General features: G+C 40.9%; 1 protein-coding gene across 6 annotated transcripts; it reads left to right on the top strand.

Moving 5' to 3' along the window:
* Nucleotides 1-45,685: 45,685 nt before the first annotated feature.
* Nucleotides 45,686-69,370, top strand: SLC30A5 (solute carrier family 30 member 5). Of its 6 annotated transcripts, none has more exons than XR_009934187.1 (18): nucleotides 45,686-46,382; nucleotides 46,528-46,650; nucleotides 49,058-49,124; nucleotides 50,390-50,475; nucleotides 51,865-51,952; nucleotides 53,713-53,800; nucleotides 55,244-55,314; nucleotides 56,407-56,577; nucleotides 57,206-57,494; nucleotides 57,860-58,068; nucleotides 59,080-59,237; nucleotides 59,831-59,960; nucleotides 60,339-60,564; nucleotides 61,881-62,107; nucleotides 63,967-64,095; nucleotides 64,701-64,854; nucleotides 66,850-68,076; nucleotides 68,329-69,370. XR_009934187.1 is itself a non-coding variant. In XM_062514004.1 (16 exons), exons 1-16 carry the CDS (start codon nucleotides 46,309-46,311, stop codon nucleotides 64,869-64,871), a joined length of 2,313 nt encoding a protein of 770 aa, XP_062369988.1. In that variant the 5' UTR covers nucleotides 45,686-46,308; the 3' UTR covers nucleotides 64,872-66,159. The 6 variants fall into 6 exon arrangements, 1 of the variants encoding a protein (XP_062369988.1); XR_009934186.1 differs by having other exon boundaries at nucleotides 55,238-55,314; XR_009934190.1 differs by lacking the exon at nucleotides 45,686-46,382 and adding an exon at nucleotides 46,409-46,419 and having other exon boundaries at nucleotides 55,238-55,314.
* The last annotated feature ends 2,719 nt before the right edge of the window (nucleotides 69,371-72,089 follow it).

Here is a 72,089-nt window from a genome sequence, read left to right as displayed (position 1 = left end):
CACTAAGTGCCCTGACTGCTTTCAGCACACTCTGTAACAGTGCTGATTTCTTCTGGCTGTGTTCAGTAAAAACTGTCACATCTCCCACCACATGAAAAAAAGGCAAGAATGAAAAGAGGATGTATTTTAATTCCTGGGCAAACTAGAACTCAAAATGCCGATAGCTGACTCTCAATAGTATCTGTAAGGTCCAACAGGGAGTGATACCTAGACCATAAACAGACATTTTGGACAGGATTAGCAACCATTCGTTCAGATAAATGAATAAGAGGACAACTGCGGGCTTGCATAGACTGCTAGTTGGGTAGCACTACAAAGAGCCACACTGAGCATGATTACAGCAGCCCAGACAGGTTCACCATCCTTCTCATCCATGCAAGGAAAAGACAGGGTCTGCACCAAAGCGGCTTTCCTTTTCTGACATTTCACAGCATGTGCCATCTGACAGCTCAGGCCAAGAGTAGTACACTTATTAGCAGCAGCTGGAAGAGTTTAGACAGCTGTTGCTTTCTAACATTTTTCTGAAAGCCTTGATGACCCACACTCGTAGTCAATGTTATCTCCAAAGCACTGATCAAGAATGTGTTTGCAGGGAATTCAACTTCAAATACATAAAAGGTTCCAGCAAAGAGGAAAGAAACCAGCTGTCCCAGTGCCCATTGTCAAACAGACCAGACCGAGTGGGTCTAGTGCAGCTGCAGCTAGATAAAGGGTAGCTAGATACAAGGGTAGCTAGATACAAGGGTAGTTAGATACAAGCCAGACATCATGAGAAGCTCCCCAGGAGCAAGTGTAATGAAGTCCTGGAATAACTCACCTGCAAGGCTGCGTGCATAACCTTGTGTGGAGGGATGGTAAAAAAGTAACTCATTCAGTCACAATCAAAGGAAATGGGCATGGAGTACACTTGAGGATCTTTCCAGACTTTCAAGTTTTCACATACTTCACAGGTAGTGAAACCCTATAGACACTGGAATTATACTATGTTGATAGTTACACATATCTTCTTTAAGTCAAATCAGAAACAAAAAAATTGTTTCTGAGATGTTTCCCAGAATGTGCATGCTTGATTTCCACATACCTTGAATGGCTGCATACTTGCAAAGATTGGGCTCTGTTTGTACCTACTCACAGTGCGTTGAAATAATTATTTTCTCCATGGAGTTACCAGGTCTCTCCTACCTGTTCCTCGTTCACAAAAGCTTCAACAAACTTGCTTTTGGCAGTTATTGAAGATAACTGGTATATTTTTTGCCTGGACTCTGTAATCCTCTACAGTTTAGCAGAGACACTTCAAAACCCTACTAGCATTTCTTTTTTATGAGAGATTTTCTGAAGTAACTAAAGACAAGCAAAGAGTCTGGATAAAATGCTATGTCCTACCATAGGCAGGCAAAAAATGAGCAGTTTAAAGCAAGAACTTTCAGGGAAAGATTAGAACCAGAGGTATCAGGACCAGCATATGGCACAGCAGCCTTGCTGAGTTTATCAAATGCATTTAAGCTTCCTTGAAAAGTTGAAATGATCCTTGACCAGATATTTTATTAAGTCTTTTAAATTGGGGCAGTATTTCCCAGAGCTAATGAAAAGCCCTTCATGATTAATTCAATATCCTGATATTTGAAGAGAACTGTTGTTATGGTATTATACAGCTATCACAGAAAATTAACACTTCAGGACAGATGGTGCAGTGGTGTTGATGAGTTACAATTAAGCCGAATTGTTAAGAGCTCTTCTGATCAACTGCCTTGGTCTGAAAGATGGATGTCTGCTAAGGAAGTCAGGAGCCTCCCTTGGATTGGAAAATGCAAACCCCTTCCCTCCGAATTATTATGATTTTGAAATTAAGGGGCTCTCAGGCAAAGATATGAGAATAGGGATAGCAGTCCTTTACTAGTGTGTGTAACAAGGCAAACAAACAACAACCATCTCAGCATCACCCACAACCAGAACAGGAACCCAGGACCCTTCTGGCCGCGGGCGCTTTCCGCCGGGTGCAGTTCCGGGCACAACCAGCAGGGGCGCCGGTGGCTCCCGGCGGGCAGGGCGGGCGATGATTCCCCCTCTCCTGCAGGGGGCGCTGTGGGGCGGGCTCTGGGAGCGCGGCCATGGCGGCGGGGCCCGGACAGGAAGGGATGGGAGAGAGAGCCCACACCATGGGACAGCAGGGCAGGGCAGGGCTGCTGAAGCAGAAGAAAGGCAGCTCCTGGCTGTGGCTGTCAACTCCTCTCCCCAGACTGCAGCCTGACCATCGTCCTCCCAAACCCAGGGCAGGAGAGAGCTCCGCTGCCCCTCAATCTCTCGGCATCTCTGTCCCTCCAAGAAAAAATCCCAGAGAGATAAAAAAGTGTAGCCAGATACTACATTTGTCTCCCTAGCCACTTCTTTTGTTTTTCTTAAGCACCCGTAAGTACCCAGTAGTTAAGTTTCATAGCAACTTATAGGAAAAGATACTGTAAGTAAAATGAAAGAAACCCAACCCCCAACATCTTCGAAGTCCTCCACTGAAGACATATATATGAAAAGTCAGTATTACTTTTTTTTCTGCTAGAAAGATCTTCATAGAGTTTCTAGAGGACCGTTTTAATCTTTGGAAGACTTAAATTAAAGGGGCTGTATTTGAATTATGACTTTTGTTCTCTTTCCCAAGTGTTATATGGTTTTAATGTTTTCTGACAACCTAGAGTTACAAAGTATCCTTTTAATCATTGAAGGCTGATATATTATATCTCAGTGTTACATTTCTAACTTCAACTAACTAGATGAACCAGGTCTTTAAATTTTGTATTGTCAGAACTCCACAAAGTCACCAGGAAAAGCGTTCAAACTCCATCCTCAAAAGGTACAAATGTGTTGCTATTTCAGTACAAAATAGTTTTGGGTCAAGTGGAGAAAAGGTGACTAACATAGATGGTTTCATGAACAAGGCTGTCTGGTATTTTGTCAATAGAAGAAGAGAAGGACAATTGAAAAGTCACTTGAAACAAATAACAGTGATTTTATATGCATTTTAATACACTAGGATCCATCAGATTCCAAGAGTGGTTGGGTGACAAGCCTCTTTCCTCTTACCTTCCACCTTACCAAGAGGAAGCTGGCTGGTGATAAGTTTGAGCTTAGCCTGGTTGAAATGGTTGCCTGCACAGTGCAGCTCCTCATTTACCTTCTGTAACACATTTCTCAGGTTCTACCCTAAACCTGATATACAGGATCAATAGCCCATCCCATTTCCAGTCTGTAGTCTGTCTGCAACAAGACAGATAGTTACAGGGTGCAGCCAAGGCAGTGATACCAGCACTTATATCCAGAATCTTTTGGACATAACAGAGAAAGAAAAAACACTGACTTTGGTTGCGGTATTAGACCAATATGTGAATATGTGAGCTGAGCACTGAGACCTTTGGAGACAGATAAGACATAGCCAGGAGTCTCCCTGCATGCCAAAAGCTGCACTGTAGCGGCAACATGCTAAACAGACTTGATTAAACAAATCTGCATCAGAGACCTGACCCTCTTGCACTGTGTGTCAAATGAGGAAAAGCATAGCACTGCTTGTAGCTGCTTCCAGTAGCCTTGAAGTGAAGAGCAGAGCCTGGAGATGAGATTTAGCAGAGATGAGGATGGTAAGACCAGGTTCAATTGCAGGCTCTCTGCAAACAGGCCCCTTGATGAAAGAATGAGGAAAATTTAAACCCTGGGATTCCTCTGTGCCATGACATAAAATACTGCTAGATGAAGACATATAAGTACAAAGCAGGATGAAATATCCATTCTGATATTTACAGAGATAGAGCAGAATCGTAAGTGCTTCATAGATAATAGTAACTATTCATCCAAATTTTCTGCAGAAAGCCTATAGTCTACAACAGGGTCATGATAACCCATTGCCTGCTTCTCCCCAAATAAAAGAATGTAGGATACCAAGAGAATAGAAAGCACATGTTAAATATCCGACTTGTGGCTAGCTATTATCCTCCTTCTTCCTACATAATAACCTCCTCTTCTCTATTTATATTCACATCTATATTTAATGTTCACTGAAGACTATGGTCTTGTGTTTGATGTTCATCTGAAGACATGATTCATCACAATCCTCATCTTTAGTAATGGGAAAAGGCTGTGGTAGAAAAGAAAAACCAGATGAGTGCTTTTCATCCTGGTAGCCATGTAACCTTTATGTGAACTTGAAAAGTCATACAAAAATGGCAGTCTCAGCCTATTGTGGTTGATTCACAAAGTTCTCTGAATGCTACATGATCCTCCCTAGTAGTATCTGATCTCTCCTTTTTTAAAGAACACTCGTTAAAAAGAGACAGAAAATCACTCATTCCTTGACCTACCATACCTGTTGTTTTTAACGAGATGTAAAAACATTATATTAGTTCTAAGAAGTTTTTTAAAAAACAGATGTTATCATTTCTATGTCTGTAGTCCTGAGAATGAAAAACAAGGACAATAGGTCAATCATTAACTTATATTTCGTGCTCTACCCAGCAACCAGAGCCACCAGTGCTGACTCCCAAGCAAGTGGTCAGAGGAGGAGCATGGCACTCCCTTCCCTGCTATCAACATGAACTCTCAAAAAACAACCTACAGCAGGGTCACTGAATGCAGACAGCTGAAAAGCCTCTGATATCAACTCACCCCAAGAACAATCTACTGATCTTTACCAGAATAAAAGGAGCACCAGATTATTTTGTGTCATGGAATGTATATGCTCAGAATCTCCTATACTTCCTTACATGAAGAGTGCCAATGTACACAGGGTAAGAATATTCCTACCCACAGAGCTGGTTGCTATCTGTTAGTTAGCTAAACTTCATAAATCTCTTTGCACAAAAATAGGTTTACCCCCCCTCTTTTCCAAAGTAACTATTCACCTTAAAATAACTAACATCAGCCTATCAGAGATCAGACATAGCTGGGTTAGAGGACATTATAATTTAAGAATATAATTAAATGTGAACTTCTAATTCCAATGTGAAAGATTGAAATTCCACTGGATATGTGAATTCATTAAACAGAAGATTTTTTTCTTCCATCAGAATACATTCTTTACAGAAATAAGAAACCACCTTCCAAATTTACACTTGCTATCAGGGATATTGTGGTCTTGTCTGAATTAAAAACCCTTAATTTCTGGAAAAGGAAAAGCAGGAACCTTCACCTCTCTCACCCTACCTTCCCCAAAGGAGCATCAGTCAAAAGAGTAAGCGAGGAACCAGAATATCTGGCTGAAACTGCATCTGCATGGTGGTGAAGCCAAATCAGAAGGTGTGGTCTGGATGCCCAAAGCATTAGCCCTGAAAGGGGCAGGTTCATCTGATAACCTCAAACCACACTGCAGTACCTTTTGTTTCCTCAAAATGGCTCCTCAGCTCCAAAACATCCTGGAGCTTCTCTCATGTCGAGGAACTGACATCAAATTTTCAAATGCAGCTCCTCCTGGGAGACAAACAGAGCAGAGCCTCAGCCCCAAATGCCTGATGCAGTGATGGGCAGAGTAGGAAATAAGAATCACACACAGGCACATTGTCCTGCCACAGAGAGGGTTTTAACACAAACCCATCAGCCGCACCAAGTGACCTGGTTGGAATGGGTACAACTAGATTGTGGGACCAACCTGAGTCAAGCTGGATTGTCCTTCTGGGTTGGGTTTTGGGGAACTGGTTTTGTGGGACATTGCTGGCCAAGGGAACCAGAGCAGGAGGTCAGTGCTGCCTATGGTTCTGTTGCCAGAAGAAAGCCTTGTCTAAGTCTAGCCTCAGCGACATCATGAACTGGCATGTCTGGGACCAGGAGCCTCATGCAATATCTTAATCTTCTCTGTCACTTCACACAGATGCTTATGTACATGGCAGAGGGAGACAGGCATGTCTCCCATTTGTGTGCAGATGCTGTACCTCTGGACTTCCCTACAAAAAGCATGCCATTTCCAACACACTTTCTCCTTGTTCCTGCAGACTTGCCTCTTCCCTTTCTCTTGCCATTACTGCCTGCATGTTTGACTAGGGGACCCAGTACCCAAGTGCTGCAGAAATGCTCAGGTGACACACCACGACCCTGGAATGGCTGTACTAGAAATCAAGGAGGTAACAGGCACTTCCTTCCATCAGCATGGGTATAACAGCACTACATAAGAGCAAATCTGACCTATGCAACCTAGAAAATATTCCCACAGATGTATGATGAGATTAAAACCAAAAGGGCAGATCAGGTGCTGCTCCAATTTTCTGCTATAGTCAGTCTTACCTTTAATAAACCTAAAATACATTTCCATCCTTGCTACTTCTGCATCATAACTGTTCGTAAATGTCATTTTTTCTTTAATTACCCCTTCCTACATATGCATGAGAACGATATGATAAAGAACAATACAACATTGCAATTGAATTACAAAAGCAGAGCAAAAGCATTGTCCTATTAACTTCATAGCAGTGATGTGTTATAAAATGCAAAGTAAAAAAAAAAGGGGGAGTAATTTGTTTATAAATATGTTAGTTAGGTGGAGCAAATGCCATATTGCCTGATTGCAACTGATTGCAAAGCATGCCTTCTAGCAAAGCAAAATGTAGTTAATAAAACTACCTTTATGATTTTTATTACAGCCTTTTAGCATAAACAGCTAATAACCAATTTACATTAATGGTATTAGCACAAATGTAAATTAGTGTCTTTTTGTTTGTATTACTGAAATGCAGTTCCATTGCAAGGCAATTGTATCTGGCGCCATTCCATTAACTGGAGAGATCTAGGAAACTGATATAGTCCCAAGGCCTGCTCAAGGAATATTAATTCAGAAAACAAATTGCACTGCATACCTCCTTACTAGCTGGGGCCTCACAAAGAACGTATCTGCTTTTTGTATCCAAGCCTGTTCCTCCACCACACATGCTGGCATAGAGACAACACCCAAGCAGGTTGGTGCTGCTTCAAATCAGGTTTAGAAACCAGGTTTCCAGACCCAAACAGCATTTCAAGATTTCATCTGCTTTCCTGTTCTAAGTCACAGGCACCAAGGTCTTAGGAAACTGGTTGCCACCCGCATTAACAAGGAGACCCCAGTAGTTAGGTCATTCATTTAGAAAGGGGTACTAACTAGTACTTGCAGAGGCACAGCAGCTCCACTGGGGATGACATCAGGCAACATCCAAAAAAGGGGCTGTTGCCTCCTTATGCTCTCCTGGTCAAGATCATCTCTGCTAGCAAACACTCTCCTGCTCCTGACTACTTAGGACATCTTCCTCCTCCCCATGGTGAAATGGTTGTCCTGAATCCAAAAGATACACCTCAAGTTTTCTTCAGTGTAGCAAGTAATGTGGGACCTTGCACAGGATTTACACCATTGCTTCTCCCCTTTTCCCAGGTGATGGCTTTCCTGCTTGACACCTAGAAAAATAGATGGTTATAATATAATTTTTATTGGTGCAAATGGCAAGTGGGGAAAGGAGCCTTTACAACCTACTAAATCAATGCTTCTGAAAGCCAAAGATCATATGTAAACATTGACAAATTACTGGCAAGGCATGTGAAAACCACACAATCCTACCTGCTGTAGAAACAGGGGTTTTCCATTTCAGGCTTCATTCATCTGAGACCTTTCATATTCACAGGGTCTTTCTTTAGTCATGCCATATAAGCAGCTACTGTATATACTAAAAGCCAATTTTCCCATCTACTTAAGAGTGCTGCTGGAAGAACAATAAATCATTTGTCTATTTCCATGACCCTTTATGTGATATTGATACAGAAGCATCCTTTCCATTCATGTGCTTGTTTCTTAGATGAAGACTAGGGGAAAGGCTTCTTCTCTTCACACAATTTGGCAGTGAGCTGTTTTCCTTTCATCAGTACAGAAGGTGACAGATATTTTCTACTACCCAACAGTTTTGAACAAGGGATGTATATACTGGTTGTGTGTCATTTTGATTCCAAGCATTCAATACACTGGGCTAAATTTTGCTGCTGTCAAGACCAGTCTAATATCTCTAGAAAATCCCCAATGAACAGGGAATGTTTATTTCCTTTTGAGCATGAACAGACATTTTAAAGAATTATTATATAAATATACACATATACATGTTAACTACAGCTCCCTCTTACCCTCAGCATGAGCAATTCCATTCCAGCAGATTAATGGAGTAACAGTAGACCTCAGACTCATACTTGTGCTGCACTACTATATACCAAGAATAATTTCATTGAAGTCCATCAAATTCTGTTCATGTATCTCCAGTGTAAATGAGATCAAAACCAGGCTTTGTGACCTCTGGGTCGTTTTGTCCACTACATGCACAGAACATAATGAACAAAGCAAACATAACAGACAGGATAATGCTATCCCTGTAGAATATTAAATACTAATGCAATTAACGACATCAACATTATGAGATGAGTATTATGAGTGGCCAAGATTTATGAAAAATAAAAGAGGAAAATCACTTCACTAGCAACCTAGCACCAGAAGACAGAACCCATGGTACAAGGTCAGGGCTCAAGATTGTTCTGATTTGGTAATTACTTAGATATCATCTGATTTAAATTAGGTGGACTAAGAGAAACACTTCATGGTTCCACTTCCATTCTTAAGCAACAAGATCAATGCTCCAGCTGGCTCATGTGCCTGTCTTGCATATTATGAGCCATAAAAATACCAAATTAAGTTAATTATGATTCATGTTAAACTTATACTGTCCAATCTAAATCCCATTATATGAATGTAAAGATTCCCAAGAGGTTCCATAGAGTTTGGATTAGATCTGCAGTGACAAATGCCAAGTATGTAAGGCCAAAATGAGCTGACTACACCAGTGTAATTTTGGCATGACTCTATTAAAGTCTGTGAGGCTACTCTGATTTATGTGGGTCTGAAAAAATAATTTAACTATTAGTGATTTGCACTGGAATACAGTGAGCTTGCCATTTTATACCAGTCCTAAAGGTTTCAGTTTTCTTTTTGTTTTCTTTTTAAATCCTAATTAATTTTTCTTTTAACCATATCTGTTATGTGTTCTCCTGATATTTTTTCAGACAAAAGATTCTATCTAGTTCATTATTTCTTCCACTTAAAATACTGGATACAACCTGTAATAGGACAGGAAAGCTTCTAGCATAGCATAGTCTTGAGCCAAATTCAGGTCTTCCACTTCAGGAGTATTCTGTTCTCACCTGGCATCAATAATATAAACTAAGAGGAAATGAGAGAGGGATTTGGTCAATTATACAAGCACAATTTTTTACAGAACCAGCTTGAAAGTGACAGAAATAATCATTAATGAAGATTAATGGGAAGATTCTGGGACACAGAAATAATTATTTACTATTTCACTTTAGAGGCACAAATGGGACAGCAAAAAAAATGAATGATCACAAGAGTTACAAGCTGGTCTGGTGCAGTGTGTTCGGCAGTATATGTCTATTAATAAACTCTTATGCCAGTATTTCAGTATGAATAATAATATCTCAAAGCTTCCTGCAATTGCCACAGGCTCAGATTTACTGAGAAAGCAGCACCTGCTGCTCTGCAACACTAACCAGGTTAAAAATCTGGTAAAACAGCACTTGTTTCTCCCAAGACTGGCTGGTTGAGGCAGCTCCCGCAACTCAGCAGCTGTGCTGTGCTCTCTGCTGTTGGTGTCAATATCCCCACTGGCCACCAATGCAGAGGAACCAGTGGCATCTGCATGACTCACACACACACACAGGAGGCCCAGTATTTTACAGGTAGATAAAGACATTAACAAGGAAAGATACTTTTCCTTCATTTTCAAAAGTTATCTCCTGCATGGAAAAAGCCCTTTTCTTTATCACTGGGAAGATAACCTTTTACAATAAAAGGACACAAAATCAGGACAGTCTTCCCTACAGATAGACAAAGCTCAGCAGAGTTCAGCTGCTGATTTGATGCTTCTTACAATCCCCTTGAATATTCAAATGCTTTGGCATTGCAATTAAGGGATAAAACTGTGTATTCCACAAACCCACCTTGACCTGGAAACATTTACAAGTGCTAGAACATCCTTCTAAAAAAGTGTTTTAAAGACATACTGAGGCACAGATTTAATAGGCTGGATTTAGTCAGTCAAAATCAAGGGCAGGTATGGAAGGAGTAGCTATTTAAAAAATCAAACAGTATGCACATCACATCCATCAAAGGTGGGTGCCATGATATATGGTGCAGTTTAGACTGCCCAGTTTGTCCAGAGTCACTGCATTAACAGCACTATATCCTAACTTATCCAATCTGTAAAAGTGGTTTGGAATATGGAAGAGAGAAAGAATCCATATTAAACCAATTTCTCTTCTGTGCTATTTAAAAGTTAAAGTAAACTAGTAAAAAGATAATAAATGTCACTCCTTGTTTTATGCAGATGGCAATATCCATCATGAAATGATTGATAAGCCTTATCCAAAAGGTAGAGAGCCCTCAGGGTCCTGCCCTGTGTTGCCCCACAAAGAGATGTGTTACCATATCCATAGGCCATTGCTGTAAAGCTGATGGGACACTCCCTGCCAGCCTCTCAGTGTCATGGGCAGGAGCAGGCGTGTCTTGGGTGGTCTGCAGAGGTGGCAAATCTGCTGTCATGCTTTGGCCAGGGGCTGGGCAGAAGCCCTTGCATGAGCCCCATGGGTGGTCCTGCAGAAGTACACTGTACCTCATCACACCTGGACTGTTTCATTTCAGAGAAGGAAGCAGGAATGTTCCAGGCTATCCATTGCATCAGAAAGGATATGCCAATAAGTGTCCTGTCTGTGTGTATCATTCATTGGACAAATTCTCTAGGGACGCAAAAACTCTCCAGAGTGAGTATATGAACGAATAAATTGTCTAGAGCAATTTCAAATGCCTGGAGACCTCTTCAGTGTCCATTTGCAATATCTGTTGGGAGGAGTGAGAGGAACATTCAGCAGACAGCAATCGGTCACTGACAAAGCCAAATTCACCTCAGAAAGAGGGCAGGACAAGATTTGCTTGGAAAGGTGAGCAAGAGAGTAAAGTTGTCACACCAATAAAAATTTAAATACTATCTTGTGATCAAGAACAAGTGCCTGCAGTAGATGTCATTAAAACTTGGGAGGAAGGAACAGCTAAATGAAACTTCTCATCAGTGAAAAATTTACCTCCAGGAGAAAAATGCTTCAGGAGTACAGGTATTTATTCCTGGCACTCAGTTGGTGATCCTCCCAGTCTGCTGACAAGGCAGTAGGGCAGGGTGCTTTGCCCAGCCCCATCAGTGCTCCCCACAGCCATCACAGCTGTGAACCCTGCACTCTGAGAGCCCATAACACCTCCTGCTCACCCACTTGGACAGCTCTGTTTTTACCTGCCAGCACCCCTGGCCTGCAACCAAAATGCAAATATTTTGATATCTGATGGTCTCCCTGAGGACTTCAACATCATCAGCCTCCCACATGATGGGCCCAGATGACCAAGAGCATAGGGCATGAGTGCAAAAAGTAAATCACTTATGCAAATATCAGGCTAAAGTTGTGTTGAATTATATGCCTGTCTTGTCTCTAGCTCCTGTTGAATGCCTCAACAGCCAGTGCTGCCACAAGCTGGCAACCCTCTTCCTTGCAGAGGGCAGTGAGCCTATCAGACCTGCACGCCAAGCCAACCTCAAAACTGCACACAGCCATCTTCCCTCGCCAGAGATTCCATTCACATATCCAGCTGTTCCCTTTAGGAAGACGTTTCTAGAAAGTCTCACTGATCTCCAGATGATGGATTGCCCCGCTACATGCTTAGAAATCTCCTTTAATTGCTATGAAGTGGAACATTTAAACCATTCCTTGTTCCTTTGCTTGCAGTGTAGATTTTGTTTGCATTGACTACATAGGGATGTTTATTTCTAAATTTTATTGTTTTCTACCCATCCATGTCTAAGGGAAGGTGTGAAAGATATCTCATATTTGGTGTTACTTATAGATATGTTTCTTAGAAATAATAACAAGCAAAGGAAGTAACCTCATACATGTCAGTCTCAAAATAGGTTTCATTAACTCAGAAATGTAATTGTAATTGGCAAAGATACATATTTATTTCTAAATAAGCAACATAAAGAAGGCTCCCTTCAAAATTGGAAGTGGCACAGCAGCTGCAGCAGACCAGCAAAATGGTCTGAATCATTGCTGAACACAGGAACTGGGAAACAAGTGTCTGCAGGGTACCTGGCTGTCTGGCTACCACATCAGGAGGAGGAGGTGTCTGAGCAGTTACTGAGGTGCAAACAGAGCCATGGTCCTTCAGAGGATGTCTTTGAGTAGCATCAGAGACAGTTAAGTTTATCAATTCAGTTTATAAAAAACATTGCACCAACTTAGAACATCTTTTCTACAGAGAATGCTGGGCAGAATTATACCTATTACTTAATGAGTGCCTGACAGGCCCAGAGTAGAGAGAGCCCGTGCTTGCATTTGACCTGAGAACAGCCAGTTTTGGCCTGACTAAGATGTTTCAGTCTGTCTGGACATCCAGTCTTGTTATGAAAACATCAGGAAATAGAAACTCTGTCTTCTGCCTCCAAGGTTTACCCCAGAAATATTACCCTTCCTGCACTGCAGATCCAGCCAGTTATGCCTTTCTCACTCTATTAAATTCTCTTTTAGTAGCTATTACTCTCTCCACATAGAAGACTTTCACACCACAAGTAAATCTCCTGATATACAACAAGAGGGCAAATTCTTTGATTCCATATTCTGCACACATTGAAGTGAGGTGAGCTTAGTGGGGACAGCTTTTCCGTAACATTCTTTTGAGAGAATGAAGCACCTTGGATGGGAGTCACTACCTTAAGTTTTCTCAGGTCAAATCTGGTGTCCAATGTGTCCCATTTAGAATAGAAAGGACAGAAATTGGCTGTCTTTGGACAATTACTCACTTTTCATACACTAAATCTTATGTAAATAGGATTCTGATAACAATGCTAAATAATATGAGGTTTAGGACAGATCTAAGCATTACAGCCACCCTGATTTCATAATGCTTCCCCATGACAAACCATTCTTCCAGACCCCTCAGTACAACCCCATCCATGAACTTTCTAAATTTTTTTTCCAAAAAAGACAGATGGATTAGAAGACTTTGATGGAGTGTGAAGCCAATCACCTACATATGCTACATCTTCAGTGCCAGGCCATACAGAAATACATCTCCTTTCATCCAAAGAGAATCTCAGAAAATCTTAATTAGAGATATGTTAATCTGAAGCCCTCTCTGGAAATTAAATGTTTGTGACCATTTTAATGACCACTTCCTCTGTTTCCCAACAAGAGAGGAGTGAACAGGTGCATCTTTCTTTGCTGTTTCAGGTTCACCAGAAGATAATTAAAGTCCACCCAGAAATTAGGATGCAGTGCACAGAAAATGCCTACATCCCATTCCTGTATCTGCAAATTATCTGGTGAAAATATGCCAAAGCTCTTCTTGCTTCATGTTGCTTCAATCCACATTTCCTCAGGAGTAGAAACAGGAGAAGAAAATACAAGTTCCCTCCACCAAATGGCTCTTTTTGAGAGCAAAGTTTTCAATGACAAAAGTCCTCACACACTTCTAGCTGGAAGCACTGCCCAAGGGCTCTGACATCTCACACTAGACCCACATGGCAAAAATACCGATGTGCTATCAGCCTGTTAGTAAGGCTTTCCCTTATGACTGGAAAGTGTCTCTTCACACAGTCATGGAGGAAGAATGGTGTAATTTAGTATGAGTTTTGGATTTTGGATTTCCTGGCTCACAGTAGCTCTGTGATCTTCATCAAGCCACTTATTAACTTCCTGGTAATTTTTCACTCTTTAAAAAATGTAAGAATAAAAACCGCTGCTTTAGTCATGATATGTTGTAAGGTAAACACAGCTCAGATGCTGAAGTGCTGAGATTCCACAATAGCATATGTGCCATGAAAACGAAATGTCTCATGAACACACTGAAGAAGAGAGAAAACCCATAAAACTTCAAAGAACAACATACGTCAGTCTAGCAATGTTTCTTCAGCTTATACTGTTTCTGTCATGAATGGACTAAAACTGTGGCCCACTCACATCACCTGCTTGCCATCAAAGCACCAGTGCCCAGTCAATAGCATCAAGAACTTCAGAGAAGATCTTAACTAAAAACCAATAGTAAAACGTGTTACACAGAAGCAATAGTGCACAGAGAACTACTCACCACAGAACCAGCTGTATATCATGACCTCTGATGAAACTTCAGAGTCAGGAAAGGGCCTTTGTTACAGAGGAGAGGATTACCTAGACACAGAATTAAGGCAAGTCTTTCTGGCAAGTCATATCTGCTTACCATAATGGGTAAGCAGATCTGGGTCTGTGTTTGCCTTAGCTACACAGAAAGTTTAGGGTATGTTTTGAAAGACAAGAGATGCTAGAAAGCCATGGAATTCCTGACAGCCTTTATGATACACAAGTAAAATTGCTAATGCTGGTAAAAACAACCTCAGGTGCATCACCTTGGATCTTTTTGTCCAAAAATTACTTCTGGGTTTATTTCGTTACTCGTTGACTTAGGTTATCCTGAGTCCTTGAAGTGCTGTACATCATTCAAACAGTGCAGTGCCTATAGGTTTGACCTTTACAGTGGAGCTATTCCACAACTTCCCAGATTGTCCTATTTGCTCTGACATTCACAGGATTTTAATACTGATAGAAAAATTGTTGTCATGGTTGGGGGATAAGAGTCACCTTCTAAAACAATACAGACTGTGACAGCACATACAAACAAAAGATAAATGAAAATTCTGTTAATAAGGAAAAGCAAAATTCTGTAGAAGAGCTTGATGCAACATAATTTCCAGTGGGGCTACAGAAGATAACTTCTTAGAAGTTCCTATAAGAACTTCTTAATATAAGGCCATGAAAATAGACAAAAGGAATTTTGAGACAAACATGATGACGAAGTTCAAAGTACTTTCTAAACAGTACAAAAAGAAAAATATATGAGAAAGATGTAAAAAACAAGACCACAACTGGTACTCTGCTGGTACAAAACTGTCCTTGCAGGAATAACATTAAGCTGTCAGAATTAGTGGAGCAAATCTGTATACTGATTGTCATGGGAAAAAAAAGGAAAACAAACACAATGGATAACAGCAGAGAATACTGGACTTCATATAGTCAGACATGTACATGCACATCCAGACTGTTCCTGCAGCTTGAGGCTCCTTGGAAGACACTAGCCCCACATTATAGATTGTGTAGAGAAATACTTTTCCTCATCTTCTGTTTTATCAGAAAAATTCAAGAAAGTATCAGACAAACAACAACACTTCTGGGAAAAGCAAAAGTTTTTCTTCTGATTTTCTGTTCAACATACAAGAACGCATATTCTCTTGGGAAGCAGATGTATTTGGATCATAATTTTCCCTTTATTTGAGTAAAGAGGCATATAAAACAGTTTAACACCATTTAAAAATATATTTGTCCTCTATTTTTCCAGTTACCCTTAGACTTCTTTATTTGTGAAACTATGTGCATAGGAGGGATGTTTTGTCCTGGGTAAAAAGGTACCCTTTCAGAGACCCAGGCATGGCCACCTCACTCACCCATGCCTCAAGATCACGGCTTGTCCCTATCAGAGCACTTAAAAAACAACCTGGACTGCCTTTTCCCTTAATTTTTACAACAAGGACTGATAAATTCAAACAAATAATCCCCAATCCTCAATTCACAGAATGGTCTGTTTACATTTTTCTGTAATTTTAAAGGATCTTTCAAGTGCATTGGTATTTAACATTTTCTGTCTTTCCAGCACACATTGCTATCTGTAACTTTGAAAAGACTCTTTATTTCTCCATAAAGATGTTTTTCTAGATGAGTGTTCTGCTCTTGTTTGTGTTGGTGATTGAAAGTGTAATGTCCCCACACTCCCATTGTAAATCATTGAAGTTTAATTATCAAAACTGTTTTCTCCTCTTCATAAACTTTGGCTGAACAAGTCTGTGTGACAGGTGAAGAAGACGGGAGCTTTTACAGGTAATGTGGACAGCAAGCACACATATAAGACTTTTATGTCAGGAAGCCTGCAGGATCAGATGGTTCATATAGGAACAGGCAAGACACGGTGCACAAGCTCAAGCACAACTCCTCTGTCTTCAGATTGCTGTCCCAGTCAGAACTGACCTGATCTTACCTAAATACATCTGCATGAGGAAACTGCTTTGTGGTTCCACCGGGTCCAGATGCAGATCTCTGTGTCCATGTTGGAACTGATGACAACAAACTTTGCACTGCATGCATGTAATTTAAAAGTTAATGTGGACCTGAGAGAAAACTAGTCACCTAGACATCCTGAAGTGCTGAATCTCTCCATTCAGGCAGTCCAAGGTCAAAAATGTGTATGTTTGCTAAAACTCCCAGAATATTTTCAGTTAATAGGTTGCATTAATGTCTAAAAGTTAAATTCTAGTCTTTACACTTTCTCTGCCTTTCCTCAGAATACTTAGCTCCATTTGTGCGTGTACAGACAAGAGAGATTTTGAATTAATAAATGTGGTATTATGGCATGATCCTTTAAGCAACTGAGAGATGAAAGGCTGATTTTTGCTTTATTCCTAAGCACACTGACATCAGGGGTAAATTTGGAGCTTGATGCAAGAGATTCAGCTGTGCAACTGACATTAAGGCTAATAGCAGCCACATGAAAAACAAAATTACATTCTATTCCTTGGACAAGAAATTAAATACAGATTGCAACTTATTCAACGAGTTCAAAGTCAATTACTTTTCCAAGTGAAATCAATGAGAAGGACTTTCCATTTCAGTTCATCAGACTTTCTGCCTGCTGAGAAGAGTGACTTTATCTGGGATCTTTATCACCATTTGCCTTCTTGGGTTGTTGGGTTTTCTTTCTTTCTTTCTTTCTTTCTTTCTTTCTTTCTTTCTTGATTGATGATTGGTCTCATAAATACAACATTCTGGGTTTTTTTTCAAAAGCAATTCAACTGCTTTCAGTAACTGCTAAAATTCTGAAAAATTACCCTAATTTTCCTTTAAGAAACTGTAAATGCCACAATGAAGACCAATATTAGCTGGATGAAACATCCAAAGCCCACATTCCATTCCCCCCAACAGGCCTGTGAAATGTTTCTGCAGAACCACGGAGACACTCTGACCAGTACAAACTTTCATCCAGTGATGTCTCTAAAAACAATGATTTGGTCTTTATTTGTCACTGTTTGTTTAAGGCAGGTGTCACTTGAAAGGTCCTTATCTTTTCCCATCAACAATATCAGTATGCACAAGGGCAGACAGTCACTTACAAAACCACTACAGAACACAGAGTAGATGTGCCTGGGGGAGATTAAGGTGATGTCTATGTTCAGTTCATTCAAAGATGTCAACACTACCTGCTTACATATACCGATTCCAAATTTTGTTCTGCGCGACTTGGCTTTGGCATTGCCACCTCCCAGATCTGGCCTGGTTCCCACACTGACAGCTGTCTTTCATTCTTAAAACCAAATGTCCACACAACACAACCAAGACTGGTATAAAATTAGTTACCTCCCTTATTATATACAGCTACACCAGACAAGCTGAGGATTCTGCAGCCAAATCCCAGGACCCTATTTCAAACATTATTTAATGTTGAAACATCATAACATTTAGCTGCTAAGTGGCCACAGTAATCACATTGTTCTCAGATTCCCATGCCCTGCTGTTATCCTGCTCCCAGCAGCCACTGCTCCACAGTCCACAGCAGTTCTGCCCCCTGGTATCACCCTCTCAAGATTGTGCTTGTAAAGATGGATGTTGAAGATGCAGACTGGATGCATGTCCTGGTGGGGCAGGAGTGGGTGCAGGAGCTGATGGTGCAGCTAACACTGCTGGAGCTGTAATGGCAGTATGTAGCCTGCCACACTGCCCTTGAGGGGTAGGGACATGGGGAAAAGGGGGCATATGCAGTGTTTGCTATCAGTTAGCTGAAGAAAACTATTCATGTACATGTGACTGTGAGCAAAGTTTTCTTTCATTATATACATTATTAGCAAATGGAAATTATTAAGTTTAAAAAGGACAACAGCTGGATTACAACAGGATCCCAGGGACCATTAACTCATGAGATTTTAAGAGTGTACCATTAGACCAAAATTACTTGAAATGCCTTATATACCATAAACAGAGCATCTCAACAGCAGAAGAGAGTATGAAAGGTAGTCAGAAGCAGGTTAAGTGCAAGGAAAACAGCCTTCCCACTGTGAGAATCCTTAAAAACAGAGGGTTTTGGGAAAATTGCAAAGAAGCAATGACAAACAAAACAATAGTCTGTGTATTAACACTTGGCTAGAATAACTCTCTAAGCTGCAGAAAAGTATATTAGGAAGATACTAGGATAGCTATCAGGAAGTTCTAAGAAAATAGTGGAGCTCTGTGCATTGTATTTTAAGGCTTACAAGCAGGTATTGTATTTGAAATAAGCAAGCATTGTTTTAACCAAAGATACATGTACTTATAGTGGTTGGATAAAACTATTGTCAATATGCTTTTGCTTTTTGTGATTGGTCAAGGAAGTTTCAAAGTGTGTTGTAACATCATGTTCTGCAGCTGCTGCCGAGGACATGAGCTGCTGGCATCTCCCCATTGTCCCAACCACATAATGAGACTGATGCTGGAAAATAAAGAGCTCCAGACCCACTCCATAGCAGTCCCAGCCGGTTCAGTATGCAATGTTTGCTGTGTGTTAGCATTAGTAGTTACTGTAACAGTGCAAGTCTTGTGTCCAAGAGGTATCAACTGAAGGGCTGGAGGTACCAACTGCTGCGTTTCCAGGGTGGGACAGAGAGAGGAGACCCCATGACAACTTCAGTGCCCTGCCAGCTGTGGAGGGGGAGGCTGAAGATCACTGGAGCCAAGGCTCAGGGGCTCCAGGAGTCAGTCCTGCTCCCACTACCCCCCCAGCATCCCTGGCTGCTCATTGAGTCACTAGGCTCTGGCAGCTGGTAGCAGCCAACTCTCCCTCTCATGCTTCCTTCAATGTTCAAGGCACTCGGGCTTTCTCCCCAGTATGCTGGCTGGAGTCCAGGTCAGTTTCAGAAATATTTTCCCCACAGTGCGTTTTCCAAAATCCTGCTCTCTATCCCTACAGCAATCCCAAAAGATGCTCATGCCAGGCAGGCAAAGCATGAAGTGAGCACAGATCCCATGACCGAGCACAGCCCCCTGCCTCCCTGAGCTTCCCAATAAGAGAAACAAGATTCACACACAGTCAGAGAGCCAAAGTCCACTTCCAGCCCACATCTACCCTAAGTTCTGGTGTCATGCACATCTTGATACATTTTCTATCCTTTAAACCTCATGATATCATTGGTAGAGGAAAACACCCAACCATAATCATGAGAGAGACACCTGATGGTAGATAAATTTCTGGCTGAAGAAAAAGAAAACAAAATTTGACTTAGGTTTCTTTACCCTGTCAGCATATCTGTAAGGTCATACAGAACAGTACCCTTTCATAACCATATTAGGGGAAGAATGACATCTGAAAATCTATGTGCTGGGAAGACAGTGGTGAAGGAGGTCCCCCAGGTTAGGAAAATTAAGTTAAAACAGTTTGCTACTGATTTCCTGTGGCAGATTTAACTGTTGAGTTAAAACCCACTGACATCAGAGGTGACATTAAAATGTAAGTCACTTGAAGGTGCTGCAAGAGGCTAGGGAGCAAAGGAGAGGACAAATTTCCCATTCCCTGCCCACACATGATTCTCCAGGTGCATTGTGTACGTGATGAACAGGAAATTTACATACAACACATTAATTTGAGCTGCCTTTTATGCCACACAGATTGTCACCCAGATGTTGGGTAGGATCACTGCTTTCCCCAATCTCTGCATTTCAGTCCTATTCCAGTACACATAGCAGTGTGCACATTCCATTAAGAAAATAATAACACCTTTCAAAATTCAGGATTGAAAGAAAGCAAGGGGACAACACACAGACAATTGGATGTAGTTTGGCAATGGTGTGTGGCTGGAAAAAATCAGTGGGGTATTCCTCTCTGAGTAAGGAGGATCATATCCAACACAGCTTTATCATAATCCTCTCTGGAAATTTGCCATCAATATGGTCATTCAGTTACCTATGACATATGATGCAGAAAGGGAAAAGCATGAAAAGGGGTGAAGGATACTGCACTTCAGGTATTTCTATTAGCTTTCTCTAACAAGATCCCTCGAATATAAAAAAAAAAAAAAAACCACACAGAGAAACACTACATTGTTGATATATGGCAAGGGGAAGTACATGTGGGACATACTGACAATTTGTTGCAGTTTGAAACTGTGACAAAATGTAATTATCTGAGGTAAAGATATGTTATTAATCATTCCGCAAGAGGTCAAGCACTCTACAGCTTCAGGGTTCCCTTGCAAAGTTCAACAATAAAAAGTGAGAGCAAACTGTGTGAGGACTTTTTTTCACTACGACCAGACTTTTATGCTCATATATTGAATTTTAAAACAGCTAATTTGGAGAGAGAGCCTTTATAAATTGACCTATTCTCTGCAATGGTGTTTGCCTATTTTTCATCTTTCCTAATATAATCTATAGTAAAGGACTGTAAGTAAATTGCCCATGTGGGTAGTCAATAGACTGAGAGGATGTTTAAAATATCTTAGTAACAACTAACATCTCAGGAAGGGTGTTGCAGCCATCAATGGGGCTGGTTTAATGCAGTGTCAGCAGGAACCATATCAGTTAGGCCACACACCTCTGCAACACCACAACACCACCACTTCTTGGTTTTTCAGAAAATGTAGTGCACTAAGTATGAATTCAGCAGCAGTTAACTTCCTTTTGCCTAGTGCTTATTACAGAGAGAGGAGCTAAATTGCACTGTAGAGAGGATAGGGCAAAAAAGGCAAAAGTATCAGTGGACCTCAAACCACCCATATCATGAATATTCATTGCCAGCTGGACTCAGGCTGGGTACCTTTCCTGATCATCCTCCATTAACCACACCTTTATCTTCAGTGGATTTGTGAAGAGATCACCAAATCATTACAAATTATCCCCTGGCCACGAAAAATCCCTGCCACAGGCCAGCACACAAGTTCCTTTAACCCTTCAACTGGGCACAAGACCATTTTCATGTCTTCCAGGAAAGTCTGCCACATCTGACAGGATCTGTGCTGCAGAAAAATACCATTAGCCTCCTTTTAATTGTCTACACTGGGAGCCCAGATGTTCATCTAAGCACCATTTGCAGATAGTGGACTACCTTTTTTTTTAAGTAATCTTATTCCTAGAATTGCAGTAGAGATCTCAAAATTAGTTTTATCACTGTAATTTTATTTACTTATTAAAATCCAAAGTTTGCACTTAAAATAGAGTATGCTTTCAAGCTGTCAGCTATCTTCTGACAATTTATTATTCATAATCTGATATTAATTTTTTATATGTTAAGATATTGTCCAACAACTGGTTGTGATATTTTGGGAGGGTGGGGAATGGAAAACAGTGTGTTTGAAAAAACCTAGACTCACAGTACTGGAATTGCAATTGCAAGGACCCTCACTGCTTCACTGCTGGCCTACTCCTCTTCTGCAATGTGATTTATTGGACCCAGCCTTACCCCAAGAACTTCACTTGCACCCATTTGTCTACCAGTGCTCATGAAAGGGACAGAATTTAAGAAATTATTACCTGGCCTCTGCTCTGGAAGATGAGATTAGTCACCAACAGACACCAAACAGGAGCAGGTTACGGAGCAGGTTATTTCCACAAGCTTTCAGCAGTACTCTAAAGCATCCAGCTCTGATGGGATTTTCATAATCTCAGTGACATAACAGTAAAATGCAAGGAGTTAGCAGAGCTGTGGTTTAACTATGCTTCAAGAACTGAGAAACCAGAAGGGTTTCACACAAGCTCTCTAAGAACTGGAGGTACTGCTTAAATGAAAAGTTATTGCATTGACATACCTCTCCATCCCACAGCTTGGGGAACTCACTTCTGCACCGGAACCAATTTCATTTAAGCTTTTTTTTTCCCTTTCATTGTATGTTCTTGGTCTTATTTTAGCCAGCTTGTTCCAAACTACCCATTGCTCTGTGTGACCAAGGATTATCACTGAAAAAACCACACAAGAACAAGAGAGGAGATATTCAGAAGCACAGACAACATGAGAATCTTGTTTGTGTTTTTGAAAATTTCCCTCATTAGTATCACAAGCCTATCTTGAGAAGGATGCCTGAAGTGTCAGATCTTACGGTGAAAAGAAATGTTCAGATAACAAGAGATGTATTTAACAAAAGCCAGTGCAGAGGCCTCATCACGTTATATCCCAGGTGTTAAGTGCATTGTCCCAGGCACCTTAATCAGCACCTTCTTCAAAGAGAGAAATGAAACCTTTTAGAAAGCCTTGGTGAGAGTTGCTGAAGAGCATGAGTGAAAGCCTGGTGAGACACCCAGGACCAGTGTTGTAACACAGCCACCCCTTTGCAGTGACTCCAAATGCACCCAGAAAATGCAATATTTCTCTTGCTTACTCATCCCAGTTTCTATTTGCTCTATGAAACTAAAATTTCATTTTTACTTGTGCTTTGCTCTACCATTCACTTTCCAGTCTCTGTTTAAAACATGCCAGATTCCAGCTATAAACTGCTTCAAGTATCCTAAGAATTTCTGAAAGCACAATGCAAATTTGAAAAGTTCAAGTCTAGTGCTAATGCAATAAAAGAAGGCAAACATGATTCCAGATATACAGTTGGTGTAATGCCTTTAGGAAGCACTCCATCAGTTTGATTTAGAAAATGATTGCATTATGTTAAAACAACTAAATTGGATAAGGGGAAGAGGGATTTGTTGACATAAATCTTGTCTTTGGGCTTCGAACTCCTCCAAGTAAATACAAATAAGAAAATATATACAGAGAGAAATGTCAATTTCCCCTGAGAAAATCTGTTTTCAAGTAAGTAAAAGTCTATATTGGAAATCAATCCAGCTGTTTATAAAGCAAGAAACCTCTATTGAAAGTCAGCAGGAAGGAACATTGGAAGCAAACCATCAAATAGCAGAGAACAAAGTGAAAAAAATGACCAAACTATATAACCAAAACTTACTGTTTTCAAATATTCTATGATTCTGATCTCATCTGTAATATATTTGGAATAATTTGGCATGTGGACACCACCAGTTCAAAGGAAACAAAAAACAACATAAGAGCACTCAGGAGCAGCCCAGTAGTTTTAACAAAGGTTGCCCTGAGTAATCAGCACAGGGAAGAAACAAGGCAGAAACAACCTTAGGCAGCAGCAATTCTCTGAATGTTTTGCATGGACCTGATATGGTGTGCTGGTGGTAATCTTTAGCCTAACAACTGATCGAGATAGCCATTCACTTTAATACTTCTCCTGCTAGAAGAATCCTATCAACCTAGTGGGAACAGGGGAGCATGGGCACAGGCCAGGGTAGGAGATGAAGGATTTGCCTCCCTTCTGCTTTCCCCTGTCCTAACAGCTCCACAAAATCATGAGAAATGGAAGCAGGGAACACAGCCTGATGGAGGCACCTTTCCATAGTCAGCTTTGATTTAACCAATCAATTCCTCTTCCAGCCCAGCCTTGTTTATCTGCAATCCCCTTTTTAAATAGGTAACTGAATATTGCTCGGCTGAATTAAATAGAAGATCTGGGAAATAAGTGCAGCTTCATGATGTAGAAATGACAGGAAAAATTATCAATATGTGCATCTGCAAAATGCTAAACCGCTGTCAAGAAGTGAAAAGAAACAAATCTGAAATGCTATTGTTATACATACCCTCACATAAAATTCATTCTGCTTAACCATTGCTGCTCCTTTATCTATTACACCAGCAGGAAAAGATTTGCTAGGTGGTGGATTAACTTGGTAAGATTACTCAAAGCTTTGATTTCTGAGCAATGGTCAAAGGCTGGTTGGTTACTTTTCTCAATTCCAAAGGCTGGTGTGGCCACAGTGATTACTGACAGCCCTTTGTCCAGCACTGGCAGAGATGGTGGACAGCTGCTCATGCTCAGTGAAGGAGCAGGCACAGGTGAGGGGAACCTCAAGCCATTCCCTGGATTTGGGGGAGTAGGATTCATTTTAGTAATTGCCAGCCTGGAAGTTCCTGGATCCTATCAACTCACCCTTTATTTCAACCAAGTCATCACACAAGCAAATGTGAATAAGGTAGTCATACATCCCAACAGGTAGCATGGCTGCAAAGTTATTACAGACAGAAGTTGATAGAAATGGAAGAAAAGCATGATTTATCTTCTCATTTACAGAGTGAAATCAAAAGGGCATCCTGCCCTTGCTGTGAAGTCAAAGGACATTAGGGATTGTGGGGAATGGGGTGCCTTTGTCAGCAGCAGTAGTGAACCAACCCTGGTGCCTATCGCCACCCAGGCACCATTTCAGCCCTTTCCTCCACTGAGTGTCTGCTTTCACTTCTCCAGAATTGCTCTCATCTTCTTGACAGACCGGGCATCCTCATTTTCTTCTCCCAGGGGTGTGCATTATTACCTGCTGTAGTGCTTGACTAAATCCTGAACACATTACTGCTCCATGAAAGAGGAAAATCCTCTGTCCTGCTTGGCACAGTAATGGACTGCCCAAAATCCTTGCCACTGCCCACAATCCTTGTCTGAATTAGACATGGTCTTTGACCATGTAGTCTAGTGCCCACATACTGTTTATGTGGGTAAGGCAATCCCTGTGCAAGAGGCAGATCCAACACCGACTTTTGAGGAAAGCAATTATTCTTGTAGCAACAGCTCCTCACCATCTCCTGACATTGCCATGGGCAAAGTAAAGAACAGCAAGAGAGTCTCTTCATTCTCTTTTAGTAATATACTGCTCAGTCTTAGACATGGACTCATACCTTAATACTGCGGCTGTGATCCACTGAGGACAGGGATGAAGCTAAGGACCAAAGGTCCTGTTGATCAAACCACAGGAGGAACGTATGAAGGAGACAGCAAGCTGTCTTTCCTCGGACTTCCCAGGCAAGGAGAGGTCTGTTTCTTCACAGACAAGGTGGCTAAAATTGAAGCAACCAGAGGTTGAAAAAATCACCTTCCATTCAGACAATATTTAGCAAAGGACTTTCCCCTTGAAAGTCAGTTTTCAATGATGCTTATAGATATTCTTGCACTGTCAGCTCATCCTTCCCAGGGGACTGAGACAATCTTACTAGCATTACATAATTTCATCTTCTACTAACCGGTTCAAACTGTGGCTGTTCCACAGCATGAGGGTACAAACTGCAGGTATGAAGGAGCTGCTAAACTCACTGCAGGTCTCTCTTTACACAGAAAGTCCTGTGGGAAGATGTCATGTCATGCAAACGACTGTCATTTATTTTTCATTACAGGAGAAGGAGTTGGTTGAGATGGCATTAGCAAACTCAATTTTCACCTAAAGATGGTCTTAGCTTCCACCAGCACTTGTTCTCTAACCTTACACTACCCTGACAGTCTGCTCCTGCTCTTCTGCTCTTCTGCTCTTCTGCTCTTCTGCTTCTCTCTCAGGATCAAAAATGTCACTGTCATCCTCTGAGATGTAAAAATGTTTCTTCTTGCACTTGGAAATCCATAGGTCATTGCTACATTGCCACAACACTTCTATAAGGGAAAAACATGTTTATCCAAAATCCTTAGGTGCTGGAAAGAATGGTTTCCACCCTAGATAATCCCACTGTTGCCTTAGCTGCCAAAAAGAGCCTTTGTGGCCCTGCACATGGCCAGTTTTCATCCCTGATAGTAAATGTGTTTCCCAAAGTCACCTGCTGGAAAATCAGAAATAGGAATTAGACATCCTGACTCTGAATCTTACACTTCAATCATATGGTCATTGCATGCCTCCTCTGCCTTTGTCAGCTTTATACAGTATGACTTTCAATGATATTCATGCTTTTCAGCACCTCTCTTCTCCAAATGAAATCAATAGAAGTCACTGCTAGTTTAAAAAAATGAATGGAACAATATTTTCAGTAACTCTTACAATTGCTCAGAAAGAGAAAAAAAACACTCCATACACCTGCACCACATCAGGCTTTTAGTAAATGCTGTTTTGGGACTGGTCCTCTTCCTTTTGCCTTTTCTGCCATCAGCAAACAAACTGAGATATAACACCGCACTTGACATGTATCAAGATCTACCATTCTGTACCAGCCTTGGGAAAATATGAAGGTGAAGTAAAATAGCTGTAACCACTAGCTCTATGTATGTATCAGCCAGCCCTATACTGCTGGATAAATATACCTTATAAAAAACCTGGGAGATGAGAGAATGCAGTAACCATGGCTTATCTGTATGGTATTTGATAAATGAAAAGGAACTAAATAAACAGTGATTTCTTTTTTTATAATCTGTTCTATTTTCTCCTAGTACTTAAAAAAAGAAAGCAAAAAGCCTATATTTAGATATATCAAGGTCTTGTCAATGCCCCAGCACTGCGTTCTGGGCAGCTGCCGCTCACCAAAAGTTTGGGCAAGGACAGTAAGTTGTTGAGAGGGCTGGCATCCTGGATCCGGGCAGCACCCTCACAGCACCACCACCACCACACCAGGACCTCCTAAGGGCTTCGGAGGCAAGAAGCACAAGGCAACAAACAAGAGCCCTCAAAATTAGTGGTAAGATTTCTACTGATTTCATACAGGTGAGTGTGTCATCCAGACACTTTTGCAGCAGACATTCCTGATATCTCACATTTCTGATATGACCTATTTCAACACATTTCAACTAATCCTCACCCCACCAGCACATCAAGTTGTCCTGCCTGGCACCACAGGTGAACAGGACAGAGTAATCCATCCTAGGGATGAGGAAGATTCTGCAGGCAGCCTGGGATGGAATCCACACTGAAATAGTTCTGCATGAGACAAGATCAGAAGTCCACAATAAAAATAATTCAATTCCCTTTTGGGGAGGAAAAAAAAAACAAAAAACAGCAAACAAACAAAAGCAAACAAACAAAAAAAAAATTGGAAAACACTGAGGTACATAAAATTCACACCTGCTTTTTTTTTGCTAAAAATCTGGTTCCAAGGCATGTATAATGATGTAAATCAGAAAAACTCTGCTTGTATGAAGCAATCTATAAAAATCCACTTCATATTAAAAATATGTCTCTTTTATAAAACTGAAAACATCCTCTAGGATGCTAACTATTTTGTATGCATCTCAGTCATTATATATTTAGATCCAGTGGAGATTGCAGAACTTGTCATGGGGAACCTAACATGGGTATTTTAAAGATTGTTTTTTTCTGTTTTTTTTTCTTTACTGTTTTCTATGTGCAAAACCCAGAGGCTTGTTTTTCTCTTTTATAGGAGAGAAAAAAATGATCCTGATTCAAAGCAGCACTGAAATACAAGGCTCTGCCAGATGTTACATAAACGATGATGTAATGCTGAAGTATTTCATTACACATGCAGGTCTGTTCCTCAGCCCAGGAGTGATTTATTACATTTTGTCAATCCCATTTAATGTACCTGCATCATTTTTACAACATTTTTCTTCATGACATTGTTACATTCTCACAGAAGCGCCTAGAGATAACATCATAACAGCACAGTCAATGAAGTTAGCATTTTACAAATAATATTACTAATAAATAAATATACCAGTGAGGGGGAAATGGTCTTTCTGAGAGAGTGAAAAGCAAATTTACCTTTGAATAATCTGACGGGGGGAAGAGGCCATAAGTCCAATAAGAAAATTGAGTTTGCATCCTCTCGGAGCAGCTCCTGCCTTCGTGCAGAACAGTGAGGAAATGCTGCTCTTGCTTCTTTTTTGTTTAATCTCACATTCCCTTTGTTCTCCTAATGTGTTCTGTGTGCTGCCAGCTAGATCTTATGCACCAGCTGCTTGGTTAAACAGATGCATCAGCAAATGAAAGACGATCAACACATAAAATCTGTTTTGACCCTGAAATTATCAAGCCATTGGACACACCAATTTTTCTTTTCTTGATCATCCATCAAGATTTATTAGAAAAAACATACCCAACAGCATTGCTCCTTAATAGGAGAAAAACAATTCCAGAAACAGTAAGTTCAAAAGATATGAAGGTCATGTCAAAATAATGTAGCAGGCTATTTAGAAGACCCATTCCTACAGCAATATTGTTAAAGAAAATAATCCTTCTAACAAGAAGCTTGCCAAAAATCCCATTAGACAACTGAAACAGAGAAGACCTCTTTTTTAGCATATACTAACCTGCATCAAGAAAAATGTTGCAGTGAGAAGCTGCAGCTGAAAAGAAATTAAAATTTTCTTCTTCCTAAAAATGTAAGGCCAGATTTTGTTTTTGATGAATCAATGGGAAACCAAAAAAAAACTTGATTTTTTTTTTTTTAAATTGACATGCTAAATGGTGTCTCTCCTTTGGATATATAAAACGCAAATCCCTGGTGTTTCTTAGGTGACTTCTTTCTGAGGGGAACTGAGGCTCCTATGTGCCAAAAGGACCCATTCCCCAGGGAAATCTGCTGCCTCCCTGGAGCCTGGGTGAGAGATGTTACTAAAAGATTCCCTGAACTTCTGTGAGTCAGCACACTGATTATTATTCAGTGTTGTTGACAGTAATGACACTGAGAAGTCCTAGGGCAATCAGAAAGGGCTTCAGGTCACTTGGATAACCTGTTGAAAGGACAGAAGTGTAGATGTTGTTTTCCTCAACTCCTTCATCAGCAGGGAAGAATGCCAAAAGGAAGAGCCACCTAATCAAAACATGGCTTAAAGATGGGTGCCACTGCTGGAATTCTGGCGTTTTTGCTCATGGGGTGTATGGGGTATGGCGCCAGGCCTGCTGTAAAGAGATAGGGTTTGCCTGTCTAAAAGAGGGAAAAGGATTCTAGCCCATGAGTTGGCAGGGCTGATTGAGAGGGTTTCAAACCAGTTTTGAAGGGGGAATATGATAAAACCAGGCTCAGCAGATATGAGCCTAGAGTGGGCATGCCAGCACTGGGGTTGAAATCAGTAACCCAGCTGAAGAGCATCCACACCAGTATGGGTAACAAAACATCAGACAGAAGGAAGCCATTGGCAGAAGGAAAGCTGTGACAGTCACCATCACTGAAAGGTGATGGGATGACTCACATGGTTGGAGTGCTGCCACAATGGTCATAATGGTTCTTCAGAAGGGACAGGTGGGGGTGCAGAGGCAGTGGATTGTCTTTGTACACTAGGGAATGCTTCATTGCACAGAGCCCAAGGACAGTGATGACAAGGTGGAATGGCTATGGGTAAGAATCAAAGGGAAGGCTGACAAGGCAGATATACTGGTGGGAGTCTGTTACAGATTACACAATCAGAATGAAAAGGCAGATGAAGTATTCCATGAGTGGCTGACTGAGGTTCCATGAGCACTAGTCTTTGTTCTTGTGGGAGATTTTACTTCACTGGATGTCTGCTGGAAACTCAACACAGCTGAGAGGCTGCAGTCTAGGAGATTCCTGAGTGTATGGAAGATAACTTCCTGACTTTATAAGTGAGCCTATTGGGGCAGTGCCCTGACAGACCTGCTGTTTGCAAACAAAGAAGGGCCGGTGGGAGATGTGAATCATTTCAAAAGATCATGATGTAATTAGGTTGAAGTAAGGAAGGGGGTAGAAAATCCTCTACCTTGGACTTCAACCTGTTCAAACACTGGGTCATAGAGTCCCCTGGAAAGGAATCCTTAATAACAAATGGGTCCAGGACAGCTGGACATACTTAAGGAGGAAATCTTAAAGGCACAGGAGCAGGCCATCCCTATGTGCCAAAAGACAAGCTAGCTGGGAGGAAGACTGGCCTAGCCGAACAGGGAGCTTTTGCATTAATTCAGGGAAATAAAGAGAACTTTTGACCCTTGAAAGAAGGTGAAGGCAGCTCTGGAAGAATACAAGGGCATTGTTAGGTCAGGTAGATAGAAACTTAGGTGAAAGCTTGGCTAGAATTCAATCTGGTCACTGGTTTGAAGCATGATAAAATGTTTTTATAAATTCTTCAAACAGAAAGAGGTATGAGGAAGATCTCCATCCTTTATTATATGGTGGGGGGGCGATGGGGGGTGGACATTTTCACCAAGGATGAGAAAAAGGCTGAGATACTTGATGCCTTCTTTGCCTCAGTTTTTTACAGGAAGACTGGATATCCTCAGGGCAGCCAGTCCCGTAAGCTGGTAGGCAGGGACAGGGAGCAGAAAAGACCCCTGAAATCCAGGAATAAGTAGTTAGTGACCTGCTCTGAATAGTGGGCTATTCAGACATTCATAAGTGTATGGTACTAGATGACATTCATCTAAGGATATTGAGGTGGGTGGCAGAAGATCTCACCAAGCTGCTCTCCATCATTTATCAGTCCTGGCTAACCAGGGAGGTTCCAGATGAATGAAAGCTGGACAGTGTAATGCCAATCCATGAGAAGGGCCACACGGAGGACCTCGGGAATCCAGCCTGTAAGCCTGACCCTGGTGCTGGAGTAGGTTATGGAAAAACAACCCTATTGTAAGTGATCATACAGCACATAGAGGATGATCAAGGGGTCATGTCCAGCCAGCAGCAGGTTGTGAAAGGCAGGCCCTGCCTGACCAACCTGTTCTTCACTTATGACCTAGTGACCTGCATGGTGGTTAAAGGAAACAGATATTATCTACCTGGACTTTAGTAAAGCCTATGATATTGTCTTCCATGTCATTCTCCTGGAAAAATAGCAACATTGTTGGATGCAGGCTGTTTTTTTCTTCTTGTCAGAGTTCAAAAAAAAGTTTGTTTTTCAACCAGCTATGAGATTTAAACTGGGAAAGTAAGAGTTTGATTTCTTTTCAGATAAAAGAGACGTTACAAATAAGAATTTTATCTTGCATGGAGGCATTACAAAGTATGAGACAGAATCCTCTTGATTACAATCTTCCATCATTTTGATTTTATAATTACTGAATGGAATCAATCAGCTTTCAATTGTTACCTTGGTGAAAGATTAAAACATCATTACTTGTCATATATATTTCACACTTTAGCAAATTTTAATAAACTGAATGCATGAGAAATGCTCATATTATCTTCCACAGCACTGGGATGCTAATGACATTTCTATTGATTTGAATTGACCCACGTTTGTCGGTCAAAATAACCCAGATTCAGGCAAGGCATGGACTTCCACTATCAACACTAACAAATGAAGACTGCTGAGCACTGAAATGGCTAAAATAGAATAATTAATCAGAAACATCTTAAAACAACTGGCAGTGTGCTAGGAAGAGGTCTCATCTTCCTAATGACCAACATTTTTGGTCCATGGATCTGTTTGTAATGATACATATTGGTGATCTCTTCATGACAGCACTAGGGAGGAGGTAAAGGAGAGCTCTACAAAGCAGACAACACAAGACAAGCAAGGGAAGCCATCTCAGACACAGCTACCACAAGACGGCCACAAGAGCCTTCTTCCCCACCCTGGTACTTTGGTAGGAAGACAGATGCCTTCCTGGGAATCTGGCCTTTGCTTGCTGTGGAAGAAATCTTTTCTTCCTGATGCTCATCATCCAGGCCAGTCAAGACAAATCCTTGGACCTGCCATCAGTGTGCCTGCCAAATCACAACTGGTGCTAGCACTAGCCTTCACAGCTGTGATGATCAATACCACAACACTGTGTCTATGCCAGGTCAAGTTTATTGCTGCTCCAACCTGGTCAACATAGGGTAGCAAAGCCTCTTTAATGAAGAAAGTGATGACAAGCAAATCTGAGAGGTTTTTGTGAGTTCTGAATACAATAAATACAAATTGCAAGATGGTGTGCTTTTCTTATCACAAATACTGCAAGTAAATCAAGACTCCAGGTTATCCATTTAACTTAAATAACCCCATCTATTAAGACAAGCAAAGTACTTGCTACTCAATATTCCTAAAATTTTAGAAAGCTAGTGCAACTGGCAATTTTTGCTGAATCATATTTTGTTATTTAAACTTATATTGGTGCTTTCTCTTCTAGTTCTAAGCACAACCTAACAGCAAGATGATGTAATCAGATCTTGAGAATTACTCAGACTCCATTGCTATTATCAATATGTTACAGAACAGTTACTAATATACTCTGAAATATTATAAATAATTAAAACTTAAATACATTTGTTGAATTAATATGGTACATTTTGGGATAAACCTTTTTTCTTCTTCTTTTATGGTCCAATACTGGGATGCTATTAGCCTAAATACCTGCAAACTTTTGTAAACAATTCACCTCTAAGCACTTGAGAAGCGTCATTAAAGGCAATAGACATAGACACAGCCCTAAAGCAGAGCACATGCAGCAGTGATTGGAAGGCCAAGATTTAACTTTATTGTCTTCTACTGATCTTGAGTTCCTATGTCATTCAGTGAAGGAAGTACATTTACCTTCCTGTAGGACAATCCAATAATACTATTTATGGCTTCAGTGCATGCACTCACAGGTATATGTATTCAGTAATTTACAGCAGAATTCCATCAGCCACAGAATGCATTAGCAAAACTACAACTTAGCTGAATTACCAGCTGGTTTCTAAAATTACCATCAGAAATCTTACTTGTCCCTGTCCCTGTTTATCACCGATCTTCACGGGTGGGTATGCCATGGTTTTAACGTACATAATGCAAACCACTTTATTTACTAGTACAATTCCTCTACCAGTGCTGTGCTCTTTCTTTCAGAAGTCTCCAACACAGAACTATGGATATGGTGTTGTATCACTATATTATTATTTGAGACCCAGCTTTACCAGGCATGGGGCATGCACAACTGCTGTGGTAACCCTTAAAAACCATGTTCATCCTGTCACACAGTGCATGCACGCACATACATGTTCAACAGTCCCTTCCCTAAAACTTGCTAACTCATTTGCAATGCATCACCCAATAGCAGATAAAGTGATTTAGACATATCATTTACTGTAGATCATTTAACTCCATAAAGAAAGTGAGATAAAAGTACTTAGAAAGCAAAATTTCAAGCCAGGGATCAACGCCCACTTTTACAGTGTACAATACTGAATGAAATCCAGAGATTTCAGGAGGAATGGATAAGACTTTTTTGAAGTTTGGCAGAGATTAGTAAGTATTTATGGAATAAATACTGGAAATGCAAGAAAGAGCTGCACAAAGTGGCACTGGCTGAGAGTTAGACTTTCAAGTGTTTTAAAAATGCATCAGAGTGAGTGCATGCCACTGAGTCATGTTACAGGTTTGGGCACCACATTTCAAGATGGTTCACATCAAGTTTTGCTAATACTATACCCTCTTCTATCAGACAGAATTGCTGCGCTAAATAAAACATTTTCATAAGCAGCAGACACATTACAAAAGCCTATTGCAAATTACTATTTTAAGATCTAGAAGATATTAATACCTAACTCTGCTAAAGGTGAAATACATATATGTACACCAGGAAAATTGAGCTGAGCTTGGAAGGCTTAACGAAGAGAGTCTCTGAAGCAGTCAGTGCTTTGGACCAGCAACACCAAAAACCAATGGACTCTAAATCACATTTTAGGATCACAGAATCCTGACTAGGAAGGGATCTATAAAGGCATTCAACTCCAGGCCTTGCCCAGGATACCTCCAAGAATGAAATCACATTCCTGACAGCGTTTTAAAAATGCTTCTTGAATCTGGCCCACCTCCTGTCATGACCACTTCCCTGGAAGTCTGTTCCAGTGCACAACAACCTTCTGGATAAAAAAGGCTTTTCCCAAAATATCAAACCTAAACCTATCCTGACACAGCCATTCCTTCAGATCCTGTCTCCCATGATAAAACATAATTTCTTAGCTCTCTGCACCTCTTTAAAATGGGAGATATGATAACATTCAAACGCTTTTGCAGAAGTACACACTATGTTTGGGATTTTGTGTCTCCTCATGCTTAAAAATCAGAATTTCAAGCAACACCACTTGTGCACTTGCTTCAGTTCAAGACCACAGGCAAAATCTCCTAAACAACTTGAGCGCATCCATAAAATTGAGATATTCCAGTCTCTGAACTTCTTTGCAGTGAGTGAGCAGCCAATAAAACACCCCTTGATATCAGCCCACAAGACTTCACATGCTCACCAGGAAAGCTTCGTACCAGGAAAACAAAACCACACTAACTCCGAAGGAAAACAGCAGCAATTTTCTGATTATATTGTCTCAGGAACAATCAGGCACTGTCCCTCACATTCAGAAACACAAAAAGAGAGACTTTTATCTTGTTGATGATTTATTGATTAATGGCTTCCAAACAGTTGAGGTCATTTACTGCATATCCAACATGACTGATGAATCCTACTGTGGTAATCATCTCAAATCAAAGACATCAAAAATGAGCCTCAAGGACGGAATTCTCCCTCTCCTATTCCCACATAATGGCCATTTATGCAGCTTCAATAAGCCTCAAAGTGCATAGCAGAAACACCAAATTTAAACACAGGAAGCTGACTTGCAGAGTGAAATTAATGTAGAAGATTGAACTCACTATATGTTTTAGCTTGAGGCCTCTTACAGAATCATTGTTAAAAGAAAATGATCGATAAAATTATGACAGTGACACAAAACCAATAAAGCAGATAAATTTGGAGTCAAGAAATCACTTTTAGACTGCATCACTCCCTAAGAGAATGAAATGTGTTGCTAATCTAAAGGCCCATTAAAATGTCATCTACTCATCCTGTTTCTCTTTCCACGGTCACTGTTTACCAGGGTTTCCACTTTCTAATCAATTCACTTTTAATATCTTGCTCATACCATGGGAAGTATTGGCTTTAGAGCCTACATTCACTTCATGACCAGGACCTCCCACTAGGATTTTATTGGGCCCATGGCTTGGCATTACCCTGTAGGGGCCCTGCACCTATGCCCACTAGCTCCCCATCCCAACTCTCTGTCCACCAAATATCTCCACAGTTTCATCATCAGCAAGAAATTCCTACCTCTTAGTGAGCACATGTATTTACATATGCATGTATGGATATGGATACAGATACATATATATGAATATCCGTGTATGATTCCAAGAAGGGAAAGATGAAGTGTATACAGATAAACTAAAGATTTCAAATATGTATAGGTCCCACTGCCCTATCAGCTCACACAGATTGCCCACAATCCAGCTGCACAGCCTAGGTTATACTGGAGCACCAGTACACTGGAGAAATGTCATCTCCAGGTCCCCAAGTTTTCTCTTCCCCCTACTTTAAATTAGGTGGGACTTGGAGTGCAGAAGCTGAAGGTCTGATATGTGGTCAGGATCATGGGCATGATTCCTGTCACCAAGGGTTATGGCTCAGCTGGGGCTCTCAATTTGAGTAGTCCTCTACTTGTCCGGTTGTGGACTGACACAGGTGAGCTACCATAGGGAAAAGAGAGACATGGGTTTCAAGGCTGGGGAGGGGCTACAGGTGTTTGGGATTCTCTCTTGTAACCTGTTGATTTTACACTTCTTTTTTACAATAAAATATACTTTTAACATCCCTACAGATGTATGTGGAAATGTGAATTCTGTTGTTGTTACGTATTGTTAAGGAAACTATAAATGCCTTATTACTCAAGGATCTTTAGCCAGAAGAAAAGAGCTTAAAAATGGAACAAAATTGCTATCTACAATTTTAATGAGCTGCTCTCCCACTGAAAAATGCTTTTCAATTCAAACTCTATTAACAGGAAATTAGGAGATCACCCATCACAGGTTTTTTTTAATTTTCAAATGAAAACTAAGAACATCAAATTGCTATCAGCACAAATGTTTGACAGACCCAGAAATAAATTAAACCATTTTATTACACTTTTTTACACCCCATGTTTATGCTATAGTCCCCAGCAATTTAAATTTAATAGGCAAATGCATTAAGAAGGTGGTGTAAATTGAGATTTTGGGCCAACTCCTCATTGCTCTGGAATCAATAACAAAACTGGCACCGATTTCCATATGATGAGCATTTAGAGTAGGATGTTTGTATTAACAGTACATACACCACAAAAAGGGGCTAACCCTTGATTCTTCACTTGACCATTCTCTGACTGGTGTCAAGAGAACTCAACAATGATCCTGTGTAATAAAAAAAAGCCTTTCATACTTGCTTTCCTGTTTTCCATACTTGAATTCCTTTGTAAAATACATATCTAGATATAGATGTATCATGTATGTATTTTAGGGATAAATGCACGCCTTTGTGTGTAGTTGTGGGTGCAGCTCTCTGTCCATCCATACATCAGCGTTAAGTATGGCAAACAGACTGTCATGTAAATGGGAATTTAGTCCGTGTTAAATAGTTGCATGTGCAATGTATGGTTCAGCAAAGCAGGTAGTACTAAATTCTATCATACAGAGTTCTGTGATTTTATTTGCAGAGCAACCATTACCTGAAGCATAGTTTTCAACAGTTTTCATGCCTTTTCTTCCAGAAAAGATTCTGAAAATACCTTGTTTCAGCTTGGCCAGAAATATAGTAACACCAATCTTTCTCGTAAATCTTCACTTCTTTTGCAGAAATGTCCAAAACCAAGAAGGATAAGGAGACACGGAAAAGGAGAAAAAAAAAAAAAAGACTACCTAGAATTTTGCAAATTTCAGGAAAACACAAACTGTAATTGTATTCACAATTAAAATGTTTCAAAACAATGCATGACAACAAAGAAAGCTTGTGTCTTTCTTTAGTTGAGTACTTTTTATTTTCATATGAACTATTTTGGCTCAGTCCTTTCTTCATCTAGTTTCCATCAAAGTTTGTTTTTCCAAAACCACGGTTTTAGCAAAGAATTTCCACATGTTTACAATAAAGAAACGTGACTTCTTGCAGTATGAGGCTGCTTGTCTTTCTAGTTCATATCCCTTGTCATGTGCCCTGAGGGCTTGGTCTCTGTGAACCAATGAAAACCCAAAGAGTACCAATAAAACCTGACAATAACTAACATCATCAAAACATGCAGGCAAGTGGAGCAATGCCTTTCAGGGAGATACACTTCACAGGTGCATCCCTAAAGAATGTAGGATGGGGTTGGGTCTACCACGCCTTCAGAAACAAAACCTGCTCCATCCTGCAGGTTCACTCCTGGTCCTTCTCCTCCTGTCCGGCTGCCTCCGAGCCCTGCTCACAGCACATCTCTGGTATGAGAGCACTGCAGATCAGGTAGGCTTCTCCTAGGTCAGCTCTTGTAGTGTCAGGATCCCCAAGATCTGTGCCAAACACATTCTCAGTTCTGCATGCCCACTAAAGAGAGCAAGGGAAGGAGGGAGAAGTAGCACTGGAAATCAGAATCATAGAGCTACTGGAGTCTGGTTTCCTGGCACTTTGCCTCTCAGGCTGGGGTTTTCCAATTAAGCACAAGCTCCAGTTGAAGATTTCCTTTATAAGAAATACCAAAAATATACCTTTCACATGTAGGTTTTCTATGAAGTTCAATAAAGGGTGAATGCAGAAAGCACAGGCCCCTCAAACATGCCCTCTGTGGCATCTCTACTCTCTCTGATGGCTGTCATTTCTAGTCAAATTATTTTAAATAGGTGCTTCCACATCTCCAGCTGAAATTATTCCATGTGTCCTGATGAGAGGTGCAAGCATACAGATATTGATGCACTCTGCATGGCTACAACAGGCCAAATTTTGTGGGGAGAAGGAGGAAAAAGGATTTGTTTTGGCTATTATTGGTAATACTGCCAAAGTTCCTGACAGGAACACATAGAGGGGGAGGAACATTGCTGTCTTGGTGCTGCAGAGGATACAAAGCTACAACACATATAAGTTGTCCCAGTTACATTCGCAGCTTTTCTTCAGATTCTCTTGTGCAATGTGGCTACCATCGGAACTGAAATCTCTCTCGTGGCAGCTCAGATATCTGTGCTCCTCTGCCACTTTCATCACTGTATCTCCTCTGCAGTTTAATGTTTCTCCAGCAGCTGCATCTCCAGAGTCTACAGGGCCAACGTATCTCCCTGGTGAGATTACATCACTCCTCTGATGTCACCACCTTCATTGGCAGAATCTGAAGCAGCAGGGCAAGGCTGAAGCCAGTTTCATACCTATCTGTCCCAGATAGGTCTACAGGGTAGATCAAAGGGATGAACAGGCCTGCTTTATCTTTCTTGGCCACATCACATCGGGAAGAGTGTGGTATCAGTAGCCTAATGCTGAGCTGAGCAAGGATTCTTCTACATCCATGCAGCATGTACTTGCTCTGTCTGAGCCTCTGACCACAGCATGCTCAGACTGAGCTGCTGGATGCCCAACCAGCTCTGAGCACAGAGCCAGCGTCATCCCTCTAGCCTGCCCGTGGCAGTGTTTTTTACAGCTTGACACTCAAGCTCTCCATGTCATGGCAGATTTTAAGTGCTTACAGCTGGTTCAGTCATGAGAAAAATGAGCCTTCTTAATATGCTGCTCTAGAAGGACTGAGACGTGTCATCTCTCTTGGTTCACCACCCCAGTTACTGTTTATCGGGAGACAGAGAGCAGCTTGATCATCTCCAGTGTGGATTAACTACTTAGCCCAGTGCTTTTTCCTGAATTCTGTTAATCTCCTTCTTCTACATTCCATATGTCTTTGTACTCACTACCAAATTCAAATTTGACACAACAGGCCACTCCCTTGGTTTCAGAGGACCCACACTTGCGGATGCCAAGTCATCCATGATCCTACAAGGCCACCCATCATCTGATGCTCTCTGACTGCACACAAAGCAACTGTTCAAGCAAGAGCATCCACTCTGAGTGAGCAGGTTGTTTCAATAATTCTTACCAAAATCCTTTCTCCTTTTCTTTGCTAAATCCACTTACTGAAAGAAAGATCACTTCAAAGGGAGACTCCTGCTCTGCCTGACATGATGGCATGCTGAGATAATTCAGAGCAGTTATGATAAATGTTCTCACTATTGGCATCATAAAACAGACAGCAGTCTCAGCAACATAAGATTAAGCATGTTTCCACAATCATCTGGGGAATTGTCTGGCTGGCCATACCCCTTTCTTGATAGTTTTTACTGCCTGAAACAAGAGAGTACCACAGAGGGTTGTGTGAAATACAGCTGCAGTGCTTTAGACTCCCCAAAAAGTCAAGGAAGCTCTGTTAGAGAAGGACTGTCAATTGTCAAGTAAGAAAGGATGTGTTTGGTAGCCTCTGCCCCACAGAGGCTCACCCCACTTGGTCCATTAGGGAGAGAAGAGTGCTGAGCAGTACTTCCTGCAAGGGCAAAATTTCACTGCTGGAAGGGTAATGCTGCACCATTAGCTGAGTGGAGGGAGATACACTCAGCCAGGTAGGAACAAGTCCTTTGGCAAAAGCCAAAAGGATTTGCAGTGAGAGGAAGCATGGTCTGCCAAGCCAGAATGCAAAGCAATCCTTGATCCCAGCCACCAGCTGTGCCAAAGAGCCTAGTATTCTGTAGCCCAGTCATGAAAACACTCAGCCTTGCCAAACAGCAAGTGGGAGCAGAAGAAGCAAGCTGAGATATACAAAAACATGATTTCAGAGCTGTAGGCAGGATCAGATTATGAAAGAAAAGGAAGCAAGTAGTTCATCAGAGCACCTCCATTTTAATTCAACTGCTGATTTCCTCAAGATCCCCCCTGCAGCACTTCTTCTGTTTGTTTCCATTTCCACTGTTTCTCCAACAAGAACTTACTCCCTAAGCTCCCTTCCTTCCTCAACACTAAGACACCTCATTTGGTCCCCAGCAACTTCACACACCCTTCCCCCTTAAGCAAGCCAGCCAGCCACTCTCCATCATACCAACCCATGAGATCTCACAGAGAGAATTAGCTGTGAGCAGGCATGTTGATGAGTTCCCTGGGGCTAGAGCCAAACCCATACCTCAAGACTGCCTGGCCACATGTGTGAGAAGCCAGCCAAACCATCTCACAGCCTAATTTTCTATCTAGGTTCACTGTTACTGGGTCCCTGAAAGTGTTCACAACCAGGCTGGATGGGGTGACCTGGTCTAGTGGAAGGTGTCCCTGCCCATGGCTTGGAACAAGATGACCTTTAAGGTCTCTTCCAATCCAATCCAATCCAATCCAATCCAATCCAATCCAATCCAATCCAATCCAATCCAATCCACGATCCTCTGTGTTTTTTCTTACCAGACTGCTCTCCCAAGTACTGTCTACAGGTAATTTCATTGGCTTTGCTTTTGCCTCTTCCTAAGATATTTTCACTTGCTGGCCAGCCTTTGCTACTGATGGAATGTCCTAGAGACATTCAGTTCCCAGAGTTTTGTAAAAATATCTACCAGGTGCAGGAGAGAGATCTAGACTGGTGCTCCACAGGGGAAAGTCTTCACTATGAGTTTGACCCAACTACCAGACAAAATGGAACCCATACACAGTAATACCATCCTGAATGCCTCAGTAATAGATAAAGTTTCCTTCAGGGTTAATGGATGATTCAGTGGTTAGAATGTCATTCCAGATAACCTGCTTGTTATTACTCACTGTGGTTTTGGCAATAAAAATGTTTCTTTGTTCACAGTGCCTTTTTTAATTGCTCTTTCCTCCTCTCTTCACATTACCTGCTGTCATAATTAGGTTTTTAATTTAAAACAAAATAAAAAACGCTGTGTTCCAATATGAGCAAAAATACATCCTCAGCCTAAGTCCTGGCTCTCCACAGACCAAGTCCTATTATACAGCTTGTCACAACAAGACCTGATGAATACTAGTACGGATGTTAACTAGTAACAGTATGTAAAAAAAAGCATGATATATCCCAGGACAATGTAAAACGTAAAACATCTGCCTGTTCAAGCAATGCACATACATTCACACAAGAGCACATCAGTGGTCAGATACATTCCACTCTCCATCCTGATAAAGTAGTCCAGCTGTCCCCCTGGGGCCTGCAGAAGAGGAGATGAATGTGTAATGTGAATTCTGCCTTCGATTTACGGCTTAATTTTAAAATAACTGGAAATAAAACATGAAGAGAAATATCACCCATGGAGAATAGTCTTAACTCTGCTTTCTATCATTTTTCTACAGTTTCCATTTATCTATGTCAGCATGGATAGCTTTATGAATATTCCTGTACTGTGAGCTATACATCGGACCAGGCTTATTCACAAGGCAGGGCTTGCATACCATCCACATCATGCCCAGCCCATGCATCTGTAGTCCTCTGCAGCCAGAAACTGGAGGTCCAAGCAGTTACTTGTGGGTCTGATATCACAGCAAAGTCAGATGCAATGAGGCACAGTCAACCAGTACAAAGTCCAAAATATAGGAGCTTTAAAGAATATATTATTACTACTTTTTTTTTTTTTTTTTTGGTAACACATGCCTAAGACCTTCTTTTTTAAGCCTCTGGTAGTTTCTGGGGGAAGGCAGGAGGGTGGTGAAGTAAGTCACATGTTTTGGATTATCTATTGTCATAAACCTACCACATCTCCATCATCTCGCCTGCCTGCATTGCCAACTCTCTTCAATTTCCTACTACTTTTAGAAAACACTGGTGAGCTGGCATAAAAATAACCATTAATATCTTTGTATCATACTGGAAATTCAAGAAGACAATGCTTTATTGATAATGTTTGCAAGATTGTGAAAATATAATTGATGCTTTCAGTCATGCTGGGAGAAGGGGAAACTTGAGGCAAAATGCCATTAAAGGACATTTATGTTGTTTACCTTTTCAGCAACACAAGTTTCTTATCACTCAGATCTGGCACTGGGAAGACAATATAAAATGAGAGCTAACTGAAGCTTCTGGTTTTAGACAGAAGCACCATGTATTTGTCTGTACTCACACTAGCCATACTCCATGGGTTTCCTAAAGCAGAACAAACTCCATCAGCAAAATAGAACATGTGCTAATTCACATCCTTAGAAAGGAAAGCAGTAAATAATTTATAATTATTCAGTAGCTCAACTCATAGCACCTAATTAATTCTGACTGGAAAGTTGCAAAAAATTATCTAAGACAATTTCAAGTATTTATTTCAGAATTATTATTAAACAAGCTTAAATGAATGAGGAATTGACTTTGTGAAATCACTGGCCTACAACTGAAGTCCAGTCATCAAGTGAGATCCCTACGAAACCACATCACTTAGCTGGCCCTTGCTGTATGGGTTCCTTTCACTAAACATTTATCAAACCACACACACTTGGTAGATGCTCAGCTCTCTGCATGCATCACCACTATCAAAGGGACAAACCCTGAAGGGAGGAACACATAAGGTGGGACTGATCTCTGAGGGCTCCTGCTTTTCAAAGGGAGAATCCAGGTCAGACTGCCAACTAACTCTCAAGAGGGCTACACACGTGAGCAGAGAGCTAGAAGGAGGATGACTGCCCTCTAACACGGCAGCACTGGAACCAGCCAGATCCCTACCAGTGGGACCTCCTGTGCCAAGCATGGCACAGCCTGAACCACACCAGGAAGATGGTGTCAGGCTGCAGCAAGCACAGGGAGAAGAGGGGAAACTACTGCCAGAGTAGTAATCTTTGTTAATGAGTCCAAGTAAAAAAGGCTGCTTATATCTAATTTCAAACATTCAGATGATACAAAATAAAGCATTTTAGTTCTTCCTGCTGACAGGGAATAGCAAACGTGATAGAATACAGCCTAACAAATATTTTAGTATGGTTTATGCAAATTTGAACAGGCACCATCCTCTGTGAATGGTTTGATAAATAATACAACTCTCATACTAGCACCTGTGTCTGTTTCCTCAGGTTTTATTTTCTGCTATGTTGACCTCAGCTACAAATTTCCCACCGAAAATACCATAGGTGGTTTATGTCACATTACAGGAAATCACAAAAGTCTCTAAAGTGACCCTGATTTTCAGGCACTTCCAATTTTCTATCAGCCTTTTTTTCCCTTTTCATGCCTGCCAAATAGTTAATACTGGAGCTTTATAACAGAAAAACTATACCTTTAAGTCACAATTAGGCTCTCTTGCTATGTCATTTTCTCTGAATTGCTACACCAGAGGACTATTTTTTTACTTTCTCTTCTATCACTGTAATTTCACTAGTTTGCATGGTGATATGTATATACAATAGCAGCAGCACAAGAAGAGATGGAGATTCATGGCAATCCAAGTCACAACGTTATTTCAGAGACAGTTGCCTCCCTTTCCTTGCTTCCTCAGACACCAACCATCTGAAATTTTGTATATAATGATGTGTCAGTTTAGTATGATGATGGGAACCATGGATATCTGTGCACTTGCCAATAATGCCACTTTCTACTTAGTTGTTCTCTGCTAGCTGAAAAATGAAAGATCACAGCTTGCATTAGAATCAAAAGGAAGAAGTGCAGAGGCCAAGTCTTAGCAAAGTCACTGTCCTCCCATGCAGAGTCAAAAAGAAAAGACATTTTCTGTCATTCCAATTACTCAGTTTAATCCCAGTGAGCTTTTCCTGGAACACATGTCTGTGTCACCATTACTCAAGAAACACAAGCCTATTAAGATATTTTCCAAACAAAACTCTTCAGAAAAGCACAACTTGAAATAAATGCCCATTGACAGCACAGCTCTACCAGAGCTCCCTCACCAGGACATTTGCTACTATCCCGAGTGTGCCTCTCCATAGACTTAAGTCCAGACCCAGCTCCAGATAACTGCTTCCTGCATTTGGTGGCAAATGAAGACCTTGTTTCTTTTAGTGCAGAGGGAAAATGCTTGATGTTTCTTGACAGACCAAAAGCCCAAACTTGAAATGACTGCAGCTCTTCATTGAGCACAAGTTTGAGTACTTTTACTTTCACAAGGAGGGAATTTTTTTTCTCCTAATGTACTCTGTTGCACTATAGTTCACTGTAATCCTGAAATAGCAAAAAGAAGTACATTACTTAGAAAGTGGACCTTTTTTGTTTCCATGGATTTTTGCTCCAAGATCTCATTTAGTGGAGAAAATGCAAAAATTTATCCTCCCAAATTTCTCTGAATCTTTTCTTTCCAAGTTTCCCCTGGTCTCACTGTGTAGCAGGAACAATCAGGTTTATCATTTCACAGGGACATCTGTTAGGCCTGTGCTCTCCTTACCACATCACATTTTCACTGAGGAGAAACACAGACACCTTAGGACCACTGCTAACACTTCAACTACTCTTTTCCATGGATTTCTAACTTTTTAGATACTCCGATTTCACAATTTAAGTCTTTGGGAGCATGCATTATTTTATGTCTTGATTTTCTCAACTTTTCTTCATGTTTTGAAGGGTTTAAATAAAAGTCCTTTCAAATCCTATCCAAGACCCCCACAACCTGCATACGTCTTCTTTTTCAGTCGTGAAGTCTGCAGGTTTAGGTCTATTTGTTCTGGGACTCTAGCTTCTCTCTCCTTCAGCTGTTCCTGCAGATACCAAGTTTGCTCTCCTTAGGAGTCATTTATTTCCACCATTCCATTGAACAACCCTAAGCAGTTTCTCCGTGTGGTTTTTGATTCTGCAATTTTCATTTTTAGGTACCTGACTCCCATCTTTGCAGTGGGATAGTAACCACCTGTGTGTGCAGTGGTGCTCCACTGGAACACATGAACATGTACATGTGATAGGCCCTGGCAGGTGTATTTTCAAAACTAGCGATGTTATTATATGTTTTCATACATAATAGAGTCCACATCTGACACCAAGACACCTCTTAGCCAAATCAAATACAACTGCACTAGGCTGACAAGCCAGGTAGTGGATTTCCAGTATGTCATGATTACACCAGGTCTAAGTTCATGTTGTAGGTATGTTTACATATGTACAGGTGAGACAGGACTGTTGATGTGGCATGACACAGGTCCTTCCAGGAGTTTCCTTTCAGCCAGGGGTCCTGCTGGCATGCAGAGCCTCAGCAGGGATGCTGTGCCACCACCACTCCAGCCTGGGATCCCCCAGCAGCCAAGAGGATGTCACCTAGCACAGGTGCTTAAGACATATGTTGAGAAGTCACTCAGTGGGGACCAGCTATGTGAACTGGCAGGCCAGGGACTGTAACACCATGGGGCTTGTGTGAGCAGGAGAGCCACTGATGGGCAGCAGCCTTCCCCAGTATGCCACATATACTCACCCTGAAAAAGCGCTGAGGACGCATGTCTGCATCCTCCAGGCTTTGCAATGCTGTCATTTAACTCACACCTTCGCTTTTTGTGTCTCCCCGTTTTGGTCCCAGAAAGCACTCCCCTGTGCCTTACTAGCTTTTTCTCTTCCCTTCTGCCCATGTCTCTTGCCCAGTGTGCTGATTCTCACCCTGTGCCCTCTCCCACAGCCCTTGGTCTCCCTACAGGGCTCCCGGGCCATGCAGCCACCTGCCCACCTGGGGTTCCGGGCTCTCCCGTGCGCTGTTTGCCAACACCTCCATCTCCCGGACACAGCGCACACGGCACCTAAACAAAACAACACCTAAACGCCTTCTCTCCCCTCCCCTGCTTACAAACGTTATCGACATCTTGTGGTTGATACATGGGCTTCAGGGGTTCCAAGTTGTTAACTGAGGGGGTTTTTGACAGGAGACAATACCTGTGGAGTAAACTCTGAAGGGATCTTCACAAGACTGCTGGAACAGCAGTTCGCTTAAGAGGTTTACGCTTGCCGTGCCGTGAGGTCTTCACCTGCACAGGGAATAATTTGAAAATCTGTAAATAAATTTATAAAACCTTTGATTTTTGACCAGTGAATTCTGAAAATTTCATTTGCCAGCAGTCATACCCCTCTATCCTCCTATCTCTCCTAGTTAAAGTCTACCCAGGTCTGTTTCAAAGAAATCCAATATGCAGCTGACCATTGCTGAGCTAATTCAATACATCAGTATTTCTTGATTCAGTATATTCTTGATTTCCTTTTCCTGCCTCAGCGCTGAACTATGTACCAAAATCACATGCTGGGAACCAAAACCAGAGAGCTTGATACACGGCTCGAAGAGAGCAGCTAGCTCACAATACGGACATTTCCCATCATCCGCCTCAAATTTCTCATCAGTTTCAACTGGACATTTGAAGCCTTCGTCAGCGAAACCGTCTCCAGACGTTTGATACTAGCGGAGAGCTTTCTGCAATACTCAACACAAAATAGACTGTTTCGTATTTAAAAAAAAAAAAAAAAAAAAAAAAATTCCACTACGACCGCCCCGCCCCGCGGGGAGAGAGCCGCGCCCCTCACAGCCCCGGCCCCGCCCCGCAGCGCCTGCGCACTGCCCCGCGCATGCGCGCTGGCGGCATCTCTCCCTCACGTACTTCCCGTTCCCTGTCCCCGGTTCCCGTGCCGCTCCCCCGGTCCCTGTGCCGTTCCCCTCGCTCCCGCCCCGCCGCACTGCCCGCGGGCGATGCGCTGCTCCCGGCGCAGAGCAGGCGGGCGGCGCCTGAGCTCCTGAGCGCTCGCAGCTCTTCCCCGCAGGAGCTCTCTCTCTCCGTCCCGCCATGGAGCAGCCGTACGGCGGGCAGGCCCTAGCTGGCGGCGGAGCGCTGGGGCCTGTGGATGTGCCCAGCGCCCGGTAACGGCGGCGGGGGGGAGCGGCACTGCTGGCTCTGGTGGGCGGCCTGTCGCCGTCCCTTCCGAAGGGCGGCCTTCGCTGAGGCGTCGGGGCCGTCCCCGGGCGGCGGCGTGGCAGGTGCGAACCGGCCTCTCTCCTTCTGCAGGCTGACTCGGTACATCGTGCTGCTGTGCTTCGCTAAGGTTTTGAAAGCCGTGGGGCTGTTTGAATCCTATGATCTCCTGAAAGTGGTCCACCTCGTGCAGTTTATCTTCATAGTGCAGCTGGGGTGAGTGTGCAGGGGGTGGAGCCTTGTCCCCCATGCTTAATACTTCGGGCGTTCTTTGATAGCTTCAAGGTTGTAACCCTGCGTTGTTACCGTTTACTCGAAGAGGAGAAGGTGTTAATAGTGAATGCAGAAGGTGCTCTGTTCATAGCAGTGTTTTTGCTTCATGTCTCTTTCACTGTAATTTCAGTATCTTGGAATGTCTCAAGTTGGAAGTGACCCATAAGGTCCACTGAGTCCAACTCTCTGCTTCTCACACAGCTACTTGAAACGGAATCATATGGTCAAGAGTGTTGTCCAGATAATACTTGAGCTCTGACAGGCTTGGAGCTGTGACAGTCCTGGGGAGCCAGTTACAATGGCTGGCCACCCTCTTAGTGGAGAACTTTTCCGTAATGCACTGATGCAGTGTCATTCCATCTCATGCTCTATCACTGGTCACCACATATCAACATTTGCTCCTCCTCTGCCCCTCACTGAAGAAGGTGCCACAAGGTCACCCCTCAGCCTTCTCTAAGCTGAATAAACCAAGCAGCCTCAGATGCTCCTCTTGCCCTTGAGACCTAACACCATCTTGGCTGCCTGCCCTAGACACAGTATAACAGTTTGATATCTTTCTGATACAGAGACACCCAAAACTGCACACACAACCTGAGCTGAGGCTGCATCAGTGCACTGCATAGTAGGACAATCACCTTTCTTGAGCAGCTGGTGCTTGAATGCAAATGCACCCCAGGACACAGCTGGCCCATTTTGTTGACCCATATTTAACTTTCCATCAACCCAGACTTCCAGATTTCATTCTGTGGGGCTGCCCTGCCATCCAACCTGTTGTCCCCTGTTTGTGCATACAAGCAGATTTACGCCACAACAGATGGAGAGTCCAGCACTTGTTCTTTTAATGTCATTGAAAAATGTTGAGAGCAGTTGTCCAGCTTTCTAGTCTTTCCACATGTCTCTATAAGGCGTCTCTGCTCTCGAGAAACTTCAGTGTTTTTCCAGTTTCAAAGCTGGGCCTGTTCTGGCAGTGCTGTTGGTCATGGTATGACTGCTGCTTCAGCTGGCAACCAAGTACCACAAAAATGTGCTCTCACCTTCCCCCACCCTTGGGGGCTGGGGAGGAGAACAAGGAGGAAAGCAAAAAATAAAACTTGCAGGATGAGATAATAAGCTAATAAATTATTAATCAGTTCATAAGCAAAATATAGTCATAAAAGGAAGGGAAAGAGAGAACCCAGTAAAAACAAGTGATGCACAGTGCAGCTGCTCAGCACACCGTGGAGGTACCTGGCTCATCCCCAAACCACAGTCCCCTTCTGGGTAGCTCACCCAGTATATATACTGAGTATATGGTATTTTGGTATTGAACATCCCTGACCTCTTCGGGCCAGGTCTGCTGTCCACTCTGCCTCCCAGCTTGTTCTGCACCTGCTTGCTGCCAGAGCATGGGAAACATAAAAGTCCTTGTCTTCAGATAAGTGGCACTAAGGAACAGCCAAAACTGTTATCAGCATTGTTCTCACAATGAATCCACAACAGCACTGCACTAGCAGTAGCACTGGAGTAACAGCTACTGAGAAAAATTTATCTCAGTCTGAGCTGAAGCCAGGATGCTCAGGCATGTCCAAATTTCATTAACAAGGGTGTAGAAGATAAGTGTTCGTTGTTATAGTATGTATTCCTGAAGTTTTTGTGTGATTCAGCTGCTGTTTTTCCCAAATTGAGGGGTGAGGTATGAAAACTGACAGCCAATACACAGAAACAATCTTTGCAGGCAAAATCCTGCTTCAAGTTTACCTGATGAGATATGGAAGAGCATTTATGTAATAAACTTGACAGAGTTGGAACATCTGGAATTTCATTTTTTCCCTTTATTTCATCTTCATGTACATTTATGGACTTCTCTCTTGGCATGTTCCCAAGCACCATAGTTTTTTTTTTTGCCAATCACTTTTGATCCCACTTGAAGAAGTTGTGTGCTGTATCTTCTATTCCTACAGAATGCTGTGTATTCAACATTCTGTATATGAATAAGCCTTTTTGTATACCTGTCTTGCTAATAAAAATCAAGAGTATTATTTCTCTTAAAAACCTCTGAGGTTACTTACATTGATTTTTGTAAATCACAAGTCAACTTATCATTAGCCATTCTCTCAAGTACTAGCATTTGAAGCTCGCCAGAACTGAAGTTCAGTTGTCATCACTGTAGTATTGGTATCTGACACTGGTAACACAGGAAAAATAAAATAAAAACAGTGACTGTTGTCAGTGTGGCCTGTTAATGGATAAATTGTATAGGAAGCTGTTTTGTAAACTGAACCAGATATGAGATACCTAGTTGTTTAGATCTTGTTTGAATAAAAAGCTGACTGCTAATAAACTAATAGAGAAAACTTTCTCCTTTTGACAGATCTGCTTTTTTTATGGTTTTGTTTCAAAAACCATTTTCTTCTGGAAAAGTGGTAACCAAACGTCAGGTGAGTTGATGTAGGTGAAGAGTGACTTGTGCTTGTAAACATCATTGGCAATATGGCTCTTGCCAAAATTGAAAGGCAGACAAAGATTATGCCACTTAGAAGATGTGGCTACAGATTCTAGAGGTATGCAACTAGCTCAGTGTCTTGTGGGCTAAAACATTCAGTGCTCTTAGTTTTTGTAAGCTTCTTTTGAGAGTATAGTGAAGAGTCTGGTCCTTATCACCAAACAAGCATCTTCTGTAGGGAGTGGATTTTCAAAAACAGCTTAGTCTACTTAGCTGACTTGGACAGTTAGATGGGTGATTTCTGGACTGCCAAAATGTCGAAATGCTCCAGTCTCATCCCTCAGAACAGAATAGTCCCTTCTGCACATAATGAGGGACTAATCTAACTGGTCATCAGACTTTGTGAGTTTCCAGTATCCCAAAGAGTTTAGAGTAGGGCCAAGTTGGAACCTGTTGATGTGTAAGAAATAAATTTTCTTCACCTGCTTCATATTCATCTTGGGTTTATGTAATTGTGTGTGCAAAAACTTGATCCAGTGCATGTGCTAAGTAGACAGAATCTGAAGGATAGCCTTGAAGTGTTCCTTGTGTCAATTGCTTTCATGACCTAGATGTGTATGGCAGAATTTTTAAAATGTGAACAGGAATAAATGACATATTTGATTTGAGTTCAGAAAAATCTGTCCATATGTGGTTTTACTTTTGATAAAAAATCTCAGACTCTGCATTTTGTTTGTTGTAGGTAGGTGCTGCACCTTGTTTAGCGTATTTCCAGAAATATTTTTTTCCAAAACTTGCATCTGAAGTTAATAATATATTGAGTATCTGAATTAAAGCCTGCTTCCTGAAAAAAAGAATATAACACATAAATATTTGTAGACATATGGTCTTTGTTTGAATTCGTACATTTTATCTAGTTCCTTTTATGTTTATCCAATATATACAATAGATTACAAAATAGGTAAATGGACCTGATTTTTTTAACCGTTTTTCAGGCTTTTTGTTGAAGAGAGCTCAGACAATGTTACAGAATCTAGTGCTATGATATAAAAAATTCTGGATCATGGTATGTCCAAATCTTAGTTGCCTGGCAAAGTAACTAGGAAGATAAATTATATAATTTAAATTATAATTATAGAACTTGCAAAGCACATGTTTTCCCCTCAATTTCTTCAGCTATCATGCTAAAACAGTGCTTGTAATAGAGTGTTTATTTTGAAACTCTGTAGAAAATGATTATGAAATACCTTTCTTTTGTAGTGGATCAAAATTTTTAAGCATGCTGTTGTTGGATGTATCATTTCACTCTTGTGGTTTTTTGGCCTTACTCTTTGTGGACCACTGAGGTAAATACATATCTACTGTAAATACAGTTTTTCTTTTGTGATCCTTCCCTATCTTGCTCCTTTGTTTTTTGGTTTCTCTCTGTCAGACAATGCTGCTAGCCACTTGATGTATATCCAAAAATGTATTGAATCCTTATGAATTTTTCTGTGAAATCTTTAGTGCTGGGGAAAAAGTACATGTAATTTCTGTAGAAACAGTAATTTTCTTCTGTCAGAAGAACTACTTTTATAAGATGCCAGTGAAATTCTTCATAGTGCTTAAAGACTTACGTGAGTGATACATCAAGGTCACTTATTGCAGTTTTTTGCTTTCCGGCTCTCATTAATGTAATGCCAACTATTTACCTGTTTGAAGTCCATGGCTTGATGGCTAATGGTAGCAGCTGGTATTCCTCTGACAGGTGGCTAGAACCAATGTCTGCACTTGTCACAGAGTACTTTTTTACCTGGTTGGCTGTGTGCTCTGTGTTGAAATTGAGTAATGTTAGTGCATATACAGGTAAAACCATTTGTGCTGTGTGTTAGTACAACTGACTGAGCAACTATAACGGAGTAGCTAGACTTCCAGAAATACAGGTTAATATATTGGAAAGCATGTTTCACTAGAGTGAGGAAAGTAAAGCTTTAAATGATACATTTTATGAAGGTGAATTTTTATCATCTACACAGGAGAAGGCATACCTGAGAGTAATAATACTGTGATTAATTATATTAATGTATTTAATACTCTGATGTCTTTCTTGATGCTGGCAGTCTTCCCAGACAGAACCAGTTATGTGGGTCCTAGCATGTTGTGATACAGAAGATTGCAGAAGTATTTGGTAAACCTGAGAGCAATAATTTCTTTCATGTTCTCCTTGGGAAAGCTGTCAATACAGCTTGTTAGCCTTTGCTGTCTGAAGGAGGTAGCATGTAAGCTCTAATTTTTTGTTTTCAGCAACTAAGAGGTTTTGAGATCGCATAAGGTACTAGGTCATCAACACCTCAATGAACAGGAGGCAGTAGTACAGAACTGGAAATCTTTTCTTCTCTGGAAGCAGATATTGGTTTAGAGGAGGTATTGTAGTGGGAATAATAACTCCATCTTGAGCAAGTTGGTATCTTGTTGTGTTGCTAGAAGAAAATACAATTTAAAGTTATTTATAAATTAATAATTTTAATCTGTTCCTTGAATTAGGAAGTTCTTGTTTTGTAACATATATTTGTCTGCAGCTAGATCTGTTGCTGGTGAAGGCAGATTGATTTGTGTTTTCTATTTTGAATTGTTTAAATCTGATGTTGTAATCACAGGATAAATCTTTGTTGTGTCATTAGTTTTAGCCAAAATAGTGTATATCAAGGTTGTAGTTAAACTCATTGTAAGTGGAGTGTTTATTTCATTTTTTATAGGACGTTGTTACTGTTTGAGCACAGTGATGTGGTTGTGCTGTCACTTCTTAGTGTCTTGTTCACAAGCTCAGGTGGAGGACCAGCAAAGGTATTTAAAAATCTGTTTTACCAAATGTAAAACATACTAAATCCTATATATTCAAGCACTTCTTTGCCTGGAACAAACTGTGCTTTGGATCCACGTTCATAGAAAATGTGGTTTTTTAGTTTAATTAGTGGTAAAGTTGTACTACTAGAAATAATAAATATGGCATTGAGAGAGAAAAAAGGTAGGTGAAGCTGTTGGATGTCCATGGCAGATACCTGAGAAGTTTTTCTGTTTATAGGCAGAAAATAACCTTAAGAATTATTTTTGCACTTCAGCATTCTTTGCAATGGAATACTGGGTTCAAACTGACAGAAGAACATCTGTGGTCAGTGGTTCTGACCTTAGACATTGAAGTCCAGCAATACAGTCTCCAGTTCCAGGCCTAGAATCTTCAATGCATTTAGCTTTTCACATACATTGTTTCTTTCTGCAAGAAAGTTCTCTGAGTACTTTTATGTCTTCATGATCCTGTGTGTGCTGAATATTTAGGCCTTTTCATTTAGTTGAAAACCTATACTTGATGCATGCTCTGTCTCAAGTCCCATTGCACATAATTCTGCAAGATGTTCTCTAAATGTGTCCAATCTGCCCTAAATGGAATTAACTTATCCCAATACCTAGCACTCTTGAGCACTTTCACTCAAAAACAGTAACAGGTGGAGGAAAATGTCTCCTGTTATGTACCTGAGGCTAGAAGGGAAGTCTCACTTTCGTGCCGTCTCAGGCTGGAATTGTGAAATCGGTGTCTCATAACTGCACTGGAGTCCCCTAAGCACTTTCAGGCAGCCTTTGAGTAAAGTCACAGTCAGTCATCTGTACTGACACTCTGTGCTCACCCCCTGCAAACTGAGAAACTTAGGGCATCCAGTATGAAGATCATGCTGAAGAAGACAAGTTACTTTCTCCAGACAATTACCAAAAGGATAGATGTAGAACTTCAGAGAGATTTTTTTGTCAGTCTGTATCTTAGTGGGCCACATTTGGCATTTAAGCAGCATATCTTAAGGCAGCAGAAACAAGGGAGCAATAGTGCTTTCCTCTGAATGTTTCAGCTTTATGAAGTGAACTGGTCAGCTGGTTTTCTGCAAGAAGAATGTGATAGGTCTATTTGGCTTTAAAAGATAAATTGTGATAGTATTTTTCAGACACAGAGCTCAGTATCTAGGTAAGATAATGAATACCAAAAGTGGTAGTGGTTTAAATCTAAGTAGTGAAAGCTCTAGGAGCTGGGATTTCATACCTACCTCTGTCCTTTCCCTACAAAAGCACTTCAGAGCTGTTCATTCTCATACTTTTGTATATTCTTTAGCCTTTAGGTCCATAAGACAAAATTCAGCAGTTTGTACGGATCTTGTTTGTGGCTCATTGGTGCTACAAAATACTAGATCATTAGGCTGAAGTAGCAGTGCATTCTGGCAGACAGAAAGACACCATGAAGAAAGTAATCACACTTAAATTTCATAAGATACTGGCATCTAGCTTGCTACAGTGGTGATATGTCCTGAGTTATCTGATAAGTCTGAAAAACAGAAAAAATGTGAAATTATATTGTCAAGGTCACATTCTTTAAAATAATAGAGGTATTTTTAACCGTTTTATTACTGAAGTATGCTTACATTGATCAGAAAGCAGGGAAGGAGGGGAATGATTTCCTGGATATTTTTATAGTAATCTGTTGTAGTAGTTTCCTAATACTTCAGGCTTTTGATGTTTCGTTGTTTATTGTTTGTTTGGGTTGTTTTTTGTTTTTTTTTTTACAGACAAGAGGTGCTGCATTTTTCATCATAGCTATCATCTGCTTACTACTTTTTGATAATGATGACCTCATGGCTAAAATAGCAGAACATCGTATCCTTTCTTGTTATGTGAAAGAGCAAGTGACTCTTAGTACTGGAGCAGAGAAAATGTGAAATAAAATTATAATTAGAAGTGATTTTGAAGTAAGTTTTCAATTGATCATCTCATCATAGTGTACTGACAAAAGTTGTACATCTATAGATGGGCAGTAAAGATGAGCAAGGTGAAAGTAAACTTTTCAAAGGAAGAATAAAAACATGGAATTACAGATGAAAATGGTATATTCTGGGACCTTATTAATGAATTTACTTAGTTTTCAGTGAGCAGAATCCTAAAATAGAATCACAGAATGGCCTGGATTGGAAGGCACCTTAAGATGATAAAGTCCAATTGTTTACCCAGCACTGCCAAGCCCACCACTAAATCATGTCCCTAAGTGCTATGTCTGTATGTCTTTTATGAACCTCCAGGGATGTTCATTCAGCCACTTCCATGGGCAGCCTGTTTCAGTGCTTGATAATCCTTTCTAAAGAAATTCTTCCTAATACTCAGTCTACTCAGTACTAATACTAATACCTGATACAACTTTCTTCTTCTCCTCTCAGAAAAAACTGACCCCTTCCTGGGTTCAGCATCCTGTCAGATAGTTGTAGAGAATGATAAGGTCTGCCCTGAGCCTCCTTTTCTCCAGACTAAACACCCACCTTCATCAGCTGCTCCTTGTAAGTGCTCCCCAGCTCTGTTGCCCTTCTCTGAACACACCTCAGTACCTCAGTGTATTCTTGTACTTAGGGCCCCAAAACTAAACACAGGATTTGAGGTATGGTCTCAGCAGTGCCCAGCACAGGGGGACAATCCCTGCCCTGCTCCTGCTGCCCACACTATTGCTGATCCAGCCCAGGATGCCATTGGCCTTCTTGGCCACCTGGGCATACCCTGGCTCATCTTCAGTTGCTGTCACCAGCACCCCCAGGTCCTTTCCAGCCACTCTGTCCCAGCCTGTGGCACTGCCTGGGGTTGTTGTGACCCAAGGGCAGGACCCGGCACTGGGCCTTGTTGAACCTCACACCATTGGCCTCAGCCATGATCCAGCCTGTCCACATCCCTCTGCAGACCCTTCTTGCCCTCCAGAATATCACTCCCAGCCAGCTTGGTGTCACCTCTAAACTGACCGAAGATGCACTTGATCCCCTTATTCCGATCACTGATAAAGGTATTAAACAGCCCTGGAATCCATTTATGCACAGCTTTTTCTTCATTCAGTAGGCAGGTCACTCCACCATAGAACATCAGGTTGGTCAGTCAGAACCTGCCTTTTCACAAATCTGTGCTGAGGGCTGGGCCTGATCCCCTGGTTGTTCTGGACAGACCAACACACAATAAAGCTCAGTTTGCTTATCTCTGCTTTCTGTGTTCTGCTACCTTTGCCTGTTCTTGTTCTTGGGTAAAAAAAAAATCAATGAAACTCTTCCTTAATTTTTAATTCAGCTGAAGGGCATCATGACAGTGCTCTTACCCATGTTTTGTATACAATCATTGCTTTCCTGGGTGTTGCAGATCACAAGGTAATTAACATGTATTTTAGAATCTTTATCTAAGTTTTGTAGGTAAGAACACCAGTTCACCAGCTCAGAGCTCATCCAGGCCTGAATCAAAACCAAAAGATTAAGCATCCCCACTCCATATTGGAACTGAACTAACACTGTAATTTTTGCTCACTGATTGGAGTATGAGGAGCTTCAATGGAGCAAGCCAAACCATACAGTATTCAACCTGTGTAGCTGATAAGGACTTTGTGTTTATAATGCTTTATCTACAAACCACTTCTTACTCACTTTTGGGGCTGGTGTTTTGTTTCTGCGTCTTTAGCTTTCCCCAGTCTTTCCTTTACATTGGACTTGTATTTGAAGACCCAGATTCTGATACTTCTCAGTGAGATAGTCTCATTGTAATTGGTGGTATGTATAGTAGAGTATCATAACCTGAATGGGATTGACCTGGCTGATTGAGTTATGTTAGCTTAGTCTTGCTTAAGTGGCTTCAGTGAGGACTAAAACAGGACAAAATGTGGAGCTGAAAAAGTATTAATATAAAAATAAGTCAAATATTAGAACGAATGGTTTATGGTGCAAAAAAAACAAGGGCCATCTAAGGGAGATGAGATGCTATGTATCTTGTAGTTCATTTAAAGAACAATTTTGAAAGAGTGTCTTGTGAGGAAATAGGGTGTGTTCAAAGTTAAGTGGATGAAAATGTTATGAAATGTCTAGAAGCAAGATGATGTGAATATTTGGGGGTTTATGTATGCTTTCAACATGTTTTTAATAGTGGAAGATGGGAAAACTATGGGTAATTTATCTTCTTCCTCAGATGTTGTTTACTACTATTTTGCTGATGGTGTATGCCAATTAACAGTATTGAGCATTTTAGAATTCACCTCATATTAGGCTGTTGTGAATAGTGCTAAGGCACAGCCATGTATGTGTGTTGCTGTTTAGATAGAGTAAAAATTACGGGAAATAGCCTAGTTTTGGCTTTTGTTTCCAGTTTAAGGAAAGCACATTAATATTTTCTTTCCTTTTAAGTGTCACTGTGTTTGGAGTGAGGTTTTTGGTACTTAAGAAGTGCAAATGGAATGAATCCCTTTATATCTCCAGGGGGGAGTACTGCTTCTGGTACTGGCATTGTGCTGCAAGGTTGGTTTCCACATGGCATCCCGAAAATTATCTGTAGATGTAGGTGGAGCCAAGCGTCTTCAAGCTTTGTCTCATCTTGTTTCTGTCCTTCTGTTGTGCCCATGGGTTATTGTTCTCTCTCTAACAACAGAGGTAAGATAATAAGTGCAAAGATAAATATTTTTTTGTAATGCCTGTGAATTGCAATTTAAATCTTTCCTTTAAAATATCTCTAAAATTACCAATGTTGCTGTCTTTATTTTTGTAGTATGCCTTGTTTAAAATTTTTTAATTATGCTTTTCTTCTGTGTTTGTTTTTTATCTGTGTAGTACTTTAATTTCCTCTTCTGTGTGATAACTGTATTTCATCCTTCTAGCTCAGATGTTATATCTTGGGTTCATCTACTAACATTGCACAAGCGTTAATGGGTATATAAATACAGTGCTCTTTTATCCCTAAGAAATACATAATTTATTGTAATTTTAAAAAATGCTCTTTATGCTTGTGTGCATAGGGATAGTAGGCCATTGCAGCCATGGCATAGTATATGGAATTCCTTTACAAACATGAAAGTATTTAAGATAAAATATTTTTGTGCATTTTAGATATATGTCTCTTTTTATACCTGGAATTATATGTTTATATGATAAATTGAAAGTATAAAAGTATTTGCTTTATGGATTAGTGAAAACACTTGTAATTCAAGTGAACTACATTTAATGCTGTAAATATAATCACTCTTCTGGTAAGCAGTCCTCTTTGAAATTATTTTTGTTGCAGAGTAAAGTGGAGTCTTGGTCTTCTCTCATCATGCCTTTCATAACAGTCATCTTTTTTGTTGTGATCCTGGATTTCTACGTGGAGTCCATATGCTCTGTGAAGATGGAAGCTTCCACATGTGCTCGATATGGATCCTTTCTTATTTTCATTAGTGCACTGCTTTTTGGAAACTTTTGGACTCATCCAATAACAGACCAGCTTCGAGCTATGAACAAGCCACCACACCATGAAAGCACAGAGCATGTTCTTTCTGGAGGGGTGGTAGTGAGTGCAGTCTTCTTCATTTTATGTACGTATTCTTGTCTAAACTGTAGTAATTCCGTGGTCTGTGTGACTGGGGGGCCAATCAGAAAATTGAGGTGTGTGGAATTCTTTTGGATGAGCTTTTATTGATTCTTTTGAGTAAGGCAGTCTGTAGCTTTTCACTTTTTTACTGTCTGTTTACAGAAAAAAATAAAAAGGAATGTGATCTGTTGTGGAAGTGATGATCTAATTTTACACAGCAATGAAATCCAATAATAAACCTCAGGATGAAGTTGACAATCAATTTGCTGCCTGAAAATTTAATGTAAACCTTGACTGCTGATTAACCACATTTTAAAATAGCTGTGAAGCTTAGAAACAGCAACAAAAACTTCAATGCTTTCCTTGCAGCTGCCAATATCCTGTCCTCCCCCTCCAGGAAAGGGCAGAAGGGTACCCTTATTGGCTATTCCCCTGAAGGCACTCCTCTCTATAACTTCATGGGTGATGCATTACAGCAAAGCTCCCAGTCATTGCCCCGGTTTATCAAGGAGTCACTAAAACAAATCCTTGAGGAGTATGATTCTCGGCAGATCTTCTATTTCTTGTGCCTAAATCTGGTAAGTGCATGGCTTTTTTCTTCAAACCCAAACACAATAGTGCATATATAATACAGAAAGAAGAATTATTCTTTAAAAGATTCCTATAGTCAGTTGGTTTGAAAGTGACCTTTGACAGAGCATTTTAAATAGTGGTCACTGATTTGTTGTCACAGTGCAGCACTGGTTCTATATGTAAGGGTTATACCAAGAACTGAATATTTGTATGACACTATGTTTCAGGTTGACAACCTCAATGTTGTCAGCAGGTAAGATGAAACTGATAAGGCCTCAGTGAAACTAATAAGGACGGGGACAACAAAATAGGTGTGGGATTGTTTAGAGTCATATTGGAGTGGGCTAGTTTTATTTTTAGCTTCTGTCTTTCTTGAATGGGAAAAGATGATGCAGAAAGCAGAATTGATAGAACCTCATTTGCAAATATATCCGGGAAAATAAGGGGAGAAACTTGAAGTACCTGTGTTAACTGCAAGGAATTCCATTATGGAATATGAAAGATTGGAAAAAAGTTTTTCGGCAGATGGATTAATAATAGTTAAATGTATAGGGTAAATGCAGGTATGAAAAATGTTTTCTTGTGTACCTTTCTCAGAGCCAATTCCTAAGATTTAAACAGTCAACTTACTGGTGAAGAAAATGTTGGCATAACAGATTTATAGACAGCATTGCTTTTACACTAATAATGTATCAGATCAGAGCTCTTACATTTTTAATGAAAAAAATGCCTGGAATTTTGTCTGCAGAATGTCAGTTCAAAATTCAACACAAAAAATTTACTCCTGTAAAGAGTTGTTTTTTTTATGTGTGAGGCTTTAAAGCAGTAGGTTCAAAAATGTCTCTTTGTAGATTTGGAATGCATCACCAAAGAAAGGACAGAAAAAATGGTCTGGAAATACTTAGAACAGTATCCTTGAACTGTTGAGTGTTCTATGAAAAGAATATCCTTCTATCTACCAAAACATTAATACACAAGTTAATATTTAAGGAAAAATTGAAACTCTTTTGTTTTAGGCTTTCACTTTTGTGGAGCTTTTTTATGGAGTATGGACCAATAGCCTTGGTCTTATTTCTGATGGATTTCATATGCTTTTTGATTGTTCTGCGTTAGTGATGGGGCTTTTTGCAGCTCTGATGACAAGATGGAAAGCAACTCGCATATTTTCATATGGGTATGTATCTTGGATCCTTTAAGCACTCTTTGAAACTTAATTCTTCTTGCTCATTTTCAGAATGTCCTGGTATGTATGGGATATTTTACTAATGCATGTTTCTGTCAGCTTTTTGCTGTATCTCTTCTGTTCCATGCTATTCTTTGCTTACCTTTGCAAAAAATGTGTCTGAAACGTAATTTTCATTTATTTCTACAAGTAAAACTTTTATCGCTCTGAATATTCTTTAGAAATTACCTCATGCTAGGCATTTATGTCAAACAAAAATCTATGTTAAAAATCAGTGTTCATATGAAGATTTAGATTTGGCTGATGTAATTAATCTTTACATGCTTGTTTAGCATTTTGAAGCCCTGAATAGGCAGTATATATAAGAGAATACTTCTATATTGTTTTATTATAGTGGAGTTTGGACAGTGGGAAAGTGGCAACCTCTTGATCAGAAAAAAATAGCTCAGAAATTGAGGCATGATTCTGTGTCATTGAGGAAAAAAATTGCAACAATCTTAATGCTGTATTTTTTTAATTATGACTTTGACATTTGTTCAGAGTACCTATTCTTCACTCTTAAAAGTATCTATGATTATTTTCAGGTATGGACGTGTAGAAATTCTCTCTGGTTTTATTAATGGCCTCTTTCTGATGGTGATTGCTTTCTTTGTCTTCATGGAATCAGTGGCAAGACTGGTAGATCCTCCAGACATAGATACAAACATGCTGACTGTAAGTTTTGTTCTTGTGTTTCAGTGTAGTTTTGCAGTTAATGGTTAAATTTTATTTATCTCCAGGGTGATAGTCGTTCCAGTACCTGAAGGGAGCCTTCAGGAGAGCTGTAGAAAAATTTCTTCCAAGGCATTTAGGACAAGGGGAAATGGCTTCAAACTGAAGCAGGGGTTAGATATTAGGAATTAATTAGATACTAGGAAGGAATTCTTCCAGTGCCTAGGTGTAAGGCACTGGAGCAGGTTGCCCAGACAAGTTGTGGGCTTCCACAGTTTTTCTTAATTACGTGCACGGTATTTTTGGTTACCATGTTCTATAAAATAAGTTTGAATACCTGTGAGGATGCAGTGAAGTTAAGGACTTTTCTCCCTCTCACAGCCGGTCTCTGTTGGAGGGTTGATTGTAAACCTTGTTGGTGTCTGTGCCTTCAGCCACGCTCACTCCCACGGGGCTTCTCGGGGAAGCTGTCCCACACATGATCACAGCCATTCTCACCACGGCCACAGCCACAGCCACGGGCACGGCCATTCGCACAGTGACCATGGCCACAGCCATGGACATTCCCATGGATCTTCTGGAGGAGGCATGAACACCAACATGAGAGGTAAGTACAGACTGTTGAATCATAAGTGATGTACACGATTTCTAGGAGACTGAATATTTTCAGGATCAGGTCCATGCAGTAGTATGCCTCAGTCTAAAAACGCTCTTGAGGAGTGATCTGACAGGCATTAAATGCCCTATACAGGAATTGCTCAAACCATTTATGAATTTAACTTGAAGAAACATGAAATGTTTCTATGCGTATGTGTGTAATGCATAAGGAACAATAAAAAGCAGTAATCTATAGTACTCACTAACATTAATAAAGGTCACTGTAACCCTACTCAAAAAGATTCAAGTCCTTGTTTCTAAGTTCAAACTGGAAATGAAAGTACAAGGTCTCTATCTATAAAGATACTACCATGCTTCTAGGAATTGTGTCACAGCTGGTTGTAAAAAACACTGGGAAGAGGATAAGAAGCAGGAGAACAAATACAGACCAGCAATAAAATACACTTTTTTTTTGTGATTCAGAAGATAAAATGGTAAAGAAAAGCTTTCAAATTTGAAATCATAAGCTAACTGAGAAAGGCACTGCATTTTTTCTCTAGCAGTTAGAAAGTAGTTATTTACCAGCTGTCTGGATTATAAAAAAAAATCCTTTAAAAGAGTGTTTTCTGCGTAAGCTTGTCAGAATGTGATGAATAGTCTCATATGTCATAGGTTATTTTATGTCTTAACTCAGTTGGTTATCCTGGTTATCCATATTAATTATGTCTGTAATTTTTTTAAGTTTGCCTATACTTATATTTCAATATTCTTAAAAATCCTGACACTTAACTAGCACTAATTTTAGTTGGAGAATATTTTTCTGTGCCCATTGAGAATAAACCCACAGCAATAAGAAAGTAAAAAATTGATAGCAGTAGTACAAAGGCAATTCTCTTGTAAAATTGGAGTAGAATTGCCATACAAAAAAACAACCAGTGCATTCATGTGTGTCCACATTAGCAAGTTAGTGCATGTACACTGATCTTCTTACTCTCTGTTAGGGATCAATGAGTCCTTATATACAGAGTTAAATGATTATGCTATTTTATACAAATCCCACTAACAATTTAAAGACTATTCACGTATACTTTAATCTGTGGATGCCTACCTAGATCATTGTCCCATAGTTTAAAAATTGTTTCTTATATTAATTTGCAATCAAACACTAGAAGAGCTAAATATTGACTGTATTTTGTCCCAGTCTGGGCAGAGCGTCATCTCTGTTTAGCTTGAGGATATATAGTAAGCCTTACTAAGTTTCTGCTATTGAATATATACATACATTTTAGACAGAACTGTTAATCACTCTGTTTGTTTTGGTTTTAGGCGTGTTTCTGCATGTGTTAGCAGACACTCTTGGCAGTGTTGGTGTTATCGTATCCACGATACTAATTCAGCAATTTGGATGGCTCATAGCTGATCCGCTCTGCTCTCTCTTTATTGCTACACTGATTTTTCTTAGTGTTATCCCACTATTGAAAGACGCCTGTCAAGTGCTTTTGTTGAGGATACCTCCAGAACAGGAGAAAGATCTGCATGCTGCTTTAGAAAAGGTACAGTTATAAATGGTTTTGTATGCAAACATACAAAGCTGTAACAGTTTTTAATGATTATTAAACTCAAGCAATTCAGTCAGACAGCTTCTGTTACCTTAGACAACTTCATATCTCAAGTTGTTTAAATCTATTTTGCAGAGAAGTAACAGGGTGACTAGTTCCAACTATAAAAGTTGGTTTGTAGCTAAAAAGACTTCCACTGTTTTTTGCTTTTATGGGTAGCCCATAATTTCAGACACATACGGTAACAGTTTGGTAAATGTACCACAGTGTAGTACTGAGAAAGTAGTATGGCAGTTCCCCAAACTTGCAGCCTTTTTAAACTTGTTAGGAACATTCAGGCTACAGGATTCTATAATGAGCTTTTAATTTCAAATTTTCCAATTTATCCATATCATGAAGGGTATACTGGTTCACAATAGGTGGGATGGCAAAACTTAAGCTGTTTTTTCTAATTATTTTCTGATCCTGGACTGTTCTCTTCCTGTCTGGCGCAGTATGGCATCTGCTTTGAGGCTGTACCTAGTCTTTGCTGTTGCCTTATTTTAAGTTCCTACCCAGAATCATAATGTGGACCTCTGTGGAGAACCTCTCTATGAGTTAAAAGTTCTTTGAGGATGCCATCAACTAGAGGCTTCAAGGAAGGCTATCCTTATGGTGTCCTTTACAGTTACTAGATGGGGAAATGTGTTCTTGTCTGCATGAAAAAGAACAGAACAAGTGGGAATTGTCTGGGAGAGATTCATGTAGTGAAAGGAAAGTGACATGCAGAGTGTGGTTTCACTTTTTGAAAAGGAAAGTGTTTTTTGAGAACAATTCATGACCAATTGATTAGAAGATAATAGCAAAAGCATTTTAAAAATTACATCACAATACAACAATGTGCTTGCTGTAGGTTGATCTTGCCCAGCAGCCAGGCATCCATACAGCCACTGGCTCACTGCCTTCCTTTACCACCACCGTCACTGTCGGTGGGATGGGAGAACAAGCAAGAAAACCCTGGGAGTAATATAACAGGTGAAGGAAGAACGGTGGGAAAAAGAAAAAAAAATAAAAACAGCGTACCACCTCCCACAGGCAAACTGATACACAGGCTGTCCCCAAACAACAGGCAGCCTGGAAGCCAAAATCCCCCCCTCATCCTCTACCCCAGTTTTCACTGCTGAGCAAGATGTTAGAATAGCATGCAGTATTCCTCTGTACAGCTTGAGTCAGCTCCCCGGGCTGTGTCACGTCCCTGCTTCTTGCTCATTCCCATCCTACCCACCAGGGCAAGGGCAAAGTGAGAAAAACAGAAAGCCTTGACACTGCCTGATAGAAAAGAGAAAGCTTAAAAAGCTCAGCAACAGCCAAATCATTGGTGTGTTATCAAAACAGTTTTAGGCAGAAATCCAAAACACAGCGCCTGATGAGCTGCTCTGAAAAACTACCACAGCCAACCCAGAACAAAGATCAGTTTGAAAAAATTATATATTATGGAAAAGAAGTTATGTCTCTGAATAAAGTTCAGCTGTGATAACTAAATATAGCTGCTAAACAGTGAGGTAGCAAGTGCCCTGGTAGATGCCAGAACAGTATTCTGATTAGTCTATCCATTTATGTTCCTGTGATCTGTTCATTAAATCAGGAGATTTTTTTTCTTCATCCTAGTTAGCATTGCTCTTCTGGTGTTTTCATCTAGTTTGTCTTTTTACCTTCTAGAATTGTACAGGAGTAGCAAGGTAATATTTCAGTACAAGATATTAATGAATATAGCTTAATTGGAAAGCTGCTGTGCTAACAGTTTTGTTTCCTTGTGAAATGCACATGTACAAGTTTAAAATTACTTAATTTTTCCTAATGAAATTTCTTCACAGATTCAAAAAATAGAGGGAGTTATATCCTACAGAGATCCTCATTTTTGGTGTCACTCAGCAGCTGTTGTGGCAGGTACAATACATGTGCAAGTGGTATCTGATGTGATGGAACAGAGAATTGTACAGCAGGTAAAATGCAAGGTTTTTAGACTCTTAATTTCTTAATTTCCTACTCAGCATCTCCCTTTTCATCACAGACTGAAGTTTCAAGCTGATGTGTATGATTTATTTGGTAGCTCTCCATTTTTGTCTCAGCTCTGTAGAGCTCAGTGCTTGTCTCTAAAGCTGTACTGACCCTTGGCTGCTAGCTTGAAATTAGTCGTGTAGAGTTGTTTGCAAGAACATCTGCCAAAACACTGACTGAAAGTGGCACTACGTCTGCTCTGAGAAAAAAAGGAGAGGTGTAAAAACAGGCCTGCAAAACAGGGAATAAACAGTAAGGGTATCTGGATGCAAATCATGTGTCTAAAACTGGATTACCACTACCTATCTGCTGTGGGTTTTTCTTTTCCTCAAAAAGATACATATTTCCTTATGTTAGACACTGAGAATCACCCAGTGTGCAGAAGCTGCAAAGCCATACCCTCTTAAGTTACTCTTTGCTTTCCAGAGAATTGCATTCTTCACAATGATATGTGGGGGGTTTTTACAGCACTGCAGAGCCAGCATATGGCGAGTTACTGTGAGATATATGTGAAGTGCAATACTAATGTTATCTGTACCATTCTGTTCAGGTCACAGCAATTCTGAAAGATGCTGGTGTAAACAACTTAACGGTCCAAGTGGAGAAGGAAGCTTATTTTCAACATATGTCTGGACTCAGTACAGGATTTCAGGATGTCCTTGCAATGACTCAGCAGCTAGAATCCATGAAATACTACAAAGATGGTACTTATATCATGTGATACAAAGTTGCATTTGCCAAAGGAGATGTAAATGGTCAAGCTGTTGTATTCCATATTTGTATTTTTGCTGGGAGATCTTGCACATACATGTATAGAAACAAATGTACTATATATTTGAAATTTTGTAAGTGTACTATCTTTGTTAATTGGATTGAGATGCTTTTATAAATAAGAAGGACTTGAGTACTTACTGTAAATGTAAAAATAATCGAAATCTTACATACTAGATGTTTATTAAACAGAAGTCTTGAAACTTGTAGATGAGCACAGGTATGTTCCACACTTTCTCTAAAGTGGGGAATATCGGTATTGTAATTTCTTGTTAGCAGTGGGAAATTAGAAGTAGTTTATATTGGAATGCAAACATAATCAACTGGGCACTATTTTTCTTTCTTTCAAGGATAGCTTGAAGACTATTGGAATGAAAAAAACCACTTTATTATGTGGAGTAAAAAACATCAAGTCCTGTGTTTTGCTGCATACTTTGTTAGATAATAGAAATATGCAGGGGTTTTTTTATGTTTCAGCATACAAGTCTGATTTCTACATTTAATGTACTAGAGCAAATATATGTTACCATTTTACATTTGTATCAAAGTATTTTTTAAAGAAGCAAAATCCATAGATCTAACAGAGAAGGGAAGAAAAATGATAACACTTTCCTGGGAAGACTCAGAATCGTAACTCAAACCACTCTGTAAAATATTTTTTTTTTTTTACTTTTTGTATGAATAACTGCCAATACAGTATTTGAAGTCCAGAAATAAATCAGTGAGCATCCTGGCACTCAGCTAAACTTCATCTCTTCAAGATACGTTATCCTGTACTTTATTCAATTTTTTTAGTAATACCATGACAGCTGCAGGTGTACTGTAGCCAACTATACCTCCATGTATTACCTAGGGAAGAAGTTCAGGTTTAGAATGATAAACTGTGACAGTAGTCTTGGACTTGACAAGTTGCTGAAATGAACAGTAAATTGAGACTTCTTGACTGGAAAGTGAAAGAGTGCCTTTAAGAAAGAATTATGTATGAAGAGGACTTAATACTGCAAAGGAAACAAATCTCTGTGTTTAGTGAAAACCTATCAATGAGGTAATAAAATACATCCTCAGAGGTAGTTGTACTTGCGTCTGTTTACAGGCTTCTAGTGCCCCCTCTTGTGTGTAGCATGTCAATATTTTCCTTGAAATTTAATTTCCTTGAAATTAATTCAGTGGTTAACAAGAACGAATGCATCTTTGATCATCCCTTGTATTATAGCAGTATATTGTTTTGTTGTACTGGTTTCTTGTTTCTGGTATTCAGTGGTTCTTGAATAACATAATAATAAGGATGGACTTGATATTAGTGAAATTGAAGAACAGAACAATGATAAAGGAATTATATGATAGGAGAAGATTTAGCAGGAATGCAGTTAGGGATGTCCTTGAACCATTGTGCTTGTCTTGTGATCAGATTGTTTATACTACTTCTGTGGTTTGTTACTCTTGAAGGAGTGCCTCTCATGCTATGTTAAAACACTATCCGCAGTACAAGACTGACTTGGAAAACTGTGGTCAGAAAATGTCTATAAGTTGCACTGTGTTTCTGTCGAGTGATGCAGATTAAATGCACAGATCACAGTCCCTCATGTCTTGGGACAGCAGTGGAGAGTCAGCTGCTTCCTCAAAGCTGGATCCTGTTTTCTGTCCATTTACACATTTGGTTTTCCTACCTTGCCTCCTCCAGAAGGCTCATCACTTGATGAGCTATAGTTATGTTCAGTCTAGAACTAGGGTGATATTTTGGTTTTGAAACTAATTTCAAACAGAAAGCTTCAGTTAATATTTACATGTGCCACTCCTGTTTTGAGGTGGTTGTACTAGACTTGGCAGTATTTCAGCAAACCCCATTGTAACATGAACATGATGAAAAGGGGAGTGATTCTGTGTTTTAAATCATTAACATAATTGTAAAGCTTTTGTGCTTGCCACAGCTTCCTCTGAGCAAATGGCAATTTCCTACTTCAGCTAGTAGCAGCGGAACTCAAAACAAATTGAGGTGGCTGGCACTGTGGTAAGGGTGGTGAAGAGGAGCCCATACCTGGATATTTCACAGGCAAGTGCACACCTGCATCTTAGCTTGCATTTGGCAGGTTTTTGCATGTTACCTAGCACTCATGCACAGTGTTCTTTCTGGCTCTCCTGGCAAGAAGACAATGGCAATAAGCATTGTCTATCTTGCAACATCCATCTTAAACTTGTTTAGTCTGACAATAATCCACCAAAAAAGGGTTCATGATGGGAGAAATCTTGTCTGGACAGTGGGAGATCTTAGCCAAGTATTCACTGAGTCCTCATGGAGGCGTGAGTGAATCTCTAATATCTGACATCTCTCTTTATTGCATCAAAGCATACATATTTTATATGGTTTGTTACAATGATCACCATAATCTAGCAAGCGTACAATTGGTTATTAAGCACTGTCCACATATTACTTGTTACTTACTGATTGGTTTCACGCACTTTTACAGCATCTTCCCCGCTCCTTGGCTCAAGCAGTCTGGCAGCCTAATCTAGTCACGTCCGTTTTACCTGTTTCCGATACTTTCCCTGCACATCTATTTATTTATTTGGTACTTTAATGTACTTTCCCATCCACTTACTGTTGTTACTTTTATGATTCTTTCCCATCCGCTTACTGTTGTTACTTTATGGTTCTTTCCCATATATTTCATTCAGGGATAGCTAAATTCTCCATTCTCCCAGCCATGTACAGGGTTGTGTGTTTTAGTCTCAATGAGGATATTATGTCCTTGTTCAGCCATAATTTCCTCTACAGGTTCAAGATTCCCCACAAGATCTAATGGAACCGTGCTGTGTGGGCAGGTTTTCAAGCCATAGGTGCAGGCCAGTTGATTCGTATCTTAGTACTGGGCGACGGCGTCGGGAGGTTCAATCTAGTCACCTGATCTATATGCAGAGTTGCAACAAAACACTTTGAAAGATTAAACAGGTTTGAAAGGAACTCCGAGCGAGCAGCACGCGTGTACCTAAGGAGGAAAATGCTAGTGTTTTCCTGTAATGTTTTATTCCCTAGTGCAGAAGCCATGGGTACGTGAGCAGGGCCCGAGTTGCGGGGATGCGGCGGGCGGCCAGCATCGGCGGCGGCTGAGGCTTTAAAGGCGCGGCGCTGCTCTCTCCTGCGCGGCGGGCTCGCCTCGGTATGTGCGCGATGGGGCCGGCTCGGCTCGGGCGGGCGAGGGTGCAGCCGTGGCTCGCGGGGAACCACCTGCGCGGCCCTTCGTGTCCTGCTCGCTCCATCCCTTTCCCTCCATTCAGCTTGACGGGCAGTGCGGGATACAGCCCAGGGGCAGCCCGGTCTTCGCTTGCCGGGGAGGGCGGTGCGTTTGTGTTGCCCGTTTGCGCTTTCTCCTGGGACGGTCCATCTGTTCCCTCACTCTCCTCCCCTTCAGGCCTCTAGTGCGAAGCGGAGCAGCCGTGAAGCCCCTCACCTCCGCATCTACAGCTCTTCGGCTCCGGACCCGTGCGGTCTTGCCCCGGCTCCGTTCCTCCAGCCCGCCGGCGCTGCCTGCAGCGCTGCCCCGATTTTCCCGTTTCCGGGCTCGGGGTGCAGTGCACACCCACACGGGCCGTCCCGCTGACCGCCCTTCTCTCGCCCTCCCCGGCAGTCCCGCTCCGCCGCCGATTCCTCGAACGAGAGGAGCGCGCCGCGCGTCCCCAAGAATGGGACGAAGACCGCCCCTACGATGGGAGGACATCGGCAGCTGAGCCGAAAGTGCGCCTAGCTGCCAAGAAGTCGCCAAGTTGAAGAGGGACCACGGGCAGCCGAATGTCAAGTACGCCCCTGCCGCCGGGGAGGATGGTTACCAGGAGGCTGCGAGGCTTTCTCCAAGGAAAACGTGCCTCCGCCAGCCCGTGACCCCCAGCTAAAGCCCTCCAGGTGTTATAAGTGTTTGATACACACACTGACTCAGAGCCAATTGTACATCAAGCAATGGAATTTATTAAGCAAGCGGTAACAAGCAAAAGCAGCGCTGGGCGGCCGGGAGTTAGCGCTCCACCAACGGCGCGCACTTTCCTCTCTCAGTCCTTTGGGTTTTATACCCCTTGTTTCTGATATACGTGTCCCTTTTGCAGTCGGGTCTGCGCTGGCACTGCCTGTTGATAGGGGTCGTACTTTGCTCTCCGGTGGTCGTTGGAATGAAGAAGACTCCTCTTCCTGGCAGAACCTCTGCCTTATCAGTAGATCCTTTTTACACGTTGAACAATGGATACTTAAGTATGGTTAATTAACTCAGCTCAAACTAATCAAGACATTCTTGTGGACTACGGGTGCATGACTTGTGCCCTCTCAGATCCGGTTCTATTCTTTGTTATTTTATTGAACTCTTGGTAGTCCTTTTATTTTAATGAACAATTTTTATGTTGTTTTTATTACAATCCCTCCTTTTCTTCTTTCATAATTTGTTCATTAAATCTTTTTAATTCTTGATAGCTCAGTGCAAGCTCTTTTTTCCACCTCCTCATCATTTAAGATGTGCTCGTATTTAGCTTTAATTAACATCAGGTGAGCGGCTTCTAATCGCCCTTTTACAATTTCTATGACCTTATTAAAGATGCAGGGTCCGAAAGTTAACCCGAACACCAGAAATAACAAAGGACCTGCAATTGTAGATAGCAGAGTAGTAAGCCAGCGAGAACTGTTGAACCAAGTTTCATACCAGGACTGTTGAGCTTCTCTTTCTCGCTTTCTTTGCTCTAGCCCTTCTCTCAGTTTAGCCATTGTATCTCTAACAAGCCCGGTATGATCTGCATAAATGCAACATTCTTCTTTAAGTGCCGCGCACAATCCTCCTTGCTGAAGGAAGATTAAATCTAGCCCACTTCGGTTTTGTAATACTACCTCAGATAAAGATCGAACAGATTTTTCTAAGGCTGTGATTGATTCTTCTATTCTAGCTAAATCTTCATCTACTGCTATCCTTAATGTATTAAACTCTGTTGTTTGTCTCACTAGGGAAGCTATTCCTGTACCAGCTCCCACAGTGCCCACCAACATAAGTGTGGCCACAGTAAGGGCTGTAAAGGGTTCTCTTTTTTGTAAATGATGTTCTGGGGTATTTTGGGCTTGATATACATATTCCTCTGGATGGTATATAATTTTGGGGACTCTTTTACCACTGGGTTAGGACCGACACCCACTAGGTCTTTTGGGGCTATTTCTTTCTTTATTGGTATTAATCCTCCTCGGTCTGTGCCAGGTTCCCAAAACCGAATTCCCCAGATTTTCCCAATATTCCACCCTGGATCCTGTGGATTGGTTATGTTAAGGTAAATCATCCAACAGGTATTTCGATTTCCCCCTTGCACTGTGCCATCATATCCACGTTTGGGTATTTGACATCCAGGTGGTCCTCACCTGACTCTAAGGTATCTGTCTTGGCCTGCCCCCGGTTCCCAATCAGAGGCAATAGTTTTGCATCCCCAATATGCACAATAGTAATGTCCAGGCCAATTGCAATAACCCCGTCCTGGATTTGAGCTTGGGCACATATAAAACGCCTTAGATTGTACTTGTCTTTTGTATGTGTTATCAGTCCCTGCTCGAATAATTGAGGTCAAATGTGTTTGGAAGCTTGGGGCTGCAGTCGTAATCGTTGAGTTTATAACTATCGAGTCTTCTATTTGTATCAAAGACCATTTGAAAGGTTGATGCTTGTCTGCATAAGCATCTACTTGGCTGATTTGTATATATATTACAGCTAAAATTCCCATAACCTGCCAAGAAGGGTGTGGTCCTGGTGGATTTTTATTTTCAATTCCTTTGTGTCCTAATGTGAAATTTTTATTTTTGCACCCCCCCTCTGGGTCTATGAGTGATTTCTGGGATTTAAAATCCTTGAGGCAGTTCTCGGAACATTTTTGAATTGTTCCAGTCTGTGGGTTCTCTCCTCCACCTTTTCTTATCCCTCTGCCTCGCTCGCCGACTCGGTTGCTTCGAGCCGCGAGGGGAACCATCTTCTCGGCAGCAAGGATATTCTTCAGGAGGGCCATGTCGTTTTTGTTGCCTCTTTTTATAAGATTCCCAGTTCTTATCCTTCACTTGCGGTGAAGAACACCAGACCCCAGGTACTGCTTTTCTACAATTTCCCTTAATGATTTTAGCTATGAAAGGAACTGGTTCATTAGGATGGAAGCAATCATTTTCTGGCCTTGCCCCTCCCCCCTTGTGAATACCTTTCCCCTTCACGTAAAATCCTTTTAGTAAGCTCCCTTTCTAGTTGATAGCAATTCTTACAAACACCGCTAGGTGGACTTCCTCTCCAACAATGGACCCACCACCGTTCTTGGCAAATTTTACAAACAAAACATACAAATGGATAACAACCACAATCCTGGTTCGAGCAATATATCTTGAAATATACAGTTATCAAGTAGTTACACTTAATTTCGCTGTCCCATTTTACCCGAACTACCTTCACAGTGTTCATTTAAGTCCGTTTTAGGGTGACTCTAAGATCTCCTGGAGCGCTGGTTACTTTCCACGGTTCCTCGGAGGAGGGGTGTATAGGTCCTTTTATCCTGCTTGCATGAGTCCAGCCTTTTTCCGCGGTTCTGATGGCAGTTTCTGTAGTGAGTAACACAACACAGGGACCTTCCCAAGTTGGAGTTAACGTATTTTCTTTCCATGTTTTAACCAAAACCTTATCACCCACTTTTATATTGTGAATCGCTAAGTCAAGAGGAGGTCTTTGTACCAATAATCCAGCTTTTCTGAGTTTATCACGAGCTTGTGTCAGCTGTATTATGTAATGATTAATTTGTTGATTACTTATCTCGGGATGATGCGCTGGGGCATCCATATTATACAGCATTCCGTAAAGCATTTCAAAGGGGGAAATCCCTACATCAGTCCTGGGTTGAGTGTGTATATTTAGCAAAGCTAAAGGTAAACATTTTACCCAAGATAATTGTGTTTCATACATCAGTTTGGTTAGTTGTTTTTTTTTTATTTCTCCATTTATTCTTTCTACTTTCCCCGAACTCTGTGGGTGCCAAGGAGTGTGATACTTCCATTTTGTCCCCAGGGCTGAAACAATTTCTTTAGCGATTTTAGATGTAAAATGTGCCCCCCTGTCTGAATCTATCACCTCTATTAACCCATATCGAGGGATGATATCTTCTAGCAAAATTTTCACCACTGCTTGTGTAG

Source organism: Cinclus cinclus, chromosome Z (genome assembly GCF_963662255.1).
Source record: "Cinclus cinclus chromosome Z, bCinCin1.1, whole genome shotgun sequence".
Lineage (NCBI taxonomy): Eukaryota > Metazoa > Chordata > Aves > Passeriformes > Cinclidae > Cinclus > Cinclus cinclus.
This window is presented reverse-complemented; position numbering and strand designations above follow the sequence as displayed.

Coding starts and splice junctions, on each gene's coding strand:
- SLC30A5 (XM_062514004.1), top strand. CDS start 46,309: ATGGAGCAGCCGTACGGCGGGCAGGCCCTAGCTGGCGGCGGAGCGCTG. Junction 51,953..53,712: donor CAGGTGGAGGACCAGCAAAG/GTATTTAAAAAT, acceptor TTTTTTTTACAG/ACAAGAGGTGCTGCATTTTT. Junction 64,096..64,700: donor AACAGAGAATTGTACAGCAG/GTAAAATGCAAG, acceptor CATTCTGTTCAG/GTCACAGCAATTCTGAAAGA.